This window comes from Balaenoptera acutorostrata, chromosome 14, assembly GCF_949987535.1.
Source record: "Balaenoptera acutorostrata chromosome 14, mBalAcu1.1, whole genome shotgun sequence".
Lineage (NCBI taxonomy): Eukaryota > Metazoa > Chordata > Mammalia > Artiodactyla > Balaenopteridae > Balaenoptera > Balaenoptera acutorostrata.
In genome coordinates, this window is record NC_080077.1 from 92685519 (window position 1) to 92757607 (window position 72089).

The 72089-nt window shown below is 39.1% G+C and overlaps 2 protein-coding genes across 3 annotated transcripts; both read right to left on the reverse strand.

The window, feature by feature from the left end:
* Window positions 1–7118: 7118 nt before the first annotated feature.
* PTP4A1 (protein tyrosine phosphatase 4A1) lies at window positions 7119–12068 on the reverse strand. 2 transcript variants are annotated; one of them, XM_057528043.1, is made up of 5 exons: window positions 11930–12068; window positions 10689–10781; window positions 10220–10350; window positions 9232–9306; window positions 7119–8494 (listed from the first exon to the last, which is right to left on the reverse strand). In XM_057528043.1, exons 1-5 carry the CDS (start codon window positions 12032–12034, stop codon window positions 8116–8118), a joined length of 783 nt encoding a protein of 260 aa, XP_057384026.1. In that variant the 5' UTR covers window positions 12035–12068; the 3' UTR covers window positions 7119–8115. The 2 variants fall into 2 exon arrangements, with proteins under 2 accessions (XP_057384026.1, XP_007179277.1); XM_007179215.3 differs by having other exon boundaries at window positions 8232–8498.
* Window positions 12069–12339: 271 nt separating this feature from the next.
* Window positions 12340–15904, reverse strand: LOC130704758 (uncharacterized). Its single transcript, XM_057528044.1, has 2 exons — window positions 15692–15904; window positions 12340–12480 (listed from the first exon to the last, which is right to left on the reverse strand). Exons 1-2 carry the CDS (start codon window positions 15728–15730, stop codon window positions 12385–12387), a joined length of 135 nt encoding a protein of 44 aa, XP_057384027.1. The 5' UTR covers window positions 15731–15904; the 3' UTR covers window positions 12340–12384.
* Between the last annotated feature and the right edge of the window lie 56185 nt (window positions 15905–72089).

Genomic DNA, 72089 nt, shown 5'->3' on the forward strand with positions numbered 1-72089 from the left:
ATGTCATCTGCAAACAGTGAGAGTTTTAATTCTTCTTTTCCAATTTGGATTCCTCTTATTTCTTTTTCTTCTCTGATTGCTGTGGCTAACACTTCCAAAACTATGTTGAATGATAGTGGTTAGAGTGGGCAACCTTATCTTGTTCCTGATCTTAGTGGAAGTGGTTTCAGTTTTTCACCATTGAAAATGACACTTCCAAAACTATGTTGAATGATAGTGGTTAGAGTGGGCAACCTTATCTTGTTCCTGATCTTAGTGGAAGTGGTTTCAGTTTTTCACCATTGAAAATGATGTTGGTTTTGGGTTTGTCATATATGGACTTTATTATGTTGAGATAAGTTCCCTCTATGACTACTTCTGGAGGGTTTTTATCATAAATGGGTGTTGAATATTGTCAAAAGCTTTTTCTGCATCTACTGAGTTGATCATATGGTTTTTCCTCTTCAGTTTGTTAATATGTTTTTTTTTTTTAAGAAATTCACGTTCTTTTATTTATTTATTTATTTATTTATGACTGTGTTGAGTCTTCATTTCTGTGCGAGGGCTTTCTCTAGTTGCGGCAAGTGGGGACCACTCTTCATCGCGGTGTGCGGGCCTCTCACCATCGCGGCCTCTCTTGTTGTGGAGCACAGGCTCCAGACGCGCAGGCTCAGTAATTGTGGCTCACGGGCCCAGTTGCTCCGTGGCATGTGGGATCTTCCCAGACCAGGGCTCAAACCTGTGTCCCCTGCACTGGCAGGCCGATTCTCAACCACTGCGCCACCAGGGAAGCCCTGTTAATATGTTTTATCACATTGATTGATTTGCATATATTGAAGATTCCTTGCATTCCTGGGATAAACCCCACTTGCTGTTGGATTCTGTTTGCTAGTATTTTGTTGAGGATTTTTGCATCTATGTTCATCCGTGATATTGGTCTGTAGTTTTCTTTCTTTGTGACATCTTTGTCTGGTTTTGGTATCAGGGTGATGGTGGCCTCATAGAATGAGTTGGGGAGTGTTCCTCCCTCTGCTATATTTTGGAAGAGTTTGAGATGGATAGGTGTTAGCTCTTCTCTAAATATTTGATAAAATTTGCCTGTGAAGCCATCTGGTCCTGGGTTTTTGTTTGTTGGAAGATTTTTAAGCACAGTCTCAATTTAAGTGGTTGTGATTGGTCTGTTTCTATTTTCTATTTCTTCCTGGTTCAGTCTCAGAAGGTTGTGCTTTTCTAAGAATTTGTCCATTTCTTTCAGGTTGTCCATTTTATTGGCATATAGTTGTTTGTAGTAATCTCTCAGGATCCTTTGTATTTCTGCAGGGATGGTTGTTCCTCTCCTTTTTCATTTCTACTTCTATTGATTTGCATCTTCTCCCTTTTTTTTCTTGATGAGTGTGGCTAATGGTTTATCAATTTTGTTTATCTTCTCAAAGAACCAGCTTTTAGTTTTATTGATCTTTGCTATTGTTTCCTTCACTTCTTTTTCTTTTATTTCTGGCCTGATCTTTATGATTTCTTTCCTTCTGCTGACTTTGGGGTTTTTTTGTTCTTTTCTCTAATTGCTTTAGGTGTAAGGTTAGGTTGTTTATTTGAGATTTTTCTTGTTTCTTCAGTCAGGATTGTATTGCTATAAACCTCCCTCTTAGAACTACTTTTCCTGCTTCCCATAGGTTTTGGGTCAACGTGTTTTCATTGTCATTTGTTTCTAGGTGTTTTTTGATTTTCTCTTTGAATTCCTCAGTGATATCTTGGTTATTAAGTAGTGCATTGTTTAGCCTCCATGTGTTTGTATTTTTTACAGATTTTTTCCTGTAATTGATATCTAGTCTCATAGCATTGTGGTCGGAAAAGATACTTGATACAATTTCCATTTTCTTAAATTTACCAAGGCTTGATTTCTGCCCCAAGATATGATCTATCCTGGAGAATGTTCCATGAGCACTTGAGAAGAAAGTGTGTTCTGTTGTTTTTGGATGGAATGTCCTATAAATATCAACTAGGTCCATCTTGTTTAATGTATCATTTAAAACTTGGGTTTCCTTATTTATTTTCATTTTGGATGATCTGTCCATTGGTGAAATTTGGGTGTTAAAGTACCCTGCGATGATTGTGTTACTGTTGATTTCCCCTTTTGTGGCTGTTAGCATTTGCCTTATGTTTTGATGTCCTCCTCTGTTGGGTGCATAAATATTTACAATTGTTATATCTTCTTGTTGGATTGATCCCTTGATCATTATGTAGTGTCCTTCTTTGTCTCTTGTAATAGTCTTTTTTTTAAAAGTCTATTGTGTCTGACGTGAGAATTGCTGCTCCAGCTTTCCTTTGATTTCCATTTTCATGGAATATCTTTTTCTATCCCTCACTTTCAGTCTGTATGTGTCCCTAGGTCTGAAGTGTGTCTCTTGCAGACAGCATATATACAGGTCTTGTTTTTTTTTCCATTCAGCCAGTCTATGTCTTTTGGTTGGAACATTTAATACATTTACATTTAATGTAATTATCAGTATGTATGTTTCTATTACCATTTTATTAATTGTTTTGGGTTTGTTATTGTAGGCCTTTTCCTTCTCTTGTGTTTCCTGCTAGAGAAGTTCTTCTAGCATTTGTTGTAAAGCTGGTTTGGTGGTGCTGAACTCTCTCAGCTTTTGCTTGTCTGTAAAGGTTCTTATTTCTCCATCTAATCTGAATGAGATCCTTGCTGTGTAGAGTAACCTTGGTTGTAGGTTTTTCTCCTTCATCACTTTAAATATGTCCTGCCACTCCCTTCTGGCTTGCAGAGTTTCTGCTGAAAGATCAGCTGTTAACCTTATGGGGATTCCCTTGTGTTTTATTTGTTGTTTTTCCCTTGCTGCTTTTAATATGTTTTCTTTATATTTAATTTTTGATAGTTTGATTAATATGTGTCTTAGCGTGTTTCTCCTTGGATTTATACTGTATGGGACTCTTTGTGCTTCCAGGACTTGATTAACTATTTCCTTTCCCATATTAGGGAAGTTTTCAACTATAATCTCTTCAAATATTTTCTCAGTCCCTTTCTTTTTCTCTTCTTCTTCTGGGACCCCTATAATTCAAATGTTGGTGCGTTTAATGTTGTCCCAGAGGTCTCTGAGACTGTCCTCAGTTCTTTTCATTCTTTTTTCTTTATTCTGCTCTGCAGTAGTTATTTCCACTATTTTATCTTCCAGGTCACTTATCCGTTCTTCTGCCTCAGGTATTCTGCTATTGATTCCATCTAGAGTATTTTTAATTTCATTTATTGTGTTTTTCATCATTGCTTGGTTCCTCTTTAGTTCTTCTACGTCCTTGTTAAAAGTTTCTTGCATTTTGTCTATTCTATTTCCAAGATTTTGGATCATCCTTACTATCATTACTCTTAGTTCGTTTTCAGGTAGACTGCCTATTTCCTGCTCTGGTGGGTTTTTACCTTGCTCTTTCATCTGCTGTGTGTTTCTCTGTCTTCTCATTTTGCTTAAGTTACTGTGTTTGGGGTCTCCTTTTCACAGGCTGCAGGTTCATAGTTCCTGCTGTTTTTGGTGTCTGCCCCCACTGGCTAAGGTTGTTTCAGTGGGTTGTGTAGGCTTCCTGGTGGAGGGGACTGGTGCCTGTGTTCTGGTGGATGAGGCTGGATCTTTTCTTTCTGGTGGGCAGGACCTCGTCTGGTGGTGTGTTTTGGGGTGTGTGTGACCTTATTATGATTTTAGGTAGCCTCTCTGCTGACGGGTGGGATTGTGTTCCTGTCTTGCTAATTGTTTGGCGTAGGGTGTCCAGCACTGTAGGTTGCTCATCGTAGTGTGGAGCTGGGTCTTAGCATTGAGATGGAGATCTCTGGGAGAGCTTTCGCCGTTTGATACTACATGGAGCTGGGTGGTCTGTGGTGGACCAATGTCCTGAACTCGGCTCTCCCACCTCAGAGGCACAGGCCTGACACCCGGCTGGAGCACCAAGACCCTGTCAGCCACATGGCCACGTACATGGGGAGTTTCTTTCCTTTTGGGAGGTCTGAGGTCTTCTGCTAGCATTCAGTAAGTGTTCTGTAGGAGTTGTTCCACATGTAGATGTATTTCTGATGCATTTGTGGGGAGGAGGATGATCTCTACGTCTTACTCTTCCACCATGTTGAAGGTCTCCGCCAGTAGTGAGATGTTGGAAGAGGAAAAAAAATAATTTTACTTTCTATTGGGTTTGGGAATTTATTTTTGTATATTTCAAGTAGGATAATAAGAGCAACTTTTGAAGGTCTGATTTCAAAGGAACAGGGAACTATTTAGTTTTGTGAAGTAGATCTGTGTTAACTGTTCCTGTGCCTTCCATACCATGGGGGAAATGATTAGTCCTCTCAAGCAAGTGCAAAGCAGTAAGTGAAGCAAGTTGCCTCTCGTTAACTTTCCAAAAGCTGAAAAGTAGTGAGAAGCATTCAGTGTCAAAAGTGAGAACAGTGCGAAGGACTTAACAAAGTTACCAAGATAACTTTTTTTTTCTCTTTTGATGACTTTGTAAGCAATATTTGTAACCAACACATCTCTTGCATACTGTTTGCAATTAATGACACCATATGTTGTCATCAAATGAAAAGTTACTAGTACTACTTTTGCCTATGTTGTATGGTTACAAAAAAATAAAATTTTCAAAGAAAGAAAAAAATAAGTGAGAGAAGCAGCCTACACTGTCAGGGTTGTTGGAACTAAGTCATGATAGCCTTTTTTCATCCATCAGGAGGTAGAATTAGTGGGCAGAAAAATTTTTCAAGTAGAAATTGTTGGTAATTTTAGATCCCCTGCAAGAACGACTTATTCCGTATGTGTGACCAAACAACTCAGTGCCAAGGTTTGGAAGTTCATCTTGTCAAGTTTTTGGTGTTTGAGCTGCACTTCTGTGATGGGTTTAGTTTGATGCACCAGTGAGCCCTATCAAACCTGGCAGTATTAATTTTCATGCACAGCATATGTATCAGACATAACTACAACTATCATTAATGTCTAAATATTTGCTTTCTTTGAATCTGTATGCTAATGGCATTTACCTGATAGCTACCCATGAAAATTATTTGAATATACTTTTGCAGCAGGGGCATTTTAACATACTTCCTTTGCAAGCCAGAACCTTTAGGCAGAGGTGGTGTTGGTTTAGATACACTGGCTTTTATTATGCTATACCCAGCAGTTTAAGTTTAAATTTGATGTGCTATTCTAAATTCCATGAAGGCAGGGACCAAGTTTGTCCTAATCACTTTGTCTTCAGTGCCAAATACATGGCATATAATGTTCACTCAATGAACACCTGTGGAACTACTGCACAATTTCCTGATTCTAGTCAACTGAAAATTCAATAGCTCTTTCAGGGCTAGAATTTTGCTTCTTCTTTTGCCCCAGCCCTGCCAACAAACCACAGACTATTACTTTCAGAAAGAAAAAGTGCTTCTTTCCTCAAAGGATATGTATGTATTGGATTTACAAAAAGCATGATAATTAAATTTGGCATTTAATACTTGAGTAAATCCTAGCAAACATAAAACTAAGTCATATATATGTAACACTAACTAGTAAACCAAATTACCACAGCTACCTTAGTTTTATCTAAATTAAGATTAAATAGGCTTACATAAGCACCTATGATTCCCTAATCAGCACACACTTCAATAAGCACTAAACTTCTTGACCTCCATTTTGGTTGTTTGGAAACCTTATCCCCTAATGCTTAATATTTCAGTTCTGTGGGATGTTGCTGTAGATATACTCTTTAAATATAAATCCACTCTATAAGTGATGTGGTAGTGATTAATGCTGTGTATTTCTGGCTTTTCAGTACACAATAGATTGTGCTGAGTGGCCAGTTCTTTCCAATGAGTTGAATAAAAGTGTTAAGCATGATTTCTTAGTCACTCCAAAGCCTTTTTTTGCCTTCTGTCACAACAAGCACTGTCCCAGAGTGCTCCAACAGCTTGGGTCCCTCTGATATGACACTTAAGTGACAAATAAATCCGTTACTCTCAGGGTTGGTTGTTTCTGCAGCATATCTTAGCCTATCCTGACTTAATTCAAAAGGGATTTTCTGCAGAAATAAAAAAGGTTTTAATCTAAATGAAGAAATTTACAAAATCAGTGTTGTGGAACACTTTGTCCTTAAACAAAATGGGTTCCATAGGCAGGAGTTTGAAAACTCATGTAAGAGCTTTAACAACTGGTAACATAAAAAAATGGCCAGGCATATATACAGTCACAGCTGTGTGGTAGAGTGGACAGTCACACAGGTTTGAGTCCCTGAGTTTTTACCACTTATGAGCTCATCACCTAACTAGAGGCTCATATCCCTTACGTGTAAATGTGGGATAACTAATATAGGATTATAAGGTAACTGAATTATGAAAATTACCTGATAATAAGACCTTTAATATGTAAGTAGCTATGATAGCTACATTCATCAACTGATTAGTCTGGCAATATATATCAAATTATAGAATTACTACTAATCCTTCCATTCACAACTTAATGCATACAACCAGCCTAAGTTTCAAGAATGGAGTATATTAATTGCTAAACTGGTATGAAGAAATGGAAGCAAATTCATTAAAACATAGGGTGGAGTATCGTTTTTTTACTCAAAGTTTGAGGCTTTTACTCAGTTGTAGCTATTTTTTTAAAAAAAGGGTTATCAGACAAGGACATCTCTCCCTTTTAGATTAACACGAGCTATGCAAAAGTACTTCAGATTACTGAAGGAAGCTTAACACTTATTAAGACCTCACATGCCAAAAATTTATGTCTGAATTAATTTCAAAACCTATAAAGGTATGTAATTATTGATATGCTAACGAGAAAACTGACGCTCAGAAGTTAAGTTGGCCAAAACCACTTAGTTGGTGGAACTGAGCTTCAAATCATGGCCTTTCTCCTCAGTACGTAAGAGTACATTGGTTCATGATTATCTAAACCTTAAAAAAAAAATTTATAATGTAAAGCACTTTTATTATTAAATAGTTCCCTGCCTAATTATAAGGAGCTTATCACGCCAACTTCATTTAATCCTTCATTTGTTAAAAAAAAAATCCATGCTTCAAATGGCAGTAAGTGAAGTGCAATTCTTTCTTATCGTTTTCTACAAAATAAGTTAACTTTAAGCAAAACAACTTCAATGACGATAAATGCATTTCATCATTTATTTAATGTTTAAGCTCTCGCACTAGATTTTTACAAGCTGGTGAACACTGACAAATTATTTCTCCCACAGAACTATAACCACATGTTCCCGGACAGTATAAATATATGGTTGAGCTGACGTTAATACACATCACCATTTTATCAATCACATAATAAAACAAATTGTCAAGTATCCAAATATTAAGTTACACAGCTCAAAAGGCATATAAAATATTAAATGTCTGCTCAATTCATTAGCAGAAACCCACTTTTTTTTTTTGCAAGAGGTTGAGAATCACACTTCAAACAAAAATAAGTTGGTAAACAACTTCAGATAAGTTTGAAAAAAAATTACAAGAATTTCAGAAATTTTATGATTAAGAATTGTTTTAGCTACAATAACAAAGTATTTCTACATTTTAAAAAAATATTTACTAAATTAAAGCGCATATTCTACATGTTCTGCACAAGACAAAGGCAACATTTTACTAAAAATACTTAATAGCCCCCTCCCATTCCTTTTTCAGGCCCTCCCTGTAAGTTGCACCCCAAAGTGCAAACATTAAAATTAACTGTAAGGCTTTTTTGTCTGGAGACATTAGACATGTGCTTCTGTACAATGTAGATTTTCAAAACGGAGGTCTTCCATAACAGCACAAAATGAGATTTATAGAAAGACATTAAATAATCACTGGTAAGACTTGGTTAATGAAAAAAAACCAAACGAGCAAATCTGATGTATACTGGTATGAATGTGGAAGATGTAAACATACTGTGAGCAAATAACCTTATAGGCCCTACTTTCTATGTTTGAAATGATGGAAAGAATAAAACACATAAGGTCCAGAGTTTTCATAGTTCCTGGGATTTTAGTTCGATACTAAAAATAACAAGAATTGTGCTGGGTATTTTGGCACCTAGTCTTTCTAAATTTCTTATATACTGATAAGAATCTGGCATGGAAACAGATTTAAAGACATGAATGACTCCATACTACATGATTTCAGGAAAAGTCAATTGGTACAAACGATAAGCACATTTTAAATGCTGAACAGCAAGAATCCTTTGCTAAGTGTCCAAGTAGGTTGATCATAACCCAAACATAGAGGCTGCAATTCTGCCAGGCTTGTGGCCTGGTAAAACTGCGTTTCAACACTCCTATGGAAGCTTCATCAGACTTCACCAAGCCAACGTGCTGGCTAACATGTATGACAAATCCCGTCCTGTCTAGGTTCCACTTCCAAGCAATGGCATCAAGCACCCCAGTTTTACTGAATGCAACAGTTGTTTCTATGACCATTAGAGTCTTTGAAGCGCAGCCGCATTTTAGGACGATACTTCTCCAAATACAAAAGTTGCTTGCTGTTAAAAGCTCCACGTCGCTTTCTAGAAGGAAGAAAACAAAAGACGAATTAAAGCAAAGTCCCTCTATAATTAACATTTACTGTTCTATAGGAGGCAATCATCACCTTTCTTGTAGCAATTTATTTTTTGATTATTACATTGTGACAATGTAGAAACATGGATCAGCATCCATGTGTAAATGGGAAAAGGGCCGTAAAAAGTTAATTTTCTAAATCTTTTTGAGAGGTAGTTATAAAATAGTCCAAACTTACCAATTCATTTATATAAAGCCCAAGAAAAGGCAAAACTAACTTATTGTAATATGAGTCAAAAAGAGATTGCCCCTGGTGGTTGGGAAGATGACTACAAACAGCATGAGGGCACTTTCTGAAATGATCAAAATATTCTGTATATTGCACTGAGTGGTTATTTTATTTGGCTGTTACCGTCCATTCATTGACCTTTGATATCTGTGCATTTTAACTAACTATACCTCAATAAAAGGGCAGATAAACAAGCAACATATTCAATCAAGAATTTAAAGTAAAACAATAATTTACAGAATTATTACTGGATTAGAATCTTTGTAATATGAGTATCTACATGGAATGCAAACAAGTAAGATATTCCCTGGTGGTAATACTATCTTAAAAATGAACAAAATGGTCAGACAGGCTCTTGGAAACAAATTGCTTTCCTAGTAATATATTTAAATTCGCTAACATTCAACAGGGAAATAAAAAGTGCAAACGGAAAGAACGTATTAAATACATACTGTCTTATGAACTGTACTGCATCTTCGTATTTCATTCCACCTTCAATTAACGCTAGGGCGACAAGCACTGGAGCTCTGGTAAGGTAAGAATTATAGTAAATTATTTTTCAAAGTCAAATCCTGGAAAATTCAATACTCTGAACATTTCCCCACCCGAAAGCACTATTATTTACCGCACTTCCTACGTTAATACCTATAGAAAATGTTGGACTTTACGTTAAAAATTAAATTAATAGAGTATCAGTATTTTCATATCAAACCCAGGTTTTTAATCTATAACCAAAAAGACAACTATGTCCTTAACTAATACAAATAAGCCTAGAAATTAAGACCTGTATCACTGGAGAGCAGTCCTGAAAAAATTTAAGGGAGAGGGTAAATCTCGACACATGTGGACAATATTTTCTAAATTCCAAGCAGTGAAAAATACTTTCCACTTAAAGATCTTCCAGGAAAAATTGCTTTGTTTTATTATCAATGAGACTGTGACACAGTTTCACGCCAGCCTCCCTAGGGCCATGGTCTGTGCAGTGGGGGAGGAGGGTGGTGGTAGCAATTTGCAACTACGGGCACGTATATTTTGGCACTGCTGTGTAATGAGTTCCTACTGAATCAGGATTCTCCAGGATCAAGAACCCTGCCACAAACTCACCATATGCAGTGCAAAAACACCTTAGAGACAATTCATGATCCTTTTTCCAATGAGCTTGGACAGTGATTCCCAATACTATGGACACAACCTAGAACACACAATTAAGTAATTCCGCCCACATGGGCAAGTATAAATTTCAGCGATAGCATCTGTCAGTTCCAAATGTACTGGAACACATTACTGCTACACTCACCTACTTTTAAATTTAACTCAGTAAGTAACCTAACAAAGCAAACTGATTCACAAACTGACAACCGCGTCTTTACGGGAGTCAAACTCAAGCTTTAACTAGAATGAAGACCAGTATCATTAAATGGGTTTAAGAAACTCTCTTACCTCCCAAGGCCCGCAACACAATGAACGGCAATACAACAACCAGGGTCTTCCCGAAACTTAATTTTCACAAGACTCAGCCAATCACCAACAATCTGGTTAGACGGCGGTGCGCCATCATCAAAAGGCCAATCCTAGGTCAAGAGAGTTCACGTCTCAGACTTCTAATGTACTCGTACGATCACTCTACAATTCTAACACCCAAATGTTGCCAGAAGCAGTTTCTTTTAACGTTTACACAAACGTTTTATGAAACCCCACTGTCAATGAAATGCAAATACGTGCTGAATCTTTATAAAGATCTTTTATTGCTTCAAACCTCTGCTCAGCTTTCACCTTTATTTGGACCTTAAGACAGTGTATACTTTTGCAACAACTTTTGCAACAATTAAGCTTTCTGAAGCCAGTGGTTTATCTGACTAAACTTTGGCAGCACAGCACTGTGAACATATGGGAACCATTAAACACTTACGAGAACATGGATGCCTTCTTTCTCCACGAGACTAGTGTCGTAAGTTGCTTCACATACTCTTACTATTGTGGTGACTCCATACTTCTTAAGTTCCTGGATAAAACATATGTAAAAAAGCATATGAAGTCTTCATAACCACGTCACTCTTGCTCACCATTTGTCATTTTGATCACCTCTCTAACAGGTTAACAGAAAATCATGTATGTTTAACACGGTCTTATTAAGTTTTATTGTCACAAGTCTTGTTTTAAGTGACAATACTAAAATAGCATTAAAAGGAAAGGGAATGTTAAACATCATATATTTTTAATAAATTTTAAGTAAAAAAAAAAAAATCCCATGGCCCTTCATCTACTGAAGTTGTCTATAGTCACGGTAACCTTGGCCAGATGAAGCACTAACAGAAGAGGATCAGAAGCAACTCAGGAACAAAGGACCAAAGGAATCACTCATGACTATAAGCAATCTGACTTGACTTATATTAACTCCTTAAACTTTTGCTCATTTGCAGTGCACGGTGTATAGTTTAGCGCCTTAAAAGTATGTTCAGAGAGTAAAATCTCAAAAATGCGGTGTTAAAAACCCCGCACCATTTAAGACTAGAGGCTTTAAGACTCATAATGCATTATTACTAATTATAATTCTTCTGGCATTTAAAAAATATAGAGACGACAATCAAAAATAAAAGTACTTCTATGATCTGGAAGGCCTATTTGCTGTTTCTGATTATCTATAGATATTTATAAAATAAAATGTGTATGCATCCAAATAAATTATTCAGCATTACAATCCTTCCAGAAACAGAATTAGTAGATCAGTAGCTGATAATTGCATCCTAAGCATCAACAGGGGGCCAAGACATAAACTAACTCTGGTTTATAGTATCAGTCATTATGCTAATAAGCAAATATGTGAAAAACCCACAAGTGGAGCCTCCCTCCAACAAATTTCTAGTAAGATAAGAGCCATACTGTTACACTGTCCACATATACATTTAAATTAAGCAAACTGTGAGGCATGAAGAACTAGATATTAACTTATAAATCTAAACTAACTCAAGTACATGTCCTCCTCAAAATGTATAAAATAATTCACCTCTAACGTAAAGACGCTGATATTTCTGAGGGTTGGAACTGTAGCCATAACACCTCACAATTTCCAAAATATTTTATTTTGTTACATAAAAGGCTCCACTATTAAACTACAATCAGTTTCAGACATTAAAAAGCATCAAAACTTACCTCTATAAATTTGTTTAAGGTCGCATTAGTTGGATTGTGTGTAATAAGAAATCTCATGTTCTTGTAAGTGATTTCCACAGGAGCTGGGCGGTTCATTCGAGCCATGTTAATTTAGTTAAAAAACACTCAACAGGGTTATGAAAGAATTTAAAAGACTGAATACAGAAATGATGCAAAGAAACTGAGTCTACTTCAATACACTCCACTTGAAATTCTCAGTGCTTTTGAGTATGAAGCTGGGAGTAATGGGAAATGAAATGAACCTCCTGACAAGAAGCAGCAATTCTTCAATCCAGTAATACTGAGGCAAGAGAAAGGAAGTGCACTGAGGTTTACCCCATCCAGGTCAGAACTCTTGCGAAAAATGCTCTGTGGATTTCAATTCAACACCTCTGTGTCCAGGTTCACCACTCTTATGGGGGCTTCTTGGTGGAGTAGTAATGAATTTCTACAGTTCACTTGTCTGCATAGAGGTCGTGCTGTGCCTGGCAGTAATCTCCACTGCCCTTCAGAAACTCCATAAATGTGTGACCAAGAACACCACAGAACTGCTGTTTAAGAGAAAGAGAGAGAAAAAAAGTTGTTTTCAATTCAAAAGGAACATGTTATGCTTTGACGGTACTTAAGTGCACAACGATCTTTCCAAATCTGGGCCCAAGCCACCTTTTAAACTTTTACTTGAACCACAAAATACAAGGTGATTACAGATTAAATCAATAAGCGAGGATTACTTTAAGTAAACACCCCTCATATCATTGTTACAGTTGGTGAATATCCCTTACACACATTCTTCTAGTAATTATTCCTTTTAAAACCGGGCTACTTGCTTTAAATTCTTCTAAATTATTACGTACAACTTTCTATATTGATTTTTCCAACTACCAAAATATTTTTACGTACTACAAAAATTCAATAATTGGTCAATATATTCTTAGAAGAAAAAACGAAACTGGTTTTCAAAATGCTCCCATATATACTATTTCATTTGATCCTTAACAACCTATTAACTTATCATTCCCCTTTAACAGATATTTCTCATCTGAGTCTCTGGAAGTTAATCAACTTGAAATCAAGTTGTCAACTTATGTGAAACGTAAGTGCGCGCGCGTGCACACACACACACACACACACACACTTACACATATACACACAACTCCCATTTATAACTATAAAAAAGACGTTCATAATTGTAATAGTCTTTTGTATTTTAAAACCGAAATTTCAGTTATCCTGTCTTAAACTGAAATCTAATTGAAAGAAAAAGCAGAGTGAGGTGGTGGTGGGATAGTGTAAATTACCTTACATTTCTTTCATAGGTCTCAAAAGCAAGGTAACTGCTACCACCAATTATATTTTCCCCAAGTTCCCCTTAAAGATCTAAATCAATTTTATGTTAGTATCAAATATTACATGAATATTCACAGGATATTTTCATAATATATACACGAAAAACAATGATGTTGACGTTAGTCTTCTTCCAAGTAGTTTACAAGGAGCTTGTGTGGTTGGGAGTAAACAGAGGACTAAAAAAAAAAAAAAAATTCATAGCAGGTTAACAAGAGCACTGAGAGCCAGCCACTGCCCCAAACCCTTCACAGATATTCTCATGGATCAATTACCAAATAAAATCTTTTGAAATCAAAAGATTCCCTTAGTTTACTATGCTTAAGTTTAAATTTAAGCATTAAAAAAGGCTTAAAAAACTACATTCAAACTATCTCATCTCATTTTCACTGAGTCCCATGCTAGTTATAGTTTCTAAAAGAACGCTAAGTTTTGAAGAATAATTCGTATGAAGACCTAGCCAATCACAGAAAACATTAAGTCAAAAACCCAGTTCATTTTTCTGTGAAAATAAAGGAACTAGCCTCAGGAATCATGTCTTTATAGGTGTCCCATAAGCAAGATAACTTTTCATTAATCCAAATTTGTTCAAACCCACCCTCAGATGTTACTTCATCGACTTGTGAGCTGGGCTAAGAAAATTAGTGATTAAACTGCCACTGAAGACTTTGTTCTGTTAACAGTGTGACAGCAGTAACTGGCAATAATTTCAATTATACTTTCCCTTCAAATCCTACACACTACTTCCTTAGAATAAAAAGTGTATTCTGGCGCCTTTCCAATGACAATGAATTAAAGTGATCTGCAAAGCTGTTAAGGTCAAGGGCTCTTATCTCAGTATTCTGATTTCCGCGTACTACCTTTTTTCAACTGAAAGCTGAAATTCCTGTTAGAGCTGAGTTTGGCCATATCCACCCCTTTCAAGCAAGCGGTTTCCTGAGAAAGCACAGAAAGCAATACAGAAAGAAGTCTTTTGGTGACCTGGTTATTTTTACTGAGTGCAGGCACCCAGTGGCTGAGGGGGGGACGGGACGACGACGGACAGACGGACGATGGATTTCCACAAGCGCAGAAATGACCACTAATACCTGACAGCTTTCTCTTCTGCCCGAGACACTCCCCTAGTCCCCATTTCTCTGCCCCAGGAAAAACCATCCACGATAGGAAGTCTGGAAATGCGAGGGAATTGTTCCCCTCCCACTGCATATAACCGCAATCACACACACGGGGGCTTGGGGGACCAACTTCTGTGAAGAAGCCTAAGCCGATCTGTCCCACTGCAGAGTCCAAGCAACACATCTCTGTTGCGCCCAACGGTTCGTTGCCGAGGCTGTCCCGTATCTACTTGTGCTTTAGATAACGCACCCGGCATAGAGCATGTGTAAAATACTGCTCACTCCTGGGAATGATCTGGTTTTCCGGTCTCCAACTTTTCTACTGTCATCAAACAAAACTCATACGAAAAGAGCGACAGGATGGGACTTCCCTGGCCGCCCAGGGCTTAGGACTCCTCGCTCTCAGTGCCCAAGGCCCGGGTTCGATGCCTGCTCGGAGAACTAAGATCCCACAAAAGCGGCTCGGTGAGGCCAAAAAAAAAAAAAAAGAGAGAGAGAGAGAAAGTACCAGGAGGCAGTGGCTCACAAGCTGGATCTCAAGCAAGCCCACGGCGCCAGCTACGGCGCAACAAGCTCCCGCGCTGGGAACGGCAGCGGGTTCCGCGGGCACAAGCTCAGCCTCACAGCCGCGGGTGTGGCTCGCCACGGCGCCCCAAGTCCACAGAAGGCAAGCACACGGCGCGCCAGGGGACACTCAGGCGCAGCCCAAGAGCCCGCGATCGCAAGGCGCCGCCGGCCCCGCCCGCCCCGGCGCAGGACAAGCCTGGACTCGCTCCCGCGGCCCGGGGGCGGGGCGCGCCCCCCGCGGCGGCCGGCTTACCTGGCGAGGCCGCGCCGGCCCGGGTCACGGGTTCGCGCCGCACCTTCAGTGCGGCGCCGAGGCCATTTTGTCCGAGCGCCGGTGCCGGCCGCGGAGCGCACGGTGGCCCACAGGCCCAGTCCCGCCGACCCCGCGCCGGAGAGCCCTGCCCAGCCCGCGCGTAGCCGCCTCTCCCGCCCGCCGGGGCTGGGGGCGCGCCCGCCACAGTGACGCGCAGCCCGCGCCCCACCCGGGCCACGTCCCCGATCCCAGGGCCCCGCGGCAAACAAAGGGGCCTCCGGGCGCCGGCCGGGCCCGCAGGACGCCGGGGCGAAGAAGCGGCCATAAAGCGGCTTCTGGGCCGCCGCGCCGCCGGGCGCCCCGCCCAGCGCCCCGGGCTCGGCCCCCGGCGCCCCCGCCGCCAGGACCGCCAGGACTCGGGCCGGGACGCGGGCGGGCGCCGGGTTCCGAACAAAGGCGGCGGCGCGGGGCGCGGGTACTCACAGGAATATGTCTACTCATTGAAGATTGTGGCCTAATCATACAGCCGGTCCCGAGGCGGCGGCGGCAGGGCAGGGGCGGCGGCGGTCGTCGCGGGGGCGGAGGCGGCGGCGGCGTAGGCGGCTTCGCGGGCGGCGGTGACGGCGGCTGCGGCGGGGGAACCGGACTCGGTCTACAGCGAGCGGCTCCGAGAAGGGCGCGCAGCCTCACCGGCCCTCAGTCCAGGGGGCCAATACGCGCGCCGAGGCGCCCTTGCGTCACAAGCCCTCCCATTTATAGCGCGCCTGACGTGCGCCCCCAGGCCACCAATCGCAGCCGGACCCCAGGTCGCGCGCCGACGAGCGGGGGCGGAGGCCCGCCCCGCGGACGTCACGGAGCGGCGGCGGCTGCCGGTGTGAACCGGTTGATGAATGGCGCCGCGCTGCAGTCGGAGCGCCACCCGGCGGGGGCGGGAAGTGGCGGAGGAGGGACGGGGAGGGGAGGGGGAAGGGCCGGGAGAGGGAGGAGGTGCCGCACTTCCTCCTTAAAACCCCGATGAGTGCGTGCGCTCTCTTCACCAGGCGAGGCCTGGAGTTGGCCTCGCCTGATAAACGCAGTCCCCTCGGAGCCGGAACCGGGTCTCAGTCCCGGCCCTGCTTCCTTCTGCCGTAGGTCAGACCGCGGTCGGCTTTGCCTGCGGTTTACCGTGGCACCTGCGCCTTGCGATCCCCGTCATCAAATAAATATTTCTACGGCCCTGCGGCTGCCGGGCGACGACCCCTGGGGTGCCTGGGCCCCGGGCCCGGACCGCGCGAGCGCAGTTGCGGGCACGTTCGAGCGGGGAGGTCTTCTTTCGGCGAACATCCAGCGGAAGGCGGGAGGGCATCGCGAGGCACGGCCGGAGCGCTCTGCCGCCCGCGGGCTCTCTTGGGCACGCCTTCGTGCCCCGCACGCGGGCAGCTGCGGCCGGCTCAAGCGTGGCGTTGCGGACTCCCACGCAGCCTCTGTGCTGCGGCTCCCTGGATGCGTTGTCGCGGGTGAGGGCCGGTTAGGCAGCGTTTTAAAAATTGTAAGAGCCTTCGACTTGGTCAAGGACCGATGGAACTCTTTGCGTCTCAGCTGGCGCTTTTCCCTTTTTGTTCCTTTTCAGAACCGTCCCACTGTCTTCCGTTATTTAGGCCCTTAACAAGTAAAGCTTATCACGGTTGTTCTGTGTTACACAAGGGCAACTCTGTCATTTCTAGTCTGAAAACTCTTTCTCTTCTGCTCTCTGGAAGGAGTAAACAGAAGTTTTACCTGCTCTGAAGAACTCGGCTTTCTACTAACACTGAGGCCTTTTGTTTGCTGTTTGCACTGAGCATAGGTTGGAGAGGGCTTTAGGGATCACATTGTTTCCTTGGTCAGTGTAGTACAGCATCTTAGGATTTATTAGAACTTCTACTTAGAGACTGTGCTTGCATAGTTATTCAACTTCTTTATAAACGTCATACTCTGTAAACAAAGTTAGCGCTTTCAAAAAAGAGTTGGGTCAGGAAGGCTTTTACGGGAATAAAAGTCAAATCACCTTCATCTTAAGGAAATTGCTTGCCTTGGAAACTCTTGAATCCATCTAAGTCAAGGAAAACCAAAGAGCTTGAGAAATATATGATGCCCCTTCATTACATAAAAGTTTAAAACTTTGATACGGCAAAAGGCTCTTGACAAAGTTAAAATATTTAATGGCCCATGGGGAGAAAATATTGGCGACGTATCATGGGAACAGTCAACACCATAATAAATAAAATGCTTGACCAACATCTACAATAGTGTAGTTAAAAAAAAACCCATGTTCAGTCAGCTGCTCTCACGCCAAAAGTTTGTCAGCACAGTGATGCTAGTTGGAAGAGTGAAAGCTTTTCAAAAAATGCGTTTGGTGGGACGAGATAGAAGTTCAGCTAAGCAGAGCCAAATCAGTATTAGCCAGTTTTCTTGTAGAACTTGAGACACAAGTTGTGAGGCTTGTGAGCCAGATCCCGTAATGATCACAAGCAGTGCTGACATGAAATGTCCTGTGAGCTGTTGCTCATCAAGCTCTCAAAGCTGGGCTCAAGCTCCCAAGTGGACCAATCAGCTTCGGGGGGGGAGGGGGAGGGGCGGGGGGAGGGGGCGCGTCTTAGCCTCTCAGATGAGGTTCCACCTTGCTCTACTTGGAAAAGACAGTCAAGGATGAAAAACTAGATAGAGCTTTTGCTATCAAGAGAAAGGACACACTTTCAACAAGATATAAACGTGGTCTTGCTGCCCAGCCCACTGAATTCTCTCGGGGTTGTCATGGGTCTGCGACTCGGGCAGCTGCCGTGTTTATATGTGTGTCATGTGCTATTGTGGTTCACTGCTGAGCGTGTGTGCCCTGTGGAGCCCAATAGTTTTAAGCTGCTGCTTCTTAGAAAACAGTGGTCCATCCCATCACTGGTTAGGAGGCTCCTGGGGTCAGAGGACTCACTAACCTCTATAGATCTGCACTTGGAGCATCAGCATCCGAACTTGTTGAAGCAGAGGGTTCAGACTGAGCCAACAAGCTTGCAAATAGTGGTCCAGACATCCAGAAGTAAGGAAACACTTCTGAAACGGCAATGCTCCAGAAAGAAGCCCTAAGATGGAAGACTTCTTTTCCAGCTAAACACAATGCCTAGATAGCAGTTAACTTTTCTCAGCAAAACATGTGTCCTTGAGTTCATCCTGGTAGGCAGGACTTTTCATCAGCATATTCAAAATTCAAAAGCCCACAGTTGGGAGGTAAAGGAGACAACTGTAAGAGCATTATGAGGAAAATCCTTTTGGAAGATGAAGCACTGCAGGAGACTACAGATCAGCGAAAACTGATGACGAAGAGCAGAGAAATCTTTATAGTATGGCAGATCTAGTAAACATTGAATGATGCCACTTATACCAGACATATAAGAGGAATGGAGGATTTCAACCCTTTCTATCTTCTCAGACTTACTAGGGCCATGAAGGGTAGGTTGAGACCATGAGGAAGTCTGATAAAAACAATTTTAATAAAGCAAGAGTATTACCATTGCAGTGATAGAAAGATCAAATGTGACAGTAACAACCCAGAAAAGAAATACGAGATTGCAGGGTATAATGATGTACCAGGTGTACGAAATGGAGGCAAATACCCCAGTGGGGGTCGGGATAATAGTGGGGGGTGATCTTAAGTGCAGTATAGCCCCAAACGTGAAAACTCGGGGATACAGCCATGGCTACTATCAACATGGTAACGGCTTATTTTCCTTTTGCTGTTATATAGCAGCCTATTTTATATCTAAAATGAATCTTCTTGTGTGATTTGTTAAAAAAAGGTTTAAAATGGAGGGCTTCCCTGGTGGCGCAGGGGTTGAGAATCCGCCTGCCAATGCAGGGGACACGGGTTCGAGCCCTGGTCCGGGAAGATCCCACATGCCATGGAGCAACTAAGCCCGTGCGCCGCAACTACTGAGCCTGCGTGCCACAGCTACTGAGCCCACGTGCCACAACTACTGAAGCCCGCACGCCTAGAGCCCACACACCGCAATGAAGAGTAATCCCCGCTCGCCACAACTAGAGAAAGCCCGCGTGCAGCAACAAAGACCCAACGCAGCCAAAAATAAAATAAGTTTTTAAAAACTGTTTAAAATGGAGAGTATACTTAAATTTCTGTGAACATATAATTTTCAGTGCACGAATGTTGTTTAAAACTAAAGCAAGCTCTATGTTAAAAAATGACTTAGTTTTCTTTCCCTAAGTTACTGATTTAAAGTTTTATCGTCTTTTTTTAATAGCCACATATTTTTGTGTATTTATTACTTTTTAATTGAGGTATATAATTGACATATAACATTATATTAGCTTCAGGTGTCTGACATAATGATTCGACATTTGTGTGTTTCACAAATAATCACCACAGTAAGTCTCGCTAACATCTGTTCCCATAGGTAAGTACAATGTTTTTTTCTTGGGATAAGGATATCAGTTCATCCTTTTGATGAATAATAAAAATCAAACAACAGTGCTACATCATCATTTCTATGTGAATTTTAGACACAGCAATCTCCAACAAGGAATTAAGCTTGTCACAAGCCAGTCAAAGTCCGTAGGCCAATCAGTACCTGTACTTGGGCTATTGTGTTTTGACTCAGTCAGACATAGAAACTGTCAGTCACCTACCCAGTGGGTGCTAAAGATGTAAATATCTTTAGATAAAAGAATCCTGTTGGATCAGAAATAAACATTTTATTAAGTCATCAAACCCAATCATTAGAGGTAATCTTTCTCTGTAAAACTGACTTAAGGCAGTTTTCGAAAAACCTTTAAAAACTATTTTAAGAAACAATTCTCTTTAGTAAATCTCTGTTATGTCAATTTTCTGTCCCTTTAGTTTTCATGTCTAAGTTTAATCAACTTGAATACAAACCCAAAAATTGCTTAGGTAAGTCTTCAAGTCGGATGAAACTGTGTTTTCACGTTAGAAAATCATTTGGGAATTGGAAATCAGGAGGGCCACAGTCTCCATGAAATTGTTAGGAACATGTTGAATTATGCCACAGTCTGAAGCGAGGCAAAAATAGCTTAGGAAAGGAGAACTTAATCTGGCCAGAGAAAGGGAATGGAGTATCAATAAATGTCAAAGGTTTGTTATGTGTGCTATGGCAAAGCTGTCACTTGACAGGTTTAATTTACAGAGTTGGCATTTAGGCTGCAGAATCCAGACAGACACTGACCCAAGCAGCCTTACTAGGGTCAGCCTTACATAAGGAGGAGTGTTCTTGAACAGGTTCTGCCAAGAATAATAACATTTATTTAACAGAAAGCTGCAGTAGTCATTTCTCTTCCCTACTCTATCACAAATTTGTTTTTTAACTGGACATGTTCAGTAAACATTGCTATCTTAGTGTATTTCTATAGCTTGTTTCATCACCAGAAGATACTGAATAAGAAAAAAGTGTAGAAGCATTTCAGAATTTCTTCTACTTAAGACAGTTGTCATATCATGTATTTCTGGAGTTCTTTGACACATTAATACAGTAGATAATCAATATTTGTTTGGATGTGACCAGGTTACTGTCCCTCCTGGAATCCTTTTGGTCATCCTCTTCCCAGTCTTCCTAAGATTTATTTGCAGGCCCCTTTTAGTTCTTTCTCAATCCCTTTAACAATGGTGTTCACTGGGGTTTTGTTCTAGGGCTGCCTGGCCCTGCTCTGCGTGCACTCTGGGGTTTTCACTTACCCCCATAGCTTTGGCTATCCACCCTCCCTCGCTCCTCAACACTTGTTAAATGCCTAGCCTATGCCAGGCGCTCTGCTATCTTATGATGCACAACATAAACACTGTTTCTACCTCCAATGGAATTTATATACGGATGAGGAAAGGGACAGTAAAAAGTAACTAAGCAAAGAATATATAAGTTGTAATGTGTGCTATGAAGGCGGTAAACAGAATAGCTGGGGTAGTTACTTCAGACAGGGAAGTCAAGGGGCAGTGTCTCCCAGGAAACCCATACCTAAAGGACAAGAATGAATCACAGGAAGAGGAGGAGAGGAGAGAGTTTCTTGGTGGAGGAAATGACAGGACAAATACCCAAGGTGGGAAGAGTTTGGCTGTGCTCAAGGAGATGAAAGACTTGAGGGGCTGCAGCAAAATAAGAAAAGGGAACAGAGGCAGGAGTCAGCCTGCAGATCTGGCAGGGGCTGGATCATTCAGCGACCTCGTAGGCCATGGTACGTGTTTGGATTTTATTTTAAGGGCAATGAGCCACAGCTGCCTAACAGGAAATAGATGTTTTAAGAAAATCACTTTTCCTATTCTGTGGAGGATGGATTGGAGGGAGCCACAGAGTGGAGTTGGTGTGATGCGGTGAAAGACTTGAGGTTTCCTGCCTTGCTGAATGGTGGACAGCAACAGTGTTGCCTGTGATGAGACCGTGGAAATGGAGAGAAGTGAGTAGATCAGAGAGGTCGAAACAGAATTGAGAAGACTTGAATCACAGCATGTCCTACAGCTTCCCAAAATTGTTGTCCGTGTCCAAACAAAGATATACGGCCATTATTATAAGTCTACTTTATGCTATGGTGCTGAATATTGTAGGCAAACTGACATGAAGTTTCATAATTCACATGACCATTTTCATTAGCAATATGTATGTAAGGGATACACCAGAAGCATAAAAGAAACAAAGGTCCTCAAATTATGCTTGGAGAAAGACACTATTTCTGAGGATTTCAGGAATATAGAGGAGTGGGAATGCCTAACAGTTGTCTATTTAAGTTTTCATAGAACAATCAAAGTCCTGATAACTATATTAGTCGGAAAAGCTAAAATTTATTATGCTCTTATTGTTTTCCAATCTGTGCTAAACACATTTGCATTTCTTCTTGAACTTAGAAATAAACGTAAATGTCAACAGTGTTGTAACTGACATTTAAGTGCTTTGTGGGTGTCATTGGGTGATGTGATGAATGATTTTTTTTCTTTACAAATTTCTATATTTTCTAATTTCTTTCCAAAACTGCTACCCTTGTCATTGGGAGTGGGGAATATCAAATGAGCACTTGGAGGATTTAAGTCATATCCCATATTCCTAATATTTTCAGAATTTCAGGTAACATTTTCAGAAAATGAATGTCTGGAATGGTATTTACATGGAAGATATTTGAAACATTTAATTGTATGATGACTGTTTAGAAGTAGAGGAAGGGGTATTTGTGTGGCAGATGTAAGTGGGGAGTTAGAATTTGTCCCAGAAGAGGTTGTTCTGATAGGTCTGTGGCCTTCTTACAATCTCTGCCACCAGGTTGCCCTAACCTCACTCCAGCTGTCAGAACATCACAACCATCTTGTTGAGTCCATGTTTCCAGAGAATTAATCCCATTATAATTTACTTTTAAGGTGGATCTATTTGCCATCACATGTATGAATGTAATGCCCAAGTTCTGAAGATCCCTGAGAACTTGAAATAAAAGGAAATCTCCATTTGCCATTTTCTTGTTTGCTTTAAAAAATTGTCTTCAGAGAAAAGGGAACACTCTTGCACTGTTGGTGGGAATGTAAATTGATACAGCCACTATGGAGAACAGTATGGAGGTTCCTTAAAAAACTAAAAATAGAATTACCACACGACCCAGCAATCCTAATACTGGGCATATACCCTGAGAAAACCATAATTCAAAAAGAATCACGTACCAAAATGTTCATTGCAGCTCTATTTACAATAGCCAGGACATGGAAGCAACCTAACTGTCCATCAACAGATGAATGGATAAAGAAGATGTGGCACATGTATACAATGGAATATTACTCAGCCATAAAGAGAAACAAAATTGAGTTATTTGCAGTGAGGTGGATGGACCTAGAGTCTCATACAGAGTGAAGTAAGTCAGAAAGAGAAAAACAAATACCGTATGCTAACACATATATATGGAATCTAAGGGGAAAAAAAAAAAAAGGTCATGAAGAACCTAGGGGTAAGATGGGAATAAAGACGCAGACCTGCTAGAGACTGGACTTGAGGATATGGGGAGGGGGTGGGGTGAGATGTGACAGGGTAAGAGAGTGTCATGGACATATATACACTACCAAACATAAAATAGATAGCTAGTGGGAAGCAACCGCATAGCACAGGGAGATCAGCTCGGTGGTTTGTGACCACCTAGAGGTGTGGGATAGGGAGGGCGGGAGGGAGGGAGATGCAAGAGAGAAGAGATATGGGAACATATGTATATGTAAAACTGATTCACTTTGTTATAAAGCAGAAACTAACACACCATTGTAAAGCAATTATACTCCAATAAAGATGTTAAAAAAAAATTGTCTTCAGAGAATTAAGCCAGAAACTCTGCCACAATGAGGGTGTTTACATACCATATCTGTGGTTATAAATCAAAAGATTGCCTAAAAATGTGTGGCTAACATTCGGAAACATCTAAAACTTGAGTCAAGGTAACTTTGGTATCATCTAAGAGAAGGTGAACTGGAATGTGATTGTAAGTGGAAATTAAATCAGTTTTATTATACCTGTGTGGAGGAAGACTATGAGAACTGAAGGAAGATGACGACAGGTACATAGAAGAGTAAAGCCTAAAGATCTGAGGGTTGTCCGTGTTTGTCCAGCACTGCCTAGGGAAGAGGCACTGAATCTGTATACAGTGACCATGCTGGTTGTTCTCGCATTCTGGCCTATATGTCATCTTCTATGAGTTTAGTAAAAGTGAATCACAAAATATGATTATGTAGTAAATTACTGAAACTCCATCCTCCCTTCTTATTCTCATGAATATTTCAAGAGAAATTGTTCTCTAGGCCAGTGCTATTCAGATTTAGCCTGTGAACTAGTACCAACCAACCTACAAACTGTTGCTGGTCTGAGAAGAGATAAGTATAGAAATTGAGAGCAGGACTTTAATAACTTTTATAGCAATTTGATAGGGTAACTTTATGTTTATTGAATTAAATTTATAAATTAGGCTTGTATTTTTAAGTTTTGAAAAATTTCATTTTCACGTAATTCATTTTTATTAAGAAATACTGCTGAAAACTATGGAAATTGATTAGTTACATTATGAAAAGAATTGCTACAGGTACCTTCCTTTAGTCTTTCATGCATGAGGCCACTCCATGATCTTTTACAATATTAATTATTCCTAGTCTGTCCATCCTGGGTTGCTGTCATCAGGAGGAAAGAAACCATTCATAGGGTTTCTCAGCTTCCTTTGATAAGCTTTAAATAAGAACTATGATTGTGGTTTTACAAATATATGAACATGCTTTTGTTGATATATTGGTGTGCGCCTGTCAGGACAATTTAGAGTTACTGTAGCACACTTCCACAGAGCTAAAAAGGAAACTGAAAATGTTGTTTACAACATCAGATGACAGCCAGGAAAAATAGGTTGACAACAAACTTATAGACTGTTTTTATAGTCTTTGGGAAATTCATTTTTACATCCAAATTGCTTTTTACTGCTATTTAAGCCCTTCTCCTATATTTAGTGTTCATTGTGTAAAGTAAATTCACTGTTTTTACAAGTAATGGTGGAAATGGAACTCTGTCAAATAGTCTTATGCACTACAGCTTCCCAACATAACTCCATATAAGTCCCTGCTGTCTACAAGTGTCATCATGACCCTTTTAATTGATTTTAAATGGCTTTAAAAATTTCTAACAGTATTTATAGTTACAGAATATTTTTCTTCATGAGCATGTTATTTATAAATATGAATTGATTTTGATGAAATTGAACTAGTTAATTCCCCACTAATGGACATCATGAATATCAATGATCAATGACTCCTCTCTCCAGTGTTCTTTCCAATGAGAAAGGGAAGAGAGCTGAGCAAAATCATCTATCCTCCACACTGCCATAGAGTCTTACTGCCTTGGATATGTCCTGTCCAAAGCCCATCATCCTGCTCTATGGGCAGGCTTTGTGATAAACGCTTTATGAGCATTATCGGACAACCTACTTGGCAGACGAGGAAACTCATTCTTTATTTCCTTCTTGAAACTCTCTTGCTTCGTCTACCCCTCTGGGGGCTCCTGGCTTGTCTCCCTCTGTCTTCCTGTCCTCCAGTTGTTGGTATTTTTAAGGATATTTCTTATTTCTTCTCTGCTATACTCTTACACTCTACAGTCTCAGAGTCGTTTAGAAGATTTCTTTGGTTTCAACTTCCTAACATTCCCTGTGCTTCCAGTGAAGACTTCTCGCCTGAGTTCCAGAAATATATATTTCCATGGTATAAACTCCAAGTACCTCATACCTCATGGTCAAAGCTGAGCCGATAATCTCCTCCCTTCCCCATGAGACCAGTTCATCCTTTTGTTGTCCTGATGCCAGTGACTCCCGTCTCTGGCCCTCAGACGCCCCAGCCAGAAACCTGGCAGCCATACTAGCATCCTCCCTTCCCTTCTGTCTGATTGAGTCTATCTATTAAAAATCTCAGGAAGTGTCCCTCTCCCTCCACTTTTTACTGTCAGTCTTCCTTCCTTCCTTCATTTGTTCACCCTTCTTTCATTCCTTCATTCATCCCTTTAACAATATTTACTAAGTTGTACTGAAATAGCTGGATTCAATGACTTCTAGTCTTGTCTCCATCTAATCCATCCTGTATTTTAAAAAAATTCAGTGTCTTTAGAAAAAATGCAAATCTGATCTTGTCATTCTCCTACTTAAAAGCCTCCAGTGGCCCTCTATTAACTTTTAGAAAGTCCAAATTAGCAAGACATTTAAGACCCTCCAAATGATGCCTTTGCCTTCCCAGCCCTGCTTCCTGCACTACTGTTACTCTTCTAGTCTTTGAAACCACTTGTGGTTTCCAAAATATTTGCCATGCTTTCTCAGACCTCTATGGTCTGCAATTCCTTTTACCTAGAAAGTTCTCTTTCTACTTCCCCTAAAACTCTAAAATTAATTCTCTTATGAAGATTTCCTGGCCACTACATCAATTAGGTACTCCATTCCCCATGCTTACATAGTTTCTTGTGCATACCTCTAATGAAGCATTCATTGCATTATGATAAGCATTTTTGTAACCTCCATCTGTCTCCCTCATACCCCATGAAGCTTTCCAAGGCAGAGGCCAGGTCCTATTAATTTCCCTGTGCCTAACACAGTACTTGGCACATAGTAGGTATTTAATGAGCAACTAGCATATTTTGTGGTATTATTGTTTCATGCTTTATTTAAGGATGTTTAGAGGACAGTGCTGGTGTTTGGTAGGACACAGAACCAAGAAATAGGATCTAGCAGCAGACAAAGATTAGAAGGTGAAATCAAGAAAGTCATGATAACAGGCTGGCTTATCTTGGATAGTATCAAAGGCAGATTGTTTACTATCTTTTTTTGGTTGTTGTTGCTGTATTTGAGCATTTCTCCCAAAAGAGTATTAATGACTCACTTTTACATTACTATTAGGAATAATCTTACTTTTTATTCCTTGAAATGAATAACAAGACAAAAGAACTCACAACTAGTATCAGTGACTCAGAAATAAATTATTGATCTAGAACAGATTCACCTAAAGTGATAGTGACATGCTGATCTCTTTGGCAGAGCCTTTGCACAGAGAATTCTAGACTTCCCCTCTGGTGTCACCCTCCCTTCTGTGTACTATAAGGCGGACAGAAGCCGCGCTCTGAGAAAATACTTAACATGGTACACCTAAAGCAAGTTTATTATAATATTTTTAAGGTGTTGTATTAGTGTGATTAAACTTTTAGATTTGCAAAAATGTGTCCTTGAAGGCTGGATTAACTTTTTGAAAATTTAAGGAGAAATTTTCCTTTGTCTTTGTTTTGTATATTGTACCAAAGAAATGCTAATTAATATTAAATTTTAATTGAGAAGAGTACGGCATGTGTTCTGTTGGCTCCGTATACACTGAAGGTGCTGACTGATCAGTGGTGATGATAATTATTTAAGAACAGATTTTACAATCTTTGTAATAGTTCTCCTTCAATTAAATCCTTTTTGAGAGGGGAAAATCCTGGCAGGTGGCTACTGTACATTTAGGGCTTAATTCAGGATGGCAAACATCTTGTGGTAGTTGCATCCTATTTAGGGTTTTATCCTGCATCTATGCACACAATTTATGATTATGGAATCATTAAATATGGCCCTTCAAGGTTCTTAGTTATTGTTCTATTCTTGGATCCCTTGATTCTACATAACAATCTTGCATTTTTAAGGGGATTTTTATCTTTTTAAAGCACTCTATCTACACAGCCCAACCTCTCTGTCTGCCATGGTTATTGTATAAGGATATTGTAAAGTGTCTATATCTGTGTGCCTTTTTTGGAGTAGCTGAGATTCAGAAGCTGTTAGAATGATGTGAGGCAGCAAATACAGTAAGGGGTTGGAGGATGGAGTTTTTCCAAATATAAGAAGATGAGAGAATTTTAGAGCCATGTAAAGATGGAACTGGAAAGGCCTGAAAGATCATCCAATTATACCTCAGGGAGCAGAGCCCTGGAGAGGATAAGTGACTCATCAAGTGCTCACAGAATGTGGCAAAGTCATCTCAGAGCCAAGGGGAAGTCCTCCTAACGGGAACATAACTTGCATTTCCATGTAATTTAACTCCCAAATGATTTCCTTTGTATTATCTGATTGCATCTCTTACCGACTCTTAACAAGGCTTTGGGAGGAGAGTTGGCTACCCCATCTTCCATAAGGAGAGGTTGAAACACACTTAGTAACTAAGCTAGTCAAAATTGAAAACTGCTGCCAGACTCATTCCTCTCATAAAATCAGGATCCACAGGTTAAATAAATGCTCCAATCTCCTCTGAGGCTGTGGCTGCCAAACTCTTTAGAGGCGCCTCGGGCGATTCTGATTCACAAGTTGGGGGTCTGTGAATGCTAAAAGCTCCCACTAGCTGCTGCTCTAAGGTAGCTCATCATTAGCTAGGCAGAGTGAAAGCATGCCTTTGGTAGTATGTCGCACAAGAAGACAAAATCATCTATTTCTAGTGCAGTGGGGCACACAAAACTCTTCGTGGGTCCAAGAATTGTGATTGCAGTAGCAGCTATAGCAGCAGTAATAATATTTCTGGTAACTGAGGCCCCATGCCACTTATAGAAATAGGTATCTGAAGAGATAGGAGAGAGAGGGACACAACTTCAAGGATTTTACTTCCTATAGGTCTAAACATACTCTAATGACATGACAAAAAGATCGAATTCTTAAATTCTCTGATTTCCAGTGAACTCTTCCAAGGTCCTTGTCTTTACTGTGACATCTGACTCAATGCTCTAATGATGGAGATGGTTGCCATGGTGAGTCACACCTGTACTTCCACCTGTCTCAGGGCAGCCTCTGAGAGCTTCTAAGCTCTATGGAGCCCACTTTCTTTGCTGAGCCAACTATGTTCTCCTTTGAAGAAAGGAGGGTCAGTTAGCACTAATCTTCTATTACTAGAAATGAACAGCAATTGTTCTGGGAGTGGAAAGATGAAAAGAAATGGAGGTTTGAGGTTTCTACGAATACCTGGAACAATTGCTGCTTTGCTTGGCTCCGTTCTGACATCAGCCACAGGTAAATATGTGCAGAAACCATACCATATGTTTCAGAACTGCCCATGTTGCCTGGGCAGGAGTAGTCTTCTCCTTGGATGGGTCTGATAAAAATTTCTGTGAGCATTTACTATGCACTGGCACTGGTCTAAGAGATGGGGGTGTGGTTGGTATACAATTGTGAAAAAGATGCTGTCCTCAAAAGGGATCCCTGTGTAAACAGTTACAGTACAGCAAGATAAAATGTATAACAGATGTTTTCTGCTGGGTGCTATGGGAACCCTAAGAAGTGATGCCTAAATCTGCCTGGGTTGGAATGTGGGAGTGAAAGTAAAGAGTCTTCCTAAGGAGGGACTAGAGTTTGGAAGAAAGAGTAGAAGAATTTCTGGTCCCAAGTTTTGAACCAAATACTCCCAGTATTATGATAATTGGATGAAAAGAACATGAATGCTTTTCATATTGGTTGAAATTTTCCAGAGGGATCAGAAACTTGACAAGAATAGAGAAAAATTCTACTGTAATGAAGTGTGCTTGAAAAACAACAACAAAAAAAGACTGCAAGGCTGAATTGTAACTAAATACACTTCTGGTGAGAAGAATTGTAAAATCTTTTTTTGTTGTCTCTGCTGAGAGGAGTTTACCATCTGTTAATCTGAATATTTGTGCTTCCAATATTTTGCTATTTTAAAATTTAAATTACTTAATTACCAAAAAAAAAAGTATAGTCCATGTCTATGAATATTTCTAGACTGATAACTGGGAATTTTCAGTTGTGCTTGTAAGTCTCTTAAATAATGCCAACTGATATGACATCACTAACTTTGATGCCCTATTATTCTTATTTTCTGCTTTAAACAACTGTAACCATTACCTTTTAAATAACCTGAGTCAAGTAACTTAATTGTACCCCATTACAATTACACTCTCAAACTGGGCAAAAGTTTTGTTTAGCTGTTCATACCATCATTTCCTCTTCCTTTCCCCTTCCCTACAACCCCTGTGTGAATTCTTGCTCTTATACACAAAGACACCGGAATTCCTATCCCCTGATCTAATCAGAGATAATGCAGTCAATCAATCACCAGTAAACTACACATTCCTTAGCTGAGATGCTTTTGTTGGGGGCATGAAGATAGAAATATGTGCTAATGGCCAGAGAAGATCTAGCTACACTGTAGCACTAAAGTAGCTACACCACTACAGGATTCCAAGCCGAATCTCATTAACCTGTCTTAGCCAATAAGAATTCTCTCTTTAGGCCACCCATGGAATTGGTTATTCATCAAAGAGGAAGTACATTGACCTTTGGCTTTCACTATGGAGCATGGGGACCAAAACTCTGGGTTTTCACACACCACATTCACACACATTCTATTACCAGATTTTATTCAAACTTGAGTAACCAAGAAGTGCCTTTTACAGTAAAGCTTTGATATCTTCAAAAGGCTCCATTCACTGTCTTATAACACGATTACTGGGGACTTACTTGATTAAGCAAAATATGTGTAGTTGACCCTTGAACAACACAGGTTTGAACTGTGTGGGTCCACTTATTCGTGGATTTTTTAAATAGTAAATACTATAGTGCCATATGATTTAAGGTTGTTTGAAACTGGATTTGGAACTGCGGATATGGAGGGACTGTGGGGACATAGGGCTGACTACAAGTTATGGGTGGATTTTCGACTGTGAGGAGGGTCGGCACCCCTAACCCCTGCATTGTTCAAGGGTCTACTGTAGTTTGAAGTTGAGTAGTATCTCTGAAGAAAAAAAATGTTTTTTGAATTTACTCAATATACTCAGATATACCTTTTCCTTACTACTTTGAACTTTGGAGACCAGTTAAATACAATCTGGTAAATTTGTATGAAGAATTCTATGCAACTATTTATATCATATTTCCCAAGAATATTCACTGAAAAGAGGTCATGGTCATGAAGGAATGTTAAGGATAATGAACTTTATATGACATAATCCTCATTTTGAAACAATATTTGTGGTACATACAAAGAAAATGTCTGGAAAGAAATACATCAAAATGCATATAGTGGCTATTTCTGAAGTAGTATAGATTTTGGACATTTTATTTTATATTTTATACTTTTCTGTATCTTCCAAAGTATCCACAGTGGCTTGTATTGCTTTCATATATGAGAAAAACCTTATCAACATTCTTAAAAAAAGACCCAGGTTGGGAATTCCCTGGTGGCCCAGTGGTTAGGACTCTGTGCTTTCACTGCCCAAGGGCCCGGGTTTAATCCCTGGTTGGGGAAATATTCCGCAAACCTCGAGGGCACAGACAAAAAAAAAAAAAAAAAAAAGACCCGGCTAATCATGATCAAGCATGTATAACTAGATTCCCAGAGCAAAAATGATTTCAGGTTATTAAGAAGATAAATTATGGTTCACCGTTTGATTACCAGATTGATTTTTTTAAATTATGAAAGATACTGATTTTTAAACCTGCCAGTGACCAGACTTTACATTATTACATAACATAGCTCTTATTGGACCTAGTTTCAAACTTTGATAATCCTTTGATAATCAGAATATAAATTTTGTGACCATAGTTCCCCCAATTATCTGGGATAGACCTGATGTCAAATATTTGTTCTCCTGATATTTGGGCTATAAAAAATATGATCACGTGTGATCTAGAGATGAAGGATCCAGATTACTTCTTAATAACCTGAAACTTTTGTTGTTGTTGTTGTTGTTTTTTGGCCATGCTGCCCAGCATGTGAGACCTTAGTTCCCCCACCAGGGATGGAACCCTCACCCACTGCAGGGGAAGCCCGGGGTCTTAACCACTGGACCACCAGGGAAGTCCCACAAACTGAAACTTTTTTATAATAGGAAAAGAAATCACACACATAGTTCTAAATATCAAACACTATAGATATGTTTTAAAGCGAACTCCCTATCCACATCTATACCCCAAATCTCATCCTTGGAGAGAACCAATGTTAACAGTTTCTAAGGCCTGGGGAGCCCGACTTTCCCCCCTTTCACACACGGGTCTACTCACCCTCTCTCCAGCCTGTTCTCTTGGTGTAGGTTTGGTTATCCCAAGAAAGGTCCACTCTTGTAGCGTCACTCTCAGGGTGCCGAATGCATCACTCGCGCCTCTCTCAACTCCTTTTATACTCCTGAGGGAGTGGGTAAACCTTTCATCCTGATTGGATTATCTTTTTTACACACCTCTTTTAATAGCATTCTAGGAAGGGGCCCACAAAGACCTTTGTTTGGATCCATTCAATATATTCAAAAAGCAATCACTGTACGTTATCTATGTGTGATTTCTATTTTTTTAAATAATTAAATGAAACAAAAATACCTCAATAGGTATAAATAAAATTGTGTATATTTAAGGTGTACAATTTGATGTTTTTTTGTTTTCTAATTTTTAAATTTTTAAAAATTGAAGTATAGTTGATTTACAATATTATATGAGTTTCAGGTGAACAGCAAAGTGATTCAAAATTTTTATAGATTATATTTCATTTAAAGTTATTATAAAATAATGGCTATATTTCCCTGAGCTGTACAATATAGCCTTGTAGCTTATTTATTTTATGCATAGTAGCTTGTACCTCTTAATCCCTACCCTTATCCTGCTCCTCCCCCCTTCTCTCTCTCCTCTGATTATTGAGTTTGAGCATGTCTTCATATATTTGCTGACCTTTTGGGTTTCTTCTGAAAATTGGCTATTCATCTACTTTTTTTTTTTTTTAAGATTTCCCATTTCTTGTTGATTTGCAGTAGTTATCTGCAAACCGTAAAGAATAACAATTAAACATCAAGAATATTGATTACCCCTAGGGTTGAAGTTGGAAGAGGAATGGAATCTGGAAAGATTTATGGGTAATTTCAACTGTATTGTAATGTTTAATTTCTTAGATTAGGTGGTAGGTCAAGTATGTTTATTTACTTATTTTTTATCTCTTTGTAAATCTTATATGGTATGTAACTTTAAACAAATTCTACATGCTGGAATCTACTCAGTATTCTAAATCAGTGCTTCTCAAAGTGTGGTGCCCAGAGCAACAGCATTAGCATCACCAGAGAACTTGTTAGAAATGCAAAATCAGCCTGCATGCCAGACTTCGGGCCTCAGAAACTCTGGGAGTAGGGCCCAGCAATCTGTGTCCCAGGTGACTCTGGGGCAGATAAAGTTTTTGAACTATTGTTGTAGGGAAAAACTAAAGCACATTTTGATGCTATCTTCAAAATATGAGATTATACTGTTGAGACCCCCAACTATTCTTTTTCATTTTCATTTTTTATGCTAATTCTTTGTATCTGCAGTATTTTATATGTCTGAACCACATTTCAAAATCTTATTAATTATTTGATACAATGCTACAGCATAAATACTGGGATATATAACTACCTCACTAAGTGTCTTCGAATGAAAGTTAAACTAATCTAATTTCTGTCTAATTTCTTTTAAATCAGGATATTCGACGTTCATCTTTAATAATTCAATCACTAAATTAGTCCCAGTTTTTGCATGTTTATCCTTCTTATGAAGAATGGAAATCCCTTTAACAATGTTTGCTACACTTTCCGTACAATTTCTTGAAATCTTGGTGAAGAGAAAATAATAGCCAAACAGTCCTGGATTTCTGTCTCTTTCTCTTGATGCCAGCTCCCCAGGGAAACCCGTGAAACAGTGTCTCTTGAACAACCTTCTGGTAAACAAATACCCCATCTCACATTCCAAAGAACCTTTAATGGGGATGATTGGGTGTCATCTGCTGAGATAAGTGCCTGGAAATTTGCATGTACATTTAACGTCAGCAAATTTTTAAAAGTTTCCCCACGATTTTGCAGAATAATTTCAGAGATAACTTACCTTTATGTCTGGCTAATCTCTATTTGGCTGTACAAAGGTAGCCTCAGGTAAACTCTGACTGATGCAGGTGAGATCTGCCTTTGACACCATACCGGCTTTTTGTTGTTGTAAACCCTTGTCCGGGCCTGTCTGTATTCTAACTGTAGGACTCTCCTACCTTCCCCTTCACTGGAGCCCTTGCCCTTTCTTCATATTCTCAGCTGTTGAGGTATCCTTACTGTGCTCCGTGGGTCGGGATGGTCATCCCCCCTCCTCCTTTCTGCACATGCAAAAATTAAGCCTCGGGTCCCTATTCCTTCAGAGGTTGGATCTACTGACAAAGATGTTAAAAGATTTAAATAGAACTAATCAGTCCTGACTGTACCCAGCCTGTGGTTTCACACTTCTTTTAAGAAAATCTTTCATTGACAAAGAAGTAAAACAAACCGGTTTAAGATTTAATTAATCCTGTTGAAGGAGGGTTAAATTTGGAGCTCAGCCAATTAACTCCTTTCTCTTGGTTGCGGGGGACTCTCTAAGGAAGTGATTCTCTATCCGACATTGGAAGACCTGAGGAGTGTTGTGAACCATATTGATGCCAAGACCCCATCCTCAGAGATTCTGATTTAATTGTTCTGGGACCGGCCTGGGCATTGGTAGTTCTTAAAGCTGCTGTGTTACTAATTTGGTTCTCCACCTCTTTCAAGCATTAGAATCACCGGTAGGACTTTGTTAACATTTGATTACTGGGTCCCACCAAGAGTTCCTGGTTCAGTATGTCTGGGATTGGACCTGATAATTCGCATTTCTAACAAGTTCCCAGGGGACGCTGAGGCTGCTGGTCCAGGGACCACACTTTGAGAACCACTGCACTGCTCTAGTGAAAACTGGAAAACCACTGTGTTAGGTGAATTTTGTCCTGTCCAGAAAATACTGCCAACCTTCCTTTAAAAAATACCTTAAGAACTTTAGAATGATTAAGAACATTATTCTCCTTAATTCGTTCCATTTTATTATCATCATGAGTCCATGAAAACTCTCATTTTAGTTTTTTTAAAACTTTTACCTTACTTCTCAACCCCTACTCCCATTCTCTCCTCCCCCACCCTCCCCTTCTAACTCATTTGATTTGTGGTCTTTTATAATTATACAATAAAAACTCCCATCTGAAGTAGTGACACTAATCTGAGAGTTACAGTCACAGAGAGTTTGCTCAGAGGAGAATTTTAAATCTGGAGTGCTTTAGGGGAAACTTCAAGTTACAAAAAGGCCCTGTACTACTAAGACTTTATACCCTTAAACTTTAAATTTATTATTTTTTTTAAGAAATAATATATGGAAACTTTGCCTAAAAATAATAATTAAGGTTGATTTCCTTGTAGTGATACTTATTTTCTATAGGGTAAGAAATCTCTTTAGAGTATTTATTATCCTTAATAAAATACTGCTAACACATATGGGAAACGTTATAAATCATTCCTAGATTATCTTTAAAATTGCACAAAATCATGTGGATAAAATATAAATGGTAATTTGTTTCCCATGGAGTTCCTGGGTTCAGATATTTTCTAATCCTATTGTTTTAATCCAATTCTTTAATATATTCCCCTCTGTCAGCAAAGTTACTGAGATATCCTTAAACCTTTATGATTGGCTTTCAAATACCAGCAAAGCCATAAAATAAAATGACCTGTGCCAAAAATAAACATATGTATTGATTTTTACTTTTTAAATTTTATTTATTTAATTTTTTTAACATCTTTATTAGATGTATTGATTTTTAACTAGTCATGATGTTCTGGAAGGCTGTCAGGTTTCTGATCCTTTGATATATGTGGGACACAGTTCTTGTGACTAGCTCATCAAAGCTACTCTAAGTGTGTTCGTGCTGTTGCTCTGCATATCACACTTATTTTTATAAATAATTCTATATTTGTATTAACATTCAAATTACCTCATAATACTACCTTTAGAGAAATCATAGTGACACATATAATTGACAAATGCCACTAATTTCAGTTATGGAATAAGTGAAATTTGTTAACTATTCAATTAAGGAAGAAAATGCATATTACTGTTGTGTTTTTCATCCTTCCAAATCCTCTTTTATGCACAACTACTTAAGATATGCATCATATTGCCTATAGTGCTTGGTGCAATGTTATATATAAATGTTTTATAAGTACTGGTTGAACTGACTTCTATAGACCCCAATTTTAGGCCCCCTGTGTCACTGCTCTGATTCCTTCCACTCAGAAAAAAATCTATAGAAGTCTATCAGATACAGAAACTCTGTAGTCAAATACCCTCAGAAAACCATTTTCTCAGGACTTCCTTGGCAGTCCAGTGGTTAAGACTCCAGGCTTGAGACACCTTCAAGATGGTGGAAAAGTAAGACGCGGAGATCACCTTCCTTCCCACAAATACATCAGAAATACATCTACACGTTGAACAACCCCTACAGAACACCTACTGAACGCTGGCAGAAGACCTCAGACCTCCCAAAAGGCAAGAAACTCCCCACGTACCTGGGTAGGGCAAAAGAAAAAGAAAAAACAGAGACAAAAGAATAGGGATGGGACCTGCACCAGTGGGGGTGAGCCGTGAATGAGGAAAGGTTTCCACACACTAGGAAGCCCCTTCGTGGGCAGAGACTGCGGGTGGCGGAGGGGGGGAGCTTCAGAGCCACGGAGGAGAGTGCAGCCACAGGGGTGCGGAGGGCAAAGTGGAGAGATTCCTGCACAGAGGATCAGTGCTGACCAGCACTCACCAGCCCGGGAGGCTTGTCTGCTCACCCGCCGGGGTGGGCGGGGGCTGGGAGCTGTGGCTCGGGCTTCGGAGGTCGGATCCCAGGGAGAGGACTGGGGTTGGCGGCGTGAACACAGACTGAAGGGGCTAGTGTGCCACGGCTAGCCAGGAGGGAGTCCAGGAAAAATTCTGGACCTGCCTAAGAGGCAAGAAACCATTGTTTCGGGGTGTGAGAGGAGAGGGGATTCAGAGAGCCACCTAAATGAGCTCCAGAGACGGGCGCGAGCCGTGGCAATCAGTGCGGACCCCAGAGACGGGCATGAAATGCTAAGGCTGCTGCTGCCACTACCAAGAAGCCTGTGTGCAAGCACAGGTCACTCTCCACACCTCCCCTCCTGGGAGCCTGTGCAGTCCGCCACTGCCAGGGTCCCGCGATCCAGGGACAACTTCCCTGGGAGAACGCACGGTGTGTCTCAGGCTGGTGCAATGTCATGCCGGTCTCTGCTGCTGCAGGCTCACCCTGCATCCATACCTTCCCTATCCCCGGCCTGAATGAGCCAGAGCCCCCTAATCAGTGCTTCTTTAACCCCGTCCTGTCTGAGCGAAGAACACACGTCCTCAGGGGACCCACATGCAGAGGTGGGTCCAAATCCAAAGCTGAACCCCGGGAACTGTGCGAACAAAGAAGAGAAAGGGAAATCTTTCCCAGCAGCCTCAGAAGCAGTGGATTAAATCTCCACAGTTAACTTGATGTACCTGCATCTGTGGAATACCTGAATAGACAAGGAATCATCCTGAAATTGAGGTGGTGGACTTTGGGAGCAACAACATAGATATATTCTTTTCCTTTCCCTCTTTTTGTGAGTCTGTATGTGTATGCTTCTGTGTGTGATTTTGTCTGTATAGCTTTGATTTACCATTTGTCCTGGGTTCTGTCTGTCCATTTTTTTTATTTTATTTTATAGTTTTTAGCACTTGTTATCATTGGTGGATTTGTTTTTTGGTTTGGTTGCTCTCTTCTTTCTTTCTTTTCTTGTTTAATTACTTTTTAATTTTTTTATTTTTAATAATACTTTTTTATTTTAATAAATTTCTTTTTCTTTCTTTCTCTTTCTTTCTTCTTTCTCCCTCTCTCTCTCTCTTCCTTCCTCCCTTCCTCCCTCCCTTCCTTCCTTCCTTCCTTTCTTTCTTTCTTTCTTTCTTTCTTTCTTTCTTTCTTTCTTTCTTTCTTTTTCTCTCCATTTTCTTCTGAGCCATGGGGCTGACAGGGTCTTGGTGCTCAAACTGGGTGTCAGGCTTGTGCCTCTGAGGTGGGAGAGCCGAGTTCAGGACATTGGTCCACCAGAGACCTCCCGGCTCCACGTAATATCAAATGGCAAAACTCTCCCAGAGATCTCCATCTCAACGCTAAGACCTAGCTCCACTCAACGACAAGCAACCTACAGTGCGGGACACCCTAGGCCAAACAACTAGCAAGACAGGAACACAACCCCACCCATTAGCAGAGAGGCTGCCTAAAATCATAATAAGGTCACACACACCCCAAAACACAGCACCTGACGTGGTCCTGCCCACCAGAAAGACAAGATCCAGCCTCATCCACCAGAACACAGGCACCAGTCCCCTCCACCAGGAAACCTACACACACTGAACCAAACTTAGCCACTGGGGGCAGACAACAAAAACAACGGGAACTACAAACTTGAAACCTGCAAAAAGGAGACCCCAAACACAGTAAGTTAAGCAAAATGAGAAGACAGAGAAACACACAGCAGATGAAGTACCAAGGCAAAAACCCACCAGACCAAACAAATGAAGAGGAAATAGGCAGTCTACCTGAAAAAAAATTCAGAGTAATGATAGTAAAGATGATCCAAAATTTTGGAAATAGAATGGAGAAAATGCAAGAAACGTTTAACAAGGACCTAGAAGAACTAAAGAGCAAGCAAACAATGATGAACAGCACAATAAATGAAATTAAAAATTCTCTAGAAAGAATCAATAGCAGAAAAACTGAGGCAGAAGCACGGATAAGTGACCTGGAAGATAAAATAGTGGAAATAACTACTGCAAAGAAGAATAAAGAAAAAAGAATGAAAAGAATTGAGGACAGTCTCAGAGACTTCTGGGACAACATTAAACGCACCAACATTTGAATTATAGGGGTCCCAGAAGAAGAGGAGAAAAAGAAAGGGACTGAGAAAATATTTGAAGAGATTATAGTTGAAAACATCCTTAATATGGGAAAGGAAATAGTTAATCCAGTCCAGGAAGTGCAGAGAGTCCCATATAGGATAAATCCAAGGAGAAACACGCCAAGACACATAGTAATCAAACTATCAAAAATTAAATACAAAGAAAAAATATTAGAAGTAGCAAGGGAAAAACAACAAATAACATACAAGGGAATCCCCATAAGGTTAACAACCATAAGGTTAATTGTACTTTATTGCACATTGCTCAATGCAATTGCTCCTCAGTCTTTTTATGACTCCTTTTCCAGCTTTGCAAGGTTATTTAGAATTCTAATCCTATCCAAAGTAATAACCACTTATTCTAATTCGCTGTCATCTGTAAATTTAATCATTATGTGCTCCAGTCCGTCAACCACACCTGATGGAAATGCTAAACAGCCTTGTATTCAAGATGAAACAATGAACGCCATAGTTTGTTGGGCACTGTTCCTTGCACAATGTCAGTATGACTCTCCAACCAAACTATTTTTCAAATAGCTATACACTAGCGTTTATTTTCTCATGTAATTAATGTGTATAATATAAAATTAAGATGTTATTAATGCCAAGATATATTTATTTTATCGTTTTCTTGTACTCTATCAAGTATTTTAAAGGAGAAAATGAATGCCTATAGATTTTGATGCCCCTATCAGGTCAGTAGTTCTACAAAGGCAGGGCCTGGTGATACATTTCTGTGTCTACCCCTCCTCCCTTATGCCGTGGGATATAGACTTGCATCAGGAATGTAATACATGAACAAATTACTAACTAATTAACTAATAAGTAGATATAATTTGATCATCATAACAAAAGAAATTGTGCACTACCTTATCTTTTCCCATAGTCTGTTGCCAAATATATAGAATGCAATCTTATGGGATCTGAATACTGATTTAACATGGTCATAATGTTTTGTAAACTTCGTAACAATGGGACATTTTATCTCTGGTCAGTTAGGACTGATTTTTGCTTCATTGTCTAACACCTCCGTCACACTTGCCCTTCAGTTGGGTGATGTGCCTAGATACAATTTGAGATCCAATTAAGGGGATGGTGTATAGGGAATATTTTGGTTTGGGGTTAATGGCATATATTTACCTTGTTTGCAATTACTCTCATGTACAGTTAGCTGCCCTCGTGTAGAAATGGCTTCCAGAAATAATCCCAGCCTCCACTGTGCTGTGCCAACCCCGGCATAGGATGGTATGAAGCCATGAGCAAGTCCCGTAGTGCCTGGTGCTGGCAGTATTTGGATAGTCGAGGAGATTTTACCTTTGAGAGGTGCAGATCCAGAAGCTAGACTTTGGAAAATTGTTCTCAATTTTATGGCCATATGTGAAAAAAATAACTTGATAGAGTTCTACCTAAATTTGATAACATTCCTGAAAATTTGTATGACATCACTGATAACAAATTGTGATGCTAAAAATTTTTTTTGAAATTATCAATAATGCCAACAATTTCAAATAATATATGCTAGAGGAAAGACAATTATATTTCTTTATGTTTTCTTTATTAACCATTACACAGTTGTCACATGAAGAGGCAATCCAAGAGAATGTGGACAAAAAATTGTGGAAAAAGGTATAAAGGGATGTGTCAGGATGTAAATTAATAAAAATGTCACGCTCTCTTTTCTGAATTTTGTGATGTCTATGGCATTTGGCATTTAAAAAAAATTATATTGTGTTCTTTTCATTCTAAATAAATGTTCACTTTCTTAATAAATTTGTATTTTAGAAAATGTATCACTTAAAGAGAACCCCCAGATTGTGTTAAGTTCCAGGCTTCACGAAGCCTGTCCTTGCCCTTTTTCCAGTGTGCAGCAGCGATATGTAGTGATCCCTGGTCCAGGGTCAGTCCTGATTCATCTCCTGCCTGTGATTGGTTTAGGGGTGGACAGTTCCTCTCGCCATTGGCCATGGGCCAGGAATCACATGGTTCCAGTTCCTGCTGGCAGGTATGAGGTCTAGACAGATGCCAGTCCAAGAGGTTGGCAGCACAGAGAGAACCTCAGAGCAGAGGGAACTGCACTTGAAACCTTGTGTGCCTCTGGATGTGCAGTATACAAGTTTGCTGCATTTATAAGAGAAGCAGGGCTTTCAAAAGCAAAGCCAATCCTTATATTTTATTGAATAGTTTAAAATGCAAAACTAGTTTAAAATGCAAACACATGTAGAAAAATAGTGCCCAATTCTCTAAAGGATTTTCCTTCTGTATAAAAACCATTCTAATCATTACATCTTTGACATTTTGTAACATTAAAGCTACAAATACTATTAATTTGGATGTTTTCAGCTACTAATTTATTTATTATTTATTTATTTATTTTTTCAACCTTCCTAACACACAGACACTCACACACACACATATGTAGAGACTTTCAATGTCCTAATTCATATCATTAGTTTCAGCTACTAATTTATTAAATGCTGTTAAATTATTTAAAAGCTGCTAATTTATTTTATGTGAAAATATGGAAATCTAGGAATAAGGAAAAGTGAATTCAGGCATTTTTCCAGAAATTTTATAATTTCCTTCTGGTCATTTTTCTATGTTTTATTTGGGAAAAAAATCACTATCATACTTTATATTTAAACTTATATCCCGCTTTCTTCTCTTATTCTATACGACCCTGGTGGTTTACCCTGAGGAGTATCCACGTCTAACAAAGTTAGGGTCCCCTTTCACATAATAGTCTGTGTGAATGGTGCCCTGGAGTTGTGGAGTAAACCATCTGTTTGGCTGTACAAGGCACCATTTGTGTCTGGATGGCTGAGTCTTCAAGGCAATCTGGAGCATCTTCTTGGACCATCCACTTAAACTATAGACTTGGGAATAAAAGGCGGGGCAAACAAGCCAGCTATACCTGGCTGCCAACACCATATACATTTAGGATTTAACCTTTGTGCCATTTTCTTAGACTAGATTTCTCTGCAGCTGTGTCCAACCACTCTTCTCTTGCAGGGTTATACGGGTATCTTTTTCCTACCTTGAGATGATCTGCTGACTCCAGTGAATGAAAAAGGGTATGAAGTAAATGAACCTCATGGTTATTTTAACAATTGTATTTCATCGTTACATCATTTTGCGTGGTTCCAATTTGACTTCCTTCTGCCAGTTTGTTTGCATTGATTTTTTGTCTGCTCATTTTCAGGAATCTATACTGTTATTATCCTTGCCCTATCTCCAGCAACTGTTAATCTTCATGATTCTAATTTTCTTGTTTCAGAAAATGAAATATTGCTCATCATCCTACAAAAACACCTAAATAATGGTGAAAAGCCAAATCACATAATTATTTATCATGGCAAAACATCATATTTCTCTAATAGTGAAAATACAAATTTACCAGTAACTGTAGACATAGTTTTACACTTAATTTATAATTTTTAGCCCTCTGATGGTTTCCTGCCAACCTCCTCTTAAGCACATATTTTACCAATATATATAAGATGTGGGTGAATGACGGGTAAGTCAGAAAAACTGTAGTTCATTCTCTGCTGACTGCATGAATTCAGGGACCATGGACTGTGCAATAAAATTCATAATTCTCCCCGCCACCCTTACTCCATGAAACTTTTTGTTTTCTAACTTTTATTTTATGCAAACAGGATTGACTCCTCAGATCAGGATTTAAGGAAAGTGCAGCAAATAAAGCAGTTTCTTAAAAGGTTGAGCCCCTAGTCCACAAAAGGAAAGGAAATGAGAAGAATTAGAAGGGAGAGAGGTAGAAAGGGAAGACCAGATGGCTAGGAAAAGGCAGGCGAGGCCAGAGCGGTGAAAGAGGGCCAGGGGTGAGAATGTGACACAATGCTGGCCACGTTTTTGCTTAAAAGTTTGAGACATTATCTACTTGAACTGATGTAGGAAATTAAGTTTTACCAGGTTTGATCTTTGTTCCAATCTAATGTTTGTCTTGCAATATGACCATCGTATGTATCAAATATTATACAGTGGAAAAGTAGATATTAATTATAATATTTTTTGAGACCAGAGAACCTGGGTACCTGTTGAAATTATCTAAATGCTCCATAAAGTTATTAACAATTTTTTTTTTTTTTTTTTGGCCACGTGGCCTGCAGGATATTAGTTCCCTGACCAGGGATGGAACCCGTGCCCCCTGCAGTGGAAGTGCAGAGCCCTAACCACTGGACCGCCAGGGAATTCACTAACAAATATTTTTATAAAGCCACATTCTTCACTACAAATCTCTGTGAAGGGTGCCACCAAAGGCATATATGAATCCTATTTTTCAGAGGGCTCAACAGGAACAGAAATTTCATTCATTCAGTGTTTTCAAACCATGTGCACTATGCCACTCTCTGTGGCTGGCGTGTTTGAAATTTGTGGGCCAGTTAGAATGTCAGTGGCTCGCTAGACTTTATGAACAAGTACAAAGGACTGGGTCAGCCAGGGGCGACTCAGCTTTAAGATGGGAAGGAGGGAACATGGGGAAGCCACACTTACCTCTCTGCTCCCTGCTTTCCTCCTCCCAGCTCCATGCTCCTGGCTGGGCTCAGGGGGTAGAGGGGGATCCTCCAAGAGCCCACAGATGCTTGTCCAACTTCAGCAGGAATCTGGCTCCATGGCCTGACCAGAGTCCTGCCACACGGCCTGGCACTGCTGCTGGGAATCCTCAGCCACTGCTCTCAGGAGGCGCCTGGTGTTGAAGCAAGGCTCTGCAGAGGAGGAAGGGCCATCTGTCAGGTGCGCTCAGCACCAGCATAATCACTGTCTGCTCCTGACTTCCCCAGAGACAGGGTGATGTGTGTGAAAGGAGCCCTTGTCAAATGCCAGGAATAGCACTGTCTCATTATGTGACCTTGGATAAGGTCACTTAAATTCTCAGAGCCTTAGTTTCCTTAGTTAAAGTGGAAAGTGGTCCCACAGACTTGGCACCAAAATTTAAACAGTTAAGGTATGGAAAGTATTATGCAGATCTAGACAAATGAAAAAATTATTTTATAGCACTGTGGAAATAGTATAAGGCATATGGATATTATTTCTACCCTCTACATTTGCAAAAAAATTTTGAGATATCTACAAGATAGTAGAGGAGAAAGGAATGACTCAAAAAAAGTAGATGATCATTCGCAGGTCATTTATTCACTCAACAAACATGCATTGGTCACTATTCTATGCAAGGTCTGTGAGGTACTGTGGGGTTTGATTTTAAAGCATGTATAATCTAGGAGAGAAGATTGGATATATACAAGCAATTAACAAGGTAACAAAAAAATAGGATTCATATATGCCTTTGCTGTGTGTAGAATGTGTATACAAACTAACTGCTATGGAAGTTCAAACCAGAATAATCCTAAGGAAGGCTTAATGTAGAAGGAGGCAATGGCAACCAGTTCCAACATGTGTTGAGTTCCCATTATGTGCATGCTCTAGGTCTCTGTGTATTCCATGAGGACTCCCAGGCAGAGAAAACTGCCCAAGCCAAGGTAGGGAGGCAAGAATCCATACATAAAGGGTGGCAGGAAACAACTAGCTCAGGAGGAAGCAGCACCCTAATAAAGGCCATTGAAATGAGTTTGAAGAGTTGTGTAGGTGTAACATGATGGACGGCTTCAAATACAAGGTCAGGGTTGTCTTTATCTTGCAGATAATGCATGTAATGCTTCCTGTGGAAGCCCTTAAGAAGAATAAAGATCTTTTCTGAGAAAAAGTTTTGTTCTACTCGCAGGCTCACTAGTGAGCCAGTGCTATATAGAACTGGATTACCTCTGAATGTGGGTAAGATTATGTAAGCAATTTTCATGGTGATGACAGAATTTCAACTTTGTTACATGTTCATCCTGAAATTTCTTAAGGCAATACAAGGTAGTAGTTGAGGCACTTGATACCAGTGTTTTATTTACTGGCACCAAAAGAGGAGTTTAAACTATTGTGAATGATCCCCTGGCTAGGGGATTAGTTGTTACCTTAGTCCTCGAAGACACTAGAACTCAAACATTTGTATCAGCCAGGGTCCTAGTCAGGAAAAAATAGGCCACAACAACTATTTTAAGAGACCATTTATATAGGGAATTGGACATATAGGTACTGCAGGACTGAAGAGGAACAAATCCAACACAGAGAGAGTAATTGCAGGAAGCAGTTACCACCACTGGGCCTGGGGAAGCAAGGGGTCAAAGTTGGGTCATTAGAACCTAGAACCTGGAGGAGGAATCCAGACCTCTGACGTGAGGAGCTGCCCAGGGGGTGCTGGGGCCTCAGGAGCTCAGAGGAGAGCCTGGGGAGTGGGCCCCAGACTTCAGCAGATGCTGAAGTCCCATTGGCCACAACTGCTTTGCGTGCCAGTCATAATAACACTAACTCGCTGCATAAAGTGTATGAGAAGAGGGAGCATCATGGGGCTGGTTGTATGAGATTGGAAACAAAGTAGAAACTGGAACCGCCTGCTACTGGAATCAACCACACTTCTGGGATGAAGAGCTGCAGTGGGATGAAGCTGACAGGAACAGCAAACAAACTGGCCTCCTTCCTCCGTTTCTGTTCTCTCTAGTGCCCGCTATGGGCAGAACCTAACAGGGAGCCAGGTGGCAAAAAAAGAAATGTGGTCACAGAAACACAGCCTCAGCCTCACAAGTCCGAGTATAGAGAGGTGGGTTTGATCCTGAAAGGTTACTAATGACCAGCACCTCATGTATATAATTCACCAGGATAGCTTACCTGCAGTTGAGACTCCTGAGATCCACACCTGAAATTCTGAGTGAGTAGTTTTAGCGTGTGGTCCAGAAATCCTCATCTTTGAAAAGGAAACTTGAACAATCTGATTCAGGGGATCTTCAAACTACACTATCAGAAATGCTGCTCTAGTTTTTCTAAGCTAAATCCCTGAATCAAATTAGAACAAGAGATTGTGAAATGCTCGACTCCACTCATTTAGTTTTCTGAGACAGTTATGCTCATTTTGCTTCCTCAATTTTACTTCCTTAATTTTTTTTCCATTTTAAGAAAATGCTAATATGAAGAATGCCTCTGTAGTATCTGCAGAAACAACAATTGAAAGTTCTGTCCGTCATTGTAATAAGGAAGAACAAATCTGACTCCATGTTGGATCTGTTTCTTTTACCTTAACCCTTGTGCTCTGTTGCCTGTGCTTAGTCATGCTGGCTCTGCACCTTTTGTAAAAGAATGTTGCTTATAGCCTGAAATATACAGGATAGCCCTTTCTCAAGGCTCTGACCTTTAAAGGTATACACTTTTCCATTCATATGGAGATAAAAATTTGTAGAACAGAGAATACCATTTGTCTTGGAGGTTTACAGGAACATCATGAGCTGCCCTCCATGGACAGATACCAGAGCAAAGGTTTCTGACACCAAGAAGTCTGCAACAATCAGCCAAACCCCCTCCCCTTTTAGTATAAAAAAGCCTGAATTCTAACTCAGGGAAGATGGTTCTTTCGGACACGAGTCCCCCATCTTCTTTGTCTGCTGGCTTTCCAAATAAAGTCACTATTCCTTGCCCCTGCACCCTGTGTCCCGATTTACTGGCCTGTCATACAGTGAGCAGAACGAATTTGGATTTGGTAACATTATGGTATTCAACATCTGTTTTTGGCATTCATATATAATTTCTTCTATGATTTAGTACCAGGAAAAGAAAAAAATCTGTCTTTTCACATGAATTTGTATATTCTTTCTTATCAGACAAAAGGAAAGAAAGAAAATAACACCTTGAATTTCTCTTTTGCTTTGACTGCCTGGAAGCTCAGAGTCATTATTGCAATCTTTCTCAAGGTTTCTGGTTTAATCATTTTGTTTTTATATTTTTTAAAGTTATGAGCTATTTCACATCTTTTTTTCTTGAAACAGGTTGGACACAAAAAATACATACATAATTAAAATTATATCCATTACATTTTAAAAAATACTTTGATACAGTACCTTAAAGTTTCTCACTGATTAGCTCAAGGTGTGGTGAAGGCCAAAGGTGATGTACTTTTAGAGGAAATGCATCTGCTGTGGTAGTTTTGAGAAGATACTGGGCTTGAATATGGAATAATTTTTTATATTAATGTACATTGCTAATATGTGCACTTTATAAATCAAGTTAAAAGCCTATGGGTAAAATTCTACCTTTTCTATATCTGATTTATTTCTACTGTTTTTATGGTTATATCTTGGAAACTTGGGAATGACAACAAAGCATTATTATGCCAGGAGTAGGTGATCAGCTAAAAGTTCAGACCAGAATGCTCTAGGAGGTTAAGATATTTTGGCCCTGTTTTGAGAGGCTTTTTGCAGATTGATATGGGATTTCATTTATAAGCATCATATTATGTACAATACCTGAGAAAGCACATATGAACAGTGCAATATAGTAAACACCCTGGGTCCTTACTTTATGGTTGTTTTCTGATGATTTTTAATCTTGTAAAGGAGATCATATAACTACCTCTTTGTCTGAACATAGTACTTGATCAGATGCACAGAATTTTCCACTGTAGCAGACAGCATTATAGTATTGCCCCTACTGCCCAAGGGATAGCAAATCTGAGTAAATATATGAGCAAATATTTGTTTTCTGGCCATTACACTATTTTACACTATACTGTTATTGTGTTCTTTTGACTAATATGAACAATATAATTTGGGGGAGCACTCAGCTTATAGTAGCACCTTTTCTATTTCAAAGAGGAAGTGCTTCCCACTGTTCTCTTTGCTTATGGAAAGAGTCTTGGTGAGAGTGACAAAGAACTCTGGCCATTGACAACACCTCAGCCAGAGTCTCCTAATGAGAATTATGTGCTACAAGGACTATTTATTTGTTGTTTATCATCTTTTTCTCTCACTAAAATTTTTCAACAGATAGGTGGTGATCTCACATCATGGATATGGTTTCTTAGCCTCATAACTATGAAAATTATTCAGCCACATTCAGATAAAAGCAGAAAAAGTAGTTTGCAGTGTAGCTGTTGAAATGCTTTGGAGAAAATGTAATGTAAAATCCTATAAAATCAGAAAAGCATAAATGTGGGGTTGGGATAAGAAATTCAAGAGCCCAATATGGAAGACAAAGGACTTAGGCACCTACTTAACAAAATGTTCTCACTGTGTGATGTCATCCGATACATAAAGCATCATCCCAGGGAGTTTGTGGGAAAGAGCATGAGAGAGGGACTCAGATGGCTTGACTCTAGTCTGGGCTCTGCCACCAAGGGAGTGTGTGCCCCTGAACAAATCAGTACTCTTCGGCCATCAATTATCCCATAGAAATAATCAGAGAATTAGATTAATAATTTTATAGTAAGATTCACATTGGTCTAACAGTCTTTCTCTAAGTGATCCATAAAATAGCCATGTAGGTAAATTTTAGAGTTAGCTATCTGTTGAAAACTAGCTTGAAGTTTATTTGGAATCCACTCTGCATATGATACTGGAAAAGGCGGCAAAAGGCTCGGTAGGGCCAGAAAGTGGGTGGGCGAAACTTAAACTGTTAGTGAGCTACAGCGGGGAGGCAGTGAGGGGGAGGCACAGCTGCTTATTTTGCAGTTTATACAGGTCAAGGGGCAGTTTCTAAAATATATGCTATTTGTTTCCAAATTATGTTTCTTTAGGAAGGAAATAATTTTGGTGCTTAATGTTAATACTTGTAAAACTTAGTTATGGCATTTAGCCTTCTGTCATTTACTCTTTTTACAGGTGTTGTTTATATCTTTTCAGTTTTTTAGGTAATTAGTTGCTTTTTTGCATTTCTACACAGAAGGGTGGTTGCCTCTTCCTGATGCTTCTTCTTCTGAAAGAATTAGATTGAGAAAAAAACTAAATGGAGAGCTGATAAAAAGTAATGTTGACTTATTTTATGTTAAGATATGAGAAGCCAGATATTATTTTCTGTGCGCTAATTGAAAAATTATGTGCTATTTTTTTTCTTTTCTTACTCAGCTTTAAAACTGATTATCCATTAGCACATGTCCTATGGCACATGGTCTAATTAAGTGGTGTCTTTACCCCCTGTTTATAAGAGAAAAACTAAAAAAGAATAGTAACCACTGTCACCTTGACCATGATGCCATAAACACAGGTCTGAAGTTTATTAAGGGGAACAATTCTTGTGCCAAAATCTTTTTCAGATGCCTACTTTCATTTTTTGTGTTTTACTATTTTTCCTAGTTCTTAGCAATATTAATTGATAAATCTGAAGACCAAGACCAACCTATTTCAATATTTGAAAGTAAGAATTGCATAAACATCTCATGAGATGTAGAATCAAGGAAGACTGAAGAAACAATGAGATGCACACAGAAGAGGAGAAAAAATATCAATGAATGTTAGAGTATAATGATGTAAGAGGTCCAGTGGTTAATTTTTATTTGATAGCTATATGCTTACTTGCAAATTTGTCTATAGTTCTAAAATATGTTGGATCCAGATATAGAGGCTCCTCAACAGATGACAGATGATGACACATTAAATCACCCCACAGTTTTATCTAGTTACAGGGTAGAAATGATTGCCTGCTGAATTTTAATGTGTTGAGTGTTTTTTCAAGTCCACTTGTCAAAGTAAAGTATGGTAACAAATGTCTTTAATCTGAACAGGATGAATCTTAATGGTATACTGATGATTGAGTTTCAGGGACTAATAATCTATGTATAGTAACTTCTAATTTTCTTAATTGTTTATTTGCAAGTTAAGTGTAAACGTTGGAAGTTAACTATAGTTCTAACATTGAATTGGAACTGTCACATGTGAATTACTTAATAGCTTACCTGGGTTTTAGTAGACTGACCTGTATTTCATTTTCATGGCCTACTTTTTAATTCAACTGAATCACATAATGAACTGTAATTGAGTCACAAAACAGGAAACAATCTTGTGCCAAGTATGTGGAACACTATTGGCCTATACAGTGTCTTCTCCCTGTTAGTGGAAAGTCAGTTCTGGTAACTCTGTCAGTTTATCATTAGTATTTCCCTCACCTGGTAAGACAGGACACAGTACAGTTCTACGTCCCTTACCTGCAATTATGAAATCCAAAAAGCTATGAAAAGAGGAAGTATTTTAGAAAATCAAAACCTGACCTGACCTGAACTCATTTAGCAATGAAAACTACTGAGCTGATGCGTGGCTTTTATAGTCTTTATCTATCCCTCTTACTGTGGATATTCATATGCTTCATTATAGAAATATTAATGTGTTTGGTAATGGGTGCTATCCAGATCCTTCAGGAAGTGTGTCATAATATATATATGTACTCTATTTTCTTTCTAAAATTGAAAGATATTGAATTCTAAAACTTATCAGTCCTCAAGAGTATGTTTTCTTTGAGCTGAAATATCTTAATGAGAATTTCTCAATGTTGAGTCCCTTTTTTATCTTTTCTGCCACTTCCCAGGTACATTCATGACTATTATGTTACTCTTGCAAGTATGCAAGTATTAAAGGCAAAGTCCTGCTTTCACACTTTCTGCTGTCAGTGCATGCTGGAGGCTGGATGGCTTGCTGGAAAGAGCCCTCGCCACAGAGTTAGATCTGGAATCAAATCCTAGTTCAACTGCACACAAACTGTGTGACCTTGGTCAAGTTATTTAATACCTCTGAGCATTACATTTGTTTACATGTGAAATTTTAATGTTGATACCTACATCCTTTTATTTTTTGTTCTCAGTCTCAAAAATGTATCCTGGTGAAGTGAATATGGTCTTTATCTTTTACCACTGTTAGATTCCATTGCTAGTTCTTTCTTTGCAATAGGGATGCTTAAAATGCTAATTTTATACTTAGCAATTATAAAATTTATTCCTGTCTTTTCTGCCAGGGCCTCAAGATACCTGGGCTGTGAGTTTAGGTACAAGTAACTATAAAGCTAAATAAAACTAACAAAATTTGTATTGCTCTTATTAGGGAAAGTGAAATAGCAACCTAAGATGAGTTCCGGCCTCAGCAGAGTTATGGAAAAGAGGCGAAAATCATGTCAATGGATTCTTTAAAAAACTATTGGGTTGCATTAACAGAAATCTTTTTATGACATTATTTTGGACCTTGTCTATGATACATATTGGACAATTTCAAATGATTCTTGATAATTTCTAATGTAGAAATCATATATATATATAATTTTATTTATTATCTATCTATATTTTTTCCAGTAATAGTCCTTGTTTTGAGCTTTTAGAGTTTATTTCCCTTTCCAAAATTGTTTCTTTTGGGCATAGTGCAATTTTTGTCAATTAAGATTATCATCAGGAGATCCATCACTCAGAGGGTTTTGCTTTACGGGATACCACACGTACATACCTTTATTTTCCATTTAAAATATTTCATTGAAATTCAGTGTCCTTCAGACTGAGAACATTAGGAAATACTTGATGTAAGAAAATATGCAGTTACCATGGGGATTAGGAGCTGTTTGATTTCTTTTCTTTATTGCAAGTAATTTATTCTAATAACACAAAAATTTGCATCTCAGGAGAGTTTATCCTTTGATAAATGTCTTTTTAATTCCTTAATACCATTGGTTTGAAAGGTAAGCTTTTCTATATATATTTTATTTTGCTGAATATTTGGCTCATAATATTGTCTGAATAATAATAATAATAACAGGCATCATTTATTGTGCACTTACTATACAGCTGGCACACTATCTCATTTAATTCTCAAAAGCTTTCTTTTTGGGAGTATTATCAATTAGGATTAAGGTTGACAGAGAGAAGAATTAAATACTTTTAAACAATGGCTTAAGTCAGATGTCTTATTTCTCTTTCCTGTTCTAGTAGAAGCATACCTCGTTTTATAGTGCTTGTTCACTTTATTGTGCTTCGCAAATACTGTGTCCTTACAAACTGAAGGTTTGTGGCAACCCTGTGTTGAGCAAGTCTATCAGTGTCATTTTTCCAACAGCATTTGTTCACTTCATGTCTCTGTGTCATATTTTGGTAATTCTTGCAATATTTCAAACTTTTTCACCATTATTACATTTGTTATGGTGATCTGTGATCAGAGATCCATGATGTTAGTACTAACATCCATGATGTTAGTACTCTGGCTCTGACTCTCTGAAGGCTCAGATGATGGTTGGCATTTTTTTAATCAATAAAGTTTTATTTAAGGTACGTACATTGTTTCTTTAGACATAAGCTATTGCACACTTAATAGACTACAGTATAGTGTAAATGTAACTTTTATAGACATTGGGAAAGCAAAAATTCATGTGACTTGCTTTATTGTGATATTTACTTTATTGTGGTGTTCTGGAACAGAACCTGAGATGTTTCTGAGGTATGTCTGTAGTTCAGAAGTAGTCAGTCCAGGGTTGATATGACAATGGTGGCAGGGACTCAATCTCTTCCTGTCTCATACTTCTGGCAGCTTCCATTCCCAAGGTTCCCTCATGGACAAAGGAGGATGTTAGAACTCTTTCCATCACGTCCATATTCCAGCTGTAGGAAGAAGGAAGGGTGAAGGGGTCACAGCCCCCTTTCTTTAAAGACACTTCCCAGAAATAACACATATCAGTTCCACATGTATCCCAAAACTTAGGCAGATGACCACACCCAGTTGTAAAAGAGATTATTTTTCAGTCACTTTTATGCCCAGACTAGAATTAAGAATTAATGCCTAGAATTAAGATTCTATTGCCAAGGAAGAAGGGGAGAATGGGTATTGAGAGACAGCCAGCAGACTCTGCTGTGTTTGAGCTATTATTATCATCAATCTTACGAATGGAGAAATTGAGTCATAGAGAAATTAAATTGACTTACTAAGGTCTCACAACTCATAGAGCCAAGATTCAAATCTAGATCTATCAAATTTCAGAGCCCTTAAGTACTATTTTGAAGTGTTTCTACTTTAAAACAGTTACTTGACTTTATTCTGTCTCTTCAACTAAATTAGTATAAAGAAAACCTTTCTGACTAAGTTGCTAGGTCAATCTATTGAAACAATGGAATTCTTTATTTTACCAGGCATTCTTGGCAAAGAACATAGTGCTGGTATCAACTTGTGTAATGAAGCCTTTACTTCTGCTGACCTTTTGGATAGGAGTATTCACAGAATTTAGTGCCAGGTTTAGAAAATTGCCTGGCTGACAGATTAAAGTCTTATTTTCAGTCTTCTACTTGTTTGGGGTTACAACAAGTTTAAACTTCATTAAAATATGATTTTCTATACTCTTGACAGTTTAGATTTCAAACAAGGTAATAAATAACAAGGTTTTCAATAGGGCCAATACAAAATGATTTACCATAGGAAAAAGATTAACAGTATTATGATGATTTTTTTTCTTCAAAGATATATTTTTAAGTTAATGACAGCACATCTTAGAATAAATCAGACCATACTATTTCTAAGTTATTTGAAAATTATTACATTTGGATGATTATCCTGTGATTCTCTAATATTCCCTTGAGTAAAAATCTAAATCATACAACATATTATGAACTAAGGCTTCTTTCCTTCCTTCCTTCCATTCTATAAAGCATAATTTGTTATTCTTTTTTTTTAAGCTTCAGTTTTATTCAGGTTCTTGTCTCTGCCTAGCTTGTGAGGGTTTTAAATCTTTCTTATGCCTGTCTAGCTCTTTGCTTTCCTAGCACCAAGGGAGAACATGTGAATGTGAATGAATAAATCAACAAAAAAGTAATTGCCAAGTTTTATAAATGTCACAACTTAACGTTGCTACGTGGCTTCAAACTTTCAACATCTTAAGGAACCTCTAAATTTATCAGTGCTTTTCAGAAATGCTATTAAAATTGATCATATATATCAGTTACTCAACAGAAGTCCTTCACTTAACTAGACACAGCTACACCAGGGACACAGTGGCCAATGACAAGCTTTAATGTTTCAATAATATGCCTAGATGGAAAGAGACATTTTCACTGCAGTGAAAACTTGCAGAAAAGGCACTTTAAAATGAAGAAACATATGCTAAGAAGTCAGAGGGAACAGTGTTCACAGAAGATATTAAGAGTCGGAGCTCAGCAGAGATTTCTACTTATTTGCTGTTAACTTTGGTCTGGTTCTTTGCAAGTTTTAAGCAAGAATAAGGCCAGGGACCAGATGACGTGGACAGAAGAGCACACATAAAATATATTTAATACATTTTCCATTAATATTTTTATTTGCTATTAACTTGTATTTAAACAAGTAACACATTAATGCATATTCCTTATTAAAAATTGGAAAGCCTCATTTGAATTAGGACAAATCCTCTTTTACAATGATCCTTTACCTGCAGTATCTTTATTATGTTGCAAGGAATCTGGAGAGAGTTTGGCTCTTGGATTGGCCCAACAGTGTCAGTAAGGACCCAAGTTCTTTCCATCTCTCCAGGTTCCCATTCTTGGTGTGGTGGCTTAGTTCTCATGCTTCATCCTTCATTTTGCAAGACGGCTGCTGCAGAGCCTGTCATCACACGAAAACCTGAGGAGAGGATCATTTCCTTCCAAGCACCATATTTCCTTAGTGATGAATACCTTTTCCCCAAATTCGCAGAAGAATTAGCCCCAGTCATAATAACACTAACTCACTGCATAAAGTGTATGAGACTACCATGATTGGCTTGGACCAGCAAGATAGATTTTCCTTGGACTGGAGAAGGGTCTATTCGCCCTCAAATCTGAGATTTTGTTAGCAAGGAAAAAGCAGTGTAAGGCAAACAAAATTTTCATTGAATATTTTGTTTTTAGAGAAACTATGCTCAAAATAAAAATTCAATATAAAATAAATATCTTTACCACCCACAAGATTAGGTATCTTAGTATCTGATCTAAAAATCTATTCATTTATAATACTTTCAACGAATCTTCTTTGCCCACTTACTCCATGTCAGTCACTGTTCTCAGTACTGAGGCTGGAGAGATGAACAGGATGGATGTTTATCTGCATTAGGAATGCTTTCAGCAGCAAGTCACAGAATAAGCATTTACAAGTAGCTTAAAATATAGGGACATTTAATGTTTACCTAACAGAAATTAGGACAGGCAGTCACTCTAAAATGTTTCCAAGGATACAAATTCTGTCTTTTCTTGTCCTTCACATGCTGGATTTTGTCTTTATTCTTGTCACCTCATTGTTCCATGGCTGCCATAGCTCCAAACATCTCATCTGCTTTCAGTTCAGAAAGAAGTGGCAAACGAAGCTCTCTTCTTAGTCTTGTCCTTTTCACAAACACTGAAAAACTCTCAGAAGCCTCTTAGCAGATTTTCATGAAGCCTCATGGGCAGGACTGTGTCATGCTGGTATCCTCACTAGGAAAGGAGTCTGGGAAGGTACTTATCTCACAAAGTATTATGGGCAGTACACATTGCTGCCCCCAATAAAATTGAGATTCTGTTTACAAGGGAATGGTTAGCCAATTACAATGTCTTCCATAGTCCCCTTCATGGAATTAATTCTCTGACCACTTCATGGAAAGGTAAAGATAAATCAGGAGTTTTCTTTGTTTTACTCTAGTCTTTGAAATTATGTCTGAGGAATTTGTATAGTAAATGATCCTTAGTGTTTGTTTCTGAACATTCAGATAGAAAAGCTATTTGCTTATATAAGCCTGACATGAATTGGGGATTCAGATCTGTAGGGATTCAACTGGGTTCATCTTGTGGACCTAAGATGTTGTGGAGAGGGATGGAAGTGTAGACCAGACATGTGTTAAATATTAGCTGATAGCACTCTTTGGTAAAAAGTGCCATGAACAGAACATCCACTGATTTCCTTATAGCACCAACAACATCTTATTGCCATCAGCAGCTTATTTGTCGAGCTGCTCCACTAAATAATTAACTTCTTTAGGGCAGAAACTATGTTTAACTTATTTCTGTATCCCAAGCCTGAGGATGGCATCTGGCACATAGTAGGTACTCAGTGAAGTTTGGAGGTTGGAGATTATCTTTCAAGGAGTAAAATGTGGGGAAGAGAGTTCCAATATTACATATTAAAGAGTTAAAACTTGAAGGGTTCAGAAAACTAATTTTTAAAAAAATGGTCAAACAATAGAAACAGGCTAGGTGGCAATTAGAACTTAGGGAGAGTAATTTGTCTATTATTTTTTATTTTTTTCCTTCTCTCTGAGAGGTACAGTTGAGGTCACATGGGGTTTGTCTAAGTTGCTTGAGTCTACATGGCACAGAAGTGAGGCTAAAGTACAAATGAGTTGGAACTCAGAAACAGCCTGTCAAAACAAGCTTGATTTAAAGCAGTCGCTGCATAGGTTTTGTCATTTTTAAAACATTAAAAGCAACAACGATGGACTTTATTGCAGTCACAAGCTATGTTTACTATATTAGATGGGTGAATTCAAGCAGGTCTTATAGAAGTTCAAGGTGTGTTGCTGTTTCTTTCTTCCTTTAAAAAATTCAAAAATAAAATTTCTCCAATATTAATTTTTGACATTTGCTTTGTTGTTATTATTGCATTACAAATTTACATTTCATTGGTGATATTGCTTAATTCTAATTCGCACATACTCATGTTTTGAAAAGGTGGTGAAGTGTTCTTTAGAGAGCAAAGCTTTGTGTCCTCCCTCTGTACAGAGTAAGGGGGACAGATCCCTCTCCTAAGTCTTTGACTAACTAATCCTGGATCCTGGCCAATGCAGTTAACCTATCCACTGCTTGGTTTCTAAATCTGCAAAATAGAGGTGTCTGAGAAGATGGTCTCATGATTTTTTTCTAGATCTAAAATCTTATGGTTATATCATGTTAAATGCCTATGTTTATAGGAACTGAAGAAGATTAATGGTTAATATTTGCCCTACAAAGTAGGGTTATCACCTCATCGTTTGTAATAAAACTTTCACCTTACAAATTATTATATTGTACATTAAAGAAAATATGGCAACTACATAAAATAACAAAAAAACTAAAAAGTACAATTAACATTTGTATATTTGTCTTAATGTCTATTTCTACAAATATCCAACATGCATATCCATAATTGGAATCATATTGCATACAGAATTGTGTATCTTTCTTTTTCCCATTGAATTTTATATTATACCATTAAAAAATCCTTAAAAAAACAATATTTTCTTTTTTAAAAATTTTATATATTAAATATAACACAAATAGAGAAAACTGCAAAATGAATTATTATAAGGTAAACACTCTTGCGGCTACTACCTCTCTCAGCAACCCTAGAAACACCCGTCCAACATAACCCTCTCTCTCCCTGCTAAAATGTATTGCCCTAATGACTTTATGGTAATTGTTTCCTTATTTTTCTTTGCATTTTTACCACCCAGTGTGCATCCCTGAACATGATTATTTAGAGTTGCCTAAACATGTGATTTTTAATGGATGTTTATTATTCCATCATATAAAGATACATCCGTACATGCAAGTACTTATTGGATTATTTACCCTCCTTCTTGGCAGCTTATTTGTTTTATTTTATTTTTTAAATAGATGTCTGTTCACATAATGCAAAATTTTAAGGGAAAATTTTAAGTGAAAAGTCTCCCTTTCACTTCTGTCCTCCAGCCACTTGGCTATCTCTATGACCAATTTCTAGGAAGTTGTTTTTGAGGAAAAAGGAGCCTAAGAATGGTATTGATATTTTTCCACTTTTAATGTTCTAAACTAACCTAAGAAGATACAAAAAATATAATATAATCCTTATTAAGGTATGCAAAAATCTCTGTAGTTTTTCTTTTATATAAAGTTGGCATAATTTCTGGAGTGAGATATGTAATTTTCTCTTAGGTTATTTAGATGCATAACATTGAAAAGTTGTGTGAATTGGATGTGAAATAACCACAGAAGGACGTCTAGGATCAGATTAGATATAAATAGTGTTGTGGTGTCTTACTTTGCTTTACTGTAGAGCTGAAAGACCCAAGCTACTTTCTTTGTAACTTGAGCACAATGGAAAACTCAGTTTCTTATGTTTTTCTCTAGCAGATCAATAAAATAATGTCATGGTGATAACCTATGTTATTCAAAAATACATAATTCACTTTGTAGGAATGGAAGAAAGGGAATTTGTTGGAAGAATTCAGGTACTCATTGGCAGAAAGGCTGAAGAACCAGGCTTTGAAATGAACAGAGCCAACACAAATTAGGAGGTCCAGGAACTGGGGATGACAGGAATGGTCTCATATCAAAATTGTCTCTGGATATTTTATCAGATTCGAGTAGTAACTATGTGTCTGATCATGGAACATCAGGTGCCTGCACAACTAGAACTGCCCACCATGGTATTATCAGATATAATGAGTGATAAGTTTGGGTGGATGTATCAGTAGACTTATGATAGAAATGAAACGTTGGGCCCTAGCTTGAACATGTCCAGAAGCCATGAATAAATTACGTGTACATGTATCTTAAACTCTCATGTCGCCTGTCACTGTTTCACCACTGCCCTTCCATCAACTCACACCTAGGGCCTCATGGGGGAGGGAGGTGGAGACTGAGTGGTCCCCTGTGACTAAGGGATGGAAAAAGAGAAAACTTAGGCCCAGTTTACACATGAATTCTCACAATATATAAATGTTAGGGAAAGTGGATTGCCACCATATTATAGCCTCACCCAGGGATGGAAGGACAGTCTTGAACAAATTCTCCCTGTAAGCAGTGTTATAAGTAGTACAAGTAGTTACTGACCTAGTATGGAAAGGGAAAAATGTGCCGAGGTGTGGATATTCGGGGGCTCTGGGCAGGCAGGAATGGCCTGGCTGCTTTGTCCTGGATCTGGCAGAAGCAAAACGGGAAGATGGTCTTGGTAAGTTATCTTTCTACTGGCTTCCTCATCTTCCTTTCCTCACTCTTCTGTTCCCTTGATTACAGGGATATTAATAAGGTAGTAGGATATGAACTTCTGACTCAGCTTTGAGGAGAACCAACCTCTCTGAAAAGTTCAGTGAAATATTTGTGGGCCATTCAGACTCCAAGACCAAATTATACATTGCTCTGTCCAAGCAATGATACATGTCTACTGACGGCTCTTATGACAGTTTCCATTATTTGAGAAAGAAAATGAAGAGAAGCTTGTCCAAATTATTTCTGATAACTTTCAAGTATACTCCTTCTCTGAAAGTATCTCTAACTTAACCATCTATACAATAACTGGGCTAACAATCAGGGATGGAAACCTGTCTACGAACAGACAGGATAAGAAAATTGTCTCAGCAAGGGGACAAGAAACTACCTTATTCCCCTTACCCTGAGAAAAGCCAATATGTAATCAAAATTTTTATCTTTTTCTTAAAACTACCCAACAGGCTGTATTTGACTATTTCTCAATACTACTGTTAACTCTGTCAAAACCTAAGTGAAGAATATGAGTGCTTCTTAAAGTATTTCTCCCACTTTGCTCCTTGATGAGTCTGAGCTGGTAAACAGCTGGTAACTGTCCTCCTTAGTTTAGCACCTCTCCTATAAGGACTTCTGAGACACACTGTGCCCAGTAAAAATAAAGAACAGGAGGATTTCCTTGCTAAAGAGAAAGGAAAAAGCATAGTAACATCATTCCTTGGCCTCACTTTGTAATGCTTCGTGGGGGGGGGGGGGCGTGCAGGGGGTAAGATATTCACAAGGTAAAAAAAGCAAGTCACCAACAGGAACAAGGAAGCAACAGGGACAGTCAACATGTGGGATGAACTGGGCATTCTGGGGAATACAGGACAGAGGAAGAGAAGGAAGCCATGTCTGCGGAGGGGACCTTCCAGCTGGTGTGGAAGAGAAGTGAAGCACAGCTGATCTCATCATTTTAGGTGACGCCATCCATACCTTTCCCTATGACTCAACATAATATGTGACAAGCCACTTTCTCATCAAATCAGCAGATTGTATCATCAGTCAGCAATGGGGAGAAAACCCTGAGCTCCACCACTCTGAACTCCAGCTTGAATAAAATCCACTTAGCCCTTCTTGTAGTTCAGTGACTGAGGTTATCAAGCAGATGACAAGGAGCTTCCTGGGTTTTCAGAATGGCTGTAAAGAATTATTTTCATTTAACCATGAATTGAAAATAGGTAAGGTAATTAACAAAAAATGGTTAGGGAAGGTATATTGGGCAACAGCAATTTGTGACTGCCCAGAATTCATTACCCCTTCTTGACATTTCTTTTAGAGGAATAATAATTGTATTATTATTATTGTTATTAATTTTTTTTTTTTATTCAAGCTGGTGGGCTTGTACTCCAGGGACCCTTACACTTTCTTAACTGAAGTTTGAGTGTGTGATTGAAACTAAGTCTTGGGTCAAAGATTAAAGACAGAGAAGATGGTAAGAATTCATCTAATCCAGGGGTGACGTTTGGATCTTTGCCACCATGACACTATGCCCGTCTCCCCAGGTCCAGGACCACCAGGGATACCTTGTCTTTGCACATTTCCAAGTCTGGTTCTCTAGACTTACTGCCAGATAATGAGGTCTGATATCTTTCAGTAAGTTTTCTTCGTATAAATTAACCACAGCCTATTTCTGTTGTTTGCACTTATAGAACTCTGACTCATTCAGAAGTTGTACCTTACCAATTAGGCAGGTTAAAAGAAGTCGACTTTATTGCTGTAAGACAAGTGGTATGACCATATCAGAAGTAATGCCTTACTTAATTATTTAAAAAACAAAATTTTAAAAGCCTGCAGAAAACATTTATTAATGATAAATACAACAATTTTATTGGGGGAAAAAGAGACTGGAAAAATATGTAATATTGAACAAAAAAGCACAAAACATATTTTTGATAATTATTTCATGACAAAAATATGAAATAGATGACAGTAGATTTTTGAAAATATCTGACATAGATTGATTAATTCATTGATTGCCATTGACAGTTTGGAGCATAGGTCTTATTCTAGCTGGTATTATTTCCTCATTACTACTTGTTCCTCACTATTTAAATCCTATGGAAAATTTCTGGCTAGGTCTGTATTAAGTAGAGAGGCATAAAATTTCAGGGCTGTGGAACTTGATTTGACTCAAATCCTCCCAGAAGTGAGAATTCTGTAGTGAGTTTAGTCAGATGGGATTTAATTGGATCCAAAGTTCAGGATTTATTTATTTTTCCATTTGAAGTTTCAGCAACATTGATGACTTTTGTGTCAGAAGAAGGTCTTGATATAGTAAAAAAAAATGTGAAGCCCTGATTGCTTGTCACATTCCATCTGTATCATTATCCTAAAGGACCTCATCCTCTTTATCAAGAGACAATATTATTACCTTTCTTTTTTTTCAAGCATTTTTTTTTTTGGCCATGGAAATGAAAGCTTATTTGTATCCCACATCTGAGTTGCATTCTCACAGAAATTATGTAAAACAGCAGAGAATGAGTCATAGAATATGAAATATCATAAACTTTACTACAGAAGGACTTTGAGAATTATTTCCCTAACAGTAACCAGCTGGCATAAAGAAAAGACGGAATGAAGTCTGATGTGACAATTACACTGCGACTTAACTCTGCTTTTTCTCAGAAGAGCCAACACTTATCCAACAGATACTCTCCATCTAAGGTGAGAGGTTTCTGAAGTCCTTCCTCTCATTCTATGGTAATGTCTCCCTTTGCATCTAAGTCCGTGTGATTACAAATTTGTGACCTAAATTGTACTTACCACAGAAAATTTACAGTAATGTTTAGTTAGTGATCCAATTTTCCATATAGCACTGGAATCTTCTTAAAAGATCCCAAAACAGAGGATCCCCTTTAAGAATGATCTTCTTAAAAATATGATTATGCCACTATTTTGCTGTAATAGGAATGTTTTCAGATGCAAATAATGGAAAAAAATCTAACAGTTACTAAAACAAATAGCATTTTATTTATCTCACATTAGGTGAAGTCTATTTATCTCACCTCACATTAGGTGAAGTCTGGCAGCAGATTTCAAGGCTGTCCAATGACACAATAAGTTCATCAAGGATGCATTCTTTTGTATTTTTCTATTAAGCCATACATAGCCATACATAGCATGCTTATTGCATCACAGTCTCAAAATCTGCTTATGTTCTTCCCTGCCAGAATATAGCCTCACATCTACCTCAAAACCAATCGCTGGTGAAGGGGACCAGCATTGCCATGATTGGTTAACATCAACTCTTACTCATCTCTTGGGTTGCGGGAGAGAGGTTCCAGAGGAATTGACACTCCCTGCATAAAAGTATCTGTGCTGATCCCCAAACACAGAACAAAGAAGGGGAGAATGTTGTTCCGCATGGAGTGGTAGTCTTTCCACCCTTTGCCCAGCTGGCTGCTTCTTGTTCTTGAGGTCTCTCTTTAAAGACCACCTCTTCAAAGAGGCCTTTCCTGACCACATAAACTGATGTGGGCCCCCTGATTATTTTTGATCACTGAGAACTGCCTGGAGTGCTGAACTGGAAATTTCAGCAGCAATTAATTAGTATTCTTCTTAATTAGTAATTATGCATTTTTTGTTGCATTTTGTTTGTAATTTTAAATATATTTAATATAAAATATAACATACAATATATTAAATATTAATATATATCAATTAAAATTAATTTAACATATTAATTAAAACAATATTTAATATTTAAATATATTATATACAATTATAAATATATTTATAATTTTATAAATTATACATTTATTTTATTGTCTGTCTCCTCTTTGCCTCTATCACCTCAAGGATGATACCCCTCTGGGGAGAAAGCACTTTAATGGAACTTGTGGTTTACAGAGCAAAATAAAAACACTATTCCATTATTGGGGGGATACAATTAATAAGAAACTTAACTGAGCTACATAATAATGAAGTTGTCTTTCTTTTGTGTAGATGGCAGATGAATTTACCGAAGGGCAAGAATGATTTTTCACCAATTTCTGAATCCCAGAAAAACTGGAGATTTAGACGTGGGGGATGGACGAGTAATGAGCATGATATTGTAGGAGGTGGGTTAATCCCTAAAGTGCAATGGCCAGCTGAGCACTAAACAGACACAGGCAGAAATGATAATGACAGCAACAATAATAATAGCACATGGTTCTTGGATGCTCTCTAGGCATCGAGCAGAAGTCTAAGTAATACTTATGGTGACTCATTTATTCAGGATATTTTTGTGGGGTGGCTGATTTCTGAAACAGCGAGATTTTAAATAACCTGTCAAGCTCACTCTTTGATCCAGGCTGTCCATTTCTCAAGCCCATGTCCTTGACCACTGCCTCCTTTGGATCAGAGATGGTTACTGTGTAGGATTACATTCTCTTTTTCTTATTCTATTTCCTTCTTCACATCCCCAAGTCTTCAGTAAGTTTTGTTAAATGCTATATCTTGGTTAGCTTGGTTTTAGCTTTGTTTTCTGTGTCTAGGGAGGGATCTCTGTTAGCGCATACCAGGAAAATTTGGGTGGGCAATGCTGGCTGATTCAAGTGACCTGCAGTGACCTGGAGCAGGGGATGGGTGACAACCAACACAGTGGTGTGGATTGAGAAACATGCCAAGACAAATGGAGATAAACTGCCAAGAACTTGGAGAAGGGCACCCTCACAAAAGTATGGAATTATAGTTATATGGAAGCTTAAATTATCTTATCTGGATTTGTAAATAAGGACCTCAGAAGGCAGAGAACTTGTCTATCTGGCTGTATGAGTCTCTGGCATCCGGTTTCCATCCTAGGACTTAATGTAAATTGGGCATAACAAAATCCCACCTTGCCGCTAATTCCAAATCCAGCCCTCCAACTTATCCTGTCCATTTCTTGGACACTGTGAAGAGGGGGTTAGATTGGTCAGGTTGTACAGACCCTAAAGGTGTCCTTGCAGGGGAGGCCTTTGAACAACACAAAAGCCATGACCAGATGTCTGATAGGTGGTGTACAGAGAGAAACCCATACCTGGAGTGCTGAACTGGAAATTTCAGCAGCAATTATGAAGATTTTTGATGCACCTGAAGCAGGAGAGAAATATGTTTTGCTCAAATGCCATGAAAAGAGAGGGCTGTTTCTCTATAACCCCTAAATCCACTGTAAGGAACAGGAGGGATTGAAAGGCCCTTAAAGCCCCACGCATAGAAGCTGGACAACTTTTCAGGAATCTAACGTTATGTGATAAGATAGCTAAATGTTGAGCTATTACTATTTGCCAGACATGTTTATTTAATTCTCACAACTCTGTAACTTAGGGGTTCTTCTCCCCATTTTACAGACTCCAGCACCACATTTCTTATCTGTGGTACTACAGCTGGTCAGTGGTGGACCTGGGAGAACGCTACTTTTTCTTGTACTCTGTTCAGCGTTTACACAAATTCCCAAGGTTCTCTTCCAACAGGAGACCACACAAGCCCATAGATCGATGTGAAAGTTATTATGATTCAGATGTTTAAATGAAAATTCTGTGCATCATGGGTCATATACAGGTTGTGGACAGATTGCTAACTAATCAGGTAAACTAATAGAACTGATTTACCTTTGGATGTGGCAGGAAAGATCCCAGAAACAATGTGCAGACAAAGCAATGCACTTGACTTCTTCACTTTAAAAAGAAACTTTGTAAAAGAATATGGGATGTGGGAAAGAAACTCTAAAGATGTTATATTTAATGTGAATTTTTTGTTAAAGCATGTATTTTCATTAGGGACTGACAATAAATTAATACATTTATCACTGTAAACTCAGTGTAAACTCAGGTAAATACAAAATGACCGTTTGGTATCCTGCTGCTATACGGTTTGCTTTCTACATCTGGCTGCCCTACCATCTTACCAGTGTTAGTCCAAAACAACCACTTTTCTATGTCGGGAAGAGTTTCCTGTAAAGTTCCCTGATTAATTCCTGTTTTCTTTCATTTGCTGCCCCGTTAACTCTTGTAAACGAGCAGTTATCTCATAGCCAGAACAGTGGGAGTGGGGGGAACCACAAGGATACATGGCTCCACAGTCCTCTGCTTTTTCAACCAACATTCCACTGTTATTGATGGAATGGGGATTTGGGTTTCGCTCATTTCTGCAACAAACCTCGATTGAGTGCATACTGCTTGCCAGGTATTGTGTGGGTAAGGATCAGAGAACAAGACTGACCCCAGTCTCTGCTTTCACAGAGTTTTTATTCCAGTGAGAGCAAATAGAAAATAAACAAAATGTAGAGATAAGCCATAGGGGTGGGAGAGAATGAGATAAAGACCAATTGAATAGGGGGGAGCTTTAGCTTGTGCTGCCAGGTCGGGAAGGCTGCTCTGACTGGGTTTCCTTTATTTTTATTTTTACTTCTTTACAAAATGCATATTATTACTGCCATTTTATTTTTTTTATTTTTAATTTTTTAAAAATCGTTATTGGAGCATAATTGCTTTACAATGGTGTGTTAATTTCTGCTTTAGAACAAAGTGAATCAGCTATACATATACATATATCCCCATATCTCTTCCCTCTTGTATCTCCCTCCCTCCCACCCTCCCTATCCCACCCCTCTAGGTGGTCATAAAGCACCGAGCTGATCTCCCTGTGCTATGCAGCTGCTTCCCACTAGCTATCTATTTTACATTTGGTAGTGTATATATGTCCATGCCACTCTCTCACTTTGTCCCAGCTTACCCTTCCCCTTCCCCATGTCCTCAAGTCCATTTTCCACATCTGCATCTTTATTCCTGTCCTGCCCCTAGACTCTTCATAACCTTTTTTTTTTTTTAAATTCCATATACATGTGTTAGCATACAGTATTTGTTTTTCTCTTTCTGACTTACTTCACCCTGTATGACAGACTCTAGGTCCATCCACCTCACTACAAATAACTCAATTTCATTTCTTTTTATGGCTGAGTAATATTCCATTGTATATATGTGCCACAGAATCAATGCAATCCCTATCAAACTACCACTGGCATTTTTCACAGAACTAGAACAAAAAATTTCACAATTTGTATGGAAACACAAAAGACCCTGAATAGCCAAAGCAATCTTGAGAAACAAAAATGGAGCTGGAGGAATCAGGCTCCCTGACTTCAGACTATACTACAAAGCCACAGTAATGAAGACAATATGGTACTGGCACAAAAAATGAAATATAGATCAATGGAACAGGATAGAAAGCCCAGAGATAAACCCACACACATATGGTCACCTTATTTTTGATAAAGGGGGCAAGAATATACAATGGAGAAAATACAGCCTCTTCCATAAGTGGTCCTGGGAAAACTGGACAGCTACATGTAAAAGAATGAAATTAGAACACTCCCTAACACCATACACAAAAATAAACTCAAAATGGATTAAAGACCTAAATGTAAGGCCAGACACTATAAAACTTTTAGAGGAAAACATAGGCAGAACACTTTCTGACATAAATCACAGCAAGATCCTTTTTGACCCACCTCCTAGAGAAATGGAAATAAAAACAAAAATAAACAAATGGGACCTAATAAAACTTAGAAGCTTTTGCACAGCAAAGGAAACCATAAACAAGATGAAAAGACAACCTCAGAATGGGAGAAAATATTTGCAAATGAAGCAACTGACAAAGGATTAATCTCCAAAATTTACAAGCAGCTCATGCAGCTCAATATCAAAAAAAAAAACCCAACCCAATCCAAAAATGGGCTGAAGACCTAAATAGACATTTCTCCAAAGAAGATATACAGATTGCCAACAAACACATGAAAGAATGCTCAACATCACTAATCATTAGAGAAACTGAAATCAAAACTAAAACTACAATGAGGTATCACCTCACACTGGTCAGAATGGCCATCATCAAAAAATCTATAAACAATAAATGCTGGAGAGGGTGTGGAGAAAAGGGAACCCTCTTGCACTGTTGGTGGGAATGTAAATTGATACAGCCACTATGGAGAACAGTATGGAGGTTCCTTAAAAAACTAAAAATAGAACTAGCATACAACCCAGCAATCCCACTACTGGGCATATATCCTGAGAAAACCATAATTCAAAAAGAGTCGTGTACCACAATGTTCATTGCAGCTCTATTTACAATAGCCAGGACATGGAAGGAACCTAAGTGTCTATCAACAGATGAATGGGTTTCCTTTAAATTGTACTCTACTTGACAAGAAGGAGCCAAGTCAGGCTCTGACCTGCTTGAACCTCTAATCAGAGGAGAGATCAGCGACACGTCCCTAAAACTCTGAGTCTTAGTGTTTTTCTCTCCAAACCTAGAGACATAACAAGTTTATAGAACTGTGAAGAACAAGAAAATAATTTGTCAAGTAACTTTGTACATGGGAATAGAATAACCATATTCAGCCAGTGAATTTAGAATGCATGTTAATTATCTCACTAAACACAAAATATAAAAGGCTATAAAAAGGTCAGTTGTTGTTGTATGTCTTTCTTTTTATTATTATTAAACTTCCTTCACCCCACCCCCGTGGTCCCCAGGTCAGCCTTCTGTACTCCTCCTTTCCTAAGATGACTTCCTGGGAATGTTCTGAAGCTCACTTAAGCTGAACGTGGAAAAAAGAGCACGCCTGCTTCTTTTGCCCCTGTGCTCTCCCATTTCAGCTTTCTCTCAGTGTTAGCGGTGCTATAACTTTCTGACGTTCCAAGCAAGAACTTTCGTTATAACCTTTGACTGTTCTCCTTTACTCTTAGCAGGCCACTTGGATGCTCAAAGCACCCTTGGACCCTCTCTGTGGGCAAGGGCAGAACAAAACTGCACGAGTTCTTGACACAGCAACTTCCCGCCTGGCTGATGTTAAATTATTTACCTCTCTGTGTTTCATCTCTGAAGTGGGGATAATAATAGTAGTACCTCATAGGATTGTTGTGACGAGTGGTTCACTGCCGCTAAAGCCCTTCAAATAGTAAGTACTCCATAAATGTTGCTTCTTTTATAGCCCATTTCCCTGCTCTATCCTTTCTTTCTCATTTATCTTATCCACCCCTTTGCTCTCTCATGTAAGCTATTGCCATTCCCTTGAGTAGAGCCACTCCACACAGCCATATACAAAATTGTCTTAATTGCCTGTAATTCCTTCATTCATTCACTCCACAAATATTTATAAATCATTTACTATGTATGTGTCATTGCACTAGTAGCTATGGCAGATTCCTAAAATAGAAGACACAATCTTCAGTTGGTAAGGTCAGGATCCAGTTGAGGAAAGGATTCATATACGTGCAAAATACTAAACAACAGTATGGATTAAATAACCATATAAACTAATACAAGAGGAGTCACAAATTATTACCTGTGAGTTTCCCACTTAGCAAACATGCATGCAATTCTTTACTGCTTTAAAATTTTACATGTGTGTTTTCAGGCTTAGGCAGTATTTATGCGATTTTCCCTTTGATCCTTAGTCTCATCCTCTCATTAGACTGAAGTACCTTTGAGAAGGAGGAGCAGATCTGAGGTGGAGCTGTTAGTACCTAGGCTCTGGGGACAGAAGCATCTCTGCTCTGCTACTTGCTAAACAGGAGATGCTGGGAAAGCTGCTCAGCTTCTTTGAGGCTCATTTCCTCTCTATAAAATGGGTATAAAATAGCACTTTTTTGGGTTAATGTGAAGACTGAATGATATAATCCATGTAAATGCTTAATTCAAAGCCTGGCACTTGTAAGTGCTCAATAAACATAAGCTATAAGCATAATTGCTTTTTATAGAGCTTGTATTAAGTGAAAAATCTGTATAATTCTCAAAGTGTCTAGTACAGTGCTTTGTAAATAGTAGAAAATGAATTAATTTTATTTTTTTGAATTAATTTTATTATGTAAGTTATAGACAATGAAAACTCCATGCTCTCCCTCAAAAGCTTACAATGTATGATACTTTAATATTTACTAACACAAGACTTGAAAACTTACAAATAAAAGAATTATTCATATTGAAACCAGTAGCCAATGTTCTCCCCGTAAATATCTTATTTCAGAAAATTCTTCTACTGATATTATCTAATTTAGTGGAATGTTAAACATTTATTACCAGACTCTAAATGAATAAACAAACTTATCAGACTCTATAGAATTTGTAAAGAGAACAGAGCAAGGTAAGAGTTTTTGCCTCTAACACATTTTCTTTTGAAGGAGAGCAGAATGATTTAAACATTTTCAAATGCTATTTCTCTTTAGAAATTGGTTGATGGGCTTTTCAATGATTGGAGGCATGCCAATTCTCAAGTAACTTCAAATGTGGATCTATAATTAAAATCAGAAATTTGAACCACAGAAACATATGTTCTCGACATATTCCACTATTTTTCTCATTTCTTTGAATCATTTACTCCTCTGTTGCGTCTATCTATCTATCTATCTATCTATCTATCTATCTATCTATCATCTATCTGTCTATCTTCATGAACTGGATGCCAGACGTCTGCAGAAACGCCCACCCCTGCGGAGAGCCTGACGGCCTGGGTGGCAGCCGCGTGGCAGGCTCAGGAAGGCAGGCTGGCCTCCCTTGTCAGCTGGGATCATTCTCTTCTGTTCACAAGCTCAGGATCATGTGTCCTGCCTGGGGGCCCGTCCTCAGCGGCGTGCGCCGGCGCCTGGCTGTGGACTTCCGACACTGCCGAGTGGGCTTCCCTGACCTGGTGGTGTGGAGCCCCCAGAGTCATCGCGTCAAGCTGCTGGAAGTGAAAGACCCCGGCGACAGCCTTTTGCAGAAGGTGACCCGGCTGGATCAGCTGCGCTGGCAGGTCTGCCACTTGGCTGCGGTCAGAGCCGAGAGCAGGGGTCCCGACTGAGAGCTGTGGGCTTGGGAATAGCCTGCTAGGATTTTCAAAGGCGTTGTGTCACTACATCTTATTTAATTTTGATTTTGTTATTGTCATAATGAACTTGCTAGTTTAAGGAAAAAATCTCTCTATATAATACATATATATTCTGCTTACTGTACATACTTGACACTGAGACTTAGTGAATGTATAAGACTTGTAATGATAAACTGCTATAGGCTGCTTCTTTGGGGTGAATATAGAAATCCAAGGACGGTAGAGATGATTCTTCTCTTCCTCTGCTGCAAGGGAGGCTGAGATGTAATGACTCACCTTTTCCATTGTTGGAAATTAAATCTGCCTCTGAAAGCAATTTTGGTTTTATAAAGCCAAAGTTTACAGAACTTCTGAAATCATTCCCAGGAGCCACTTGAAAACGAATTGTCACAGAACTGATACCTGAATCAGAAGGAGTGATCCTTCCTGGGCTCAGGCAAGTCAGGCCAGTGGCTCCTGATTTTGCTTTACAAGACACAGAGGACAGGAGAGATGGCTGAGGGGCCCTTGTCACTGTGCAGGCCAGGCCGAGGCCGCCTGGGCCTCGACCTGACGTCCTCTGCACACAGGGCCTCAGGGTCGCGGGCGATGGCCTGAATGCTTCCACACCTGGATCAAATGCCAGAAACTAAGTTATTAAACTAGAAACCTGGAGAGTCCTATAGAGGTGCCAACCCCAAACCACCAGGGTTGAAATCTAAGGAACATTTCTCCCATCTAACCTGAAGAGTTGGGAGGAGAAGGGGGGGAAAAGGGGGTTTTATAGTCTATAAGCTGAGTCAGGCTGCTGATTGCATTTTATTAACCTTGTGTATGAAATCTGTGCTTTGTGAAATGACTGCTTTCTACACTTTTGCATTTTCTTTACTTCCCCTTTTGTGACCTCACTCTCCTAAGAGTGCATTTCTGTTGAAGTAACTAATCAAAACAGGATATTCAGGGAAAAATAATGGTATATTTGGTATATTTTCTTATCAAAACTGGAGGGGCTGAGGAAGGGTTTTGGGGAGGAAAGTGGAGACCATTAATTAGATAATGGAGGAATGTTAATTAAAAGCACCGATGGGTTCACTGCTGTAAACATAACCCAGAGCAGAATATTCTGTAAAATGTGATGTTCAAAGCCAAGTCAGCACTTTGGGCAAAAGTGACTCTTCTTTCTTGTCTTTATGAGACAGAATCCTGAAAGCCACATACCTTCCAACATCTTGAAAAGTGTAATCGTTTCTCAGAAGTACTCAGCCTGAAGTATGATTTTAAAGTTCTGTTGAGACATAAAACTCAAGCCATTACACCTGTGTGTTTACTGAACTTTTTATAGATGCGTATGTACTGGGCAAACGCTGATATTGTCTTCCTTGAGTACATGGCATTCTGTGCACCGAAAAGGTTTGTTGCCTCTGTGTGCTGGTCTTAAATTTCAAGGCTACTGGGCAGCAGCCCTCCTACCCCAGAGAGCTGTGTGCAAACCCGCTAGAATTAAACAAGAAGCAAAGTTCGTGGGAACAGAGTGAGGATACTAAGGTGTCCTTTGATGCACAAACCCTGTCTGTCTCGATGCTGACCTCACACCCAACTTAAAACACCAAACACCAGTTAATCACATGATTGTCGAGAGATGCAAAGTCCCTGTATAATTACTGCTGTGTTCAAAGGAATTAACATGTAGTTACTATAAACAACATGTTCTATTTTGTGGAAACTATGCAATTAACTTGTCCTAGGCTAATAAATTAAATATAGCATAAGCTCATATTACAGCTGCTTGGAAGGAGGGGCTGGCTGGCAACACATTTATTGAGATCACTTTGAAATCACTAGCCTCTATACTCAGTACAGAAGTAGGTGTCTCCTGCTTTGGGCAACTTATGCACATGATCCCATTTACTAAATAGATATTTTAGGAAGTTTAAACATATTTGGTTATGGGAGAGAAGCTGAGGCAGAAGGAGGAAAAAGAATGAAACGGTGCTAAATCATTAGACAGTAATTTGGAGTTGAAATAGAATGGCAGTAAAACATACAAATCTATATGAATCTATAGTGAATAGTCCACACTTGCACATGACACTTGCAGAAATTCAGATGAGAGGCAATTCATTAGGAACATAACTGTCACAATTAGGAAGGCATCCCTGTGCCATGCCCAGGAAGTTCTTGATATTTTATGATGTGTTAAAAAGAGAAGACCTAGTGCCTCTCAGCTTAGGTGAGAACTGCTAGCAGTGAAGTGGATCCAGCAGGCCCATGGTCTTGGAGGACTCTTAGCTTCCAGCCAGGGGCACTTCTTTAGCGGTTCCTGTCAGAGAAGGGGACGGTCCCCTCTGTCATGTGACAGTTACTAACTCTGGTTGGGGTGTGGTTAAATGTTAGGCTCAATGACTGGAAGGAAGGATTTTCTTTCCCTGTATCTTCAGCTTGACTGATAAGTTGTCCACCTTATCTCAACATCTGCCAGCAACCTAAGAAATGGTCCATTTGCTTACAGAGGTAGGAATCGTGCATTCTTATTTAGAACTGCCCCTCTTTCTTAACTTTCCTGTAATCGCTCACCCACTCTCAACCTTACATAGGTTACCAGTGAAAGCAGATGGGAAAGAGGTATGATTGTTGTCTACCTGGAAGCGAGACGGAGGCAGACACTCTTCAGGCATTACTGAACTGGTGTCCCCAGGCAGCTGTGTAAAGACTTTAAACCAAATATTTTACATTTGGTGAAATCTTTTGCACATGTGCTGGAGTATTTGCTTTTCCTATGTAACAGTACATTCAATAAGGCATCAGTTCATGGTTTTTTGCTGAAGTAAAACCCAGTGGCTAGTCTAATAACAAAAGGAACTGTAGGACAGATAGCATTTTCTTGATTATTTTTATGTTTTAAAAGTAAAATATAGACTTAATTTAGTTTTTGAATTAAAGAGAAGTCTTATTCCTGGCTATTTAGACATAGCAGAACCTTAAATTGTATAAATATGGCAAATAAAGCTC

Coding starts and splice junctions, on each gene's coding strand:
- PTP4A1 (XM_057528043.1), bottom strand. CDS start 12,034: ATGGCTCGAATGAACCGCCCAGCTCCTGTGGAAATCACTTACAAGAAC. Junction 10,782..11,929: donor CCTTAAACAAATTTATAGAG/GTAAGTTTTGAT, acceptor TGTTTTATCCAG/GAACTTAAGAAGTATGGAGT. Junction 10,351..10,688: donor AAGAAGGCATCCATGTTCTC/GTAAGTGTTTAA, acceptor CTCTTGACCTAG/GATTGGCCTTTTGATGATGG.
- LOC130704758 (XM_057528044.1), bottom strand. CDS start 15,730: ATGATTAGGCCACAATCTTCAATGAGTAGACATATTCCT. Junction 12,481..15,691: donor CAATGAGTAGACATATTCCT/GTGAGTACCCGC, acceptor TCTCTTAAACAG/CAGTTCTGTGGTGTTCTTGG.